Source organism: Lactuca serriola, chromosome 9, assembly GCF_051521515.1.
Source record: "Lactuca serriola cultivar US96UC23 chromosome 9, Lser_US96UC23_V15, whole genome shotgun sequence".
NCBI lineage: Eukaryota > Viridiplantae > Streptophyta > Magnoliopsida > Asterales > Asteraceae > Lactuca > Lactuca serriola.
The window spans coordinates 191819349-191891437 of NC_136416.1; the positions used below are offsets into that span (position 1 = coordinate 191819349).

At 35.3% G+C, this 72089-nt stretch overlaps 4 protein-coding genes across 5 annotated transcripts; 2 read left to right on the forward strand and 2 right to left on the reverse strand.

The window, feature by feature from the left end:
- Positions 1 to 6037: 6037 nt before the first annotated feature.
- LOC145076406 (protein FAR1-RELATED SEQUENCE 7-like) lies at positions 6038 to 7660 on the forward strand. The gene is made up of 4 exons (XM_079022288.1): positions 6038 to 6496; positions 6579 to 6828; positions 6918 to 7465; positions 7553 to 7660. Exons 1-4 carry the CDS (start codon positions 6038 to 6040, stop codon positions 7658 to 7660), a joined length of 1365 nt encoding a protein of 454 aa, XP_078878414.1.
- Positions 7661 to 17781: 10121 nt separating this feature from the next.
- On the reverse strand, positions 17782 to 18992 carry LOC145075116 (uncharacterized). The gene is made up of 2 exons (XM_079021418.1): positions 18629 to 18992; positions 17782 to 18200 (listed from the first exon to the last, which is right to left on the reverse strand). The coding sequence occupies exons 1-2, from the start codon at positions 18903 to 18905 to the stop codon at positions 17914 to 17916; spliced, it is 564 nt and encodes a 187-aa protein (XP_078877544.1). The 5' UTR covers positions 18906 to 18992; the 3' UTR covers positions 17782 to 17913.
- Positions 18993 to 23393: 4401 nt separating this feature from the next.
- Positions 23394 to 28237, forward strand: LOC145073212 (Helicase protein with RING/U-box domain-containing protein). Its single transcript, XM_079019772.1, has 13 exons — positions 23394 to 23551; positions 23917 to 24003; positions 24119 to 25224; positions 25293 to 25415; positions 25500 to 25784; positions 25876 to 25961; positions 26094 to 26163; positions 26276 to 26404; positions 26486 to 26719; positions 26807 to 26911; positions 27562 to 27714; positions 27794 to 27963; positions 28044 to 28237. Exons 1-13 carry the CDS (start codon positions 23512 to 23514, stop codon positions 28114 to 28116), a joined length of 2661 nt encoding a protein of 886 aa, XP_078875898.1. The 5' UTR covers positions 23394 to 23511; the 3' UTR covers positions 28117 to 28237.
- Positions 28238 to 54296: 26059 nt separating this feature from the next.
- LOC145072688 (L-ascorbate oxidase homolog) lies at positions 54297 to 57265 on the reverse strand. Of its 2 annotated transcripts, none has more exons than XM_079019153.1 (9): positions 57120 to 57265; positions 56886 to 57039; positions 56685 to 56794; positions 56141 to 56411; positions 55921 to 56023; positions 55476 to 55821; positions 55023 to 55385; positions 54848 to 54926; positions 54297 to 54671 (listed from the first exon to the last, which is right to left on the reverse strand). In XM_079019153.1, exons 2-9 carry the CDS (start codon positions 57021 to 57023, stop codon positions 54468 to 54470), a joined length of 1614 nt encoding a protein of 537 aa, XP_078875279.1. In that variant the 5' UTR covers positions 57024 to 57039; positions 57120 to 57265; the 3' UTR covers positions 54297 to 54467. The 2 variants fall into 2 exon arrangements, with proteins under 2 accessions (XP_078875279.1, XP_078875280.1); XM_079019154.1 differs by having other exon boundaries at positions 57115 to 57238.
- Positions 57266 to 72089: the final 14824 nt, after the last annotated feature.

Sequence of the window (72089 nt, forward strand, 5' to 3'; positions counted from 1 at the left end):
CATTTTCTTTCTTGGCCTTCCTGATTTCGGGTGTTACAAAACATAACTTTATAAGTAGAAGTAAAGATGTTATTTTAATATTAAAATTTAGTTTATATATGATTGTACTTTAGGTTTGATATTTATTTAACCTTATTAACCAACTTATAATTATTATTATGAAGAAATTGAAAGGTCATGGGAGTTTCAAATGAATGTGGTGAAAGGAAAAATGCATGGAAATTTCAAATGAATGTGGTAAAATGAAAAATGATTCCTTATAAATATACTAGGCGAATCCCCGTGCGTTACGCGAGAATATAATTATATAGTTAAAATAATAACTTTTACCAAATTATTATTTAATATTTCTACTTTGAAACAAAATGTTAGTAGTAAAGCAAACATATAGTTACCATATTAGTTTTATTAAACATTATAGTTTAATTTTTAAGTCATTGTGATATATACAGCTATTTAATAATTTTTTAAACCGTTTGAAAACATCTATTATAACATATAGAAAAACATCTATTATAACATATGTATTAAAAACGATATATATACAACGAATAATAAAAAATATGAAAAATAAACACTATAACTTTTAATAACATAAAAACACTAAAACATCTATTATAACATTTATATTAACTCTTCATATTTAACTCACAAATCTCTTCAAATACATTAATGTTTTTAATGAGCAAAACTTTACAACCTTATAAAAGAAAGGAAAATTAAAAGTTATTAGTGATTACTAATTAATAATCATAAGTTAAAAACTCTTGAGTTGTAACTAATAAATATACATAAATTATAAAACTCTTGAGTTGTAATGTGAGTTTCAAATGAATGCGATACTTGGAAATGTGTATTTATTATTATTATTATTATTATTATTATTATTATTATTATTATTATTATTATTATTATATTCGTCTAAATAATTGGTTTTGATGCATCATTTTAATTCCTTCAATTATTAAACATAAAGATATTTAATTATAAATTTATAACATACATAGGTGCATATACATGTTAAACAAATCACATATAATATATATTTTCGTAAATGTCATATGTAATTCTTGTCGTAGTAATATGGATAAATTACTTTCATATGAAGAACATATCATGATAAGTCTATCATAATTACATATCAAATGTTCAAAATTATGTTATCTTTTAAATATTGTCTTTTAAATATGTTGTGTAGGATAACCCAACAAAAAAAATAATAGACAATAAACATAAGCAGAATAGAAAAATTACAATCAAATAAATAAGAGCATTGGGTGGTTGAATATATAAATAAAGATGTTACATAAACATACATTTAACTCAAAAGAAAAAAACTAATATTCATCAACTTTGCTCAAACAAAAAAAACTTATATCCGTTTTCTGAATCTTCTTTCTTCATTTAACACCATTCAACCATAGAAACTTGATGACAATTCTTCACTAACCTGCAATCAAAATATTTTTCTTGAAAAAGAAGAATCAGAAAGATATTCCAAGCAAAACATTCATGTTTGGAGAGTCACATTCAAGATTGAATAATACATACAAATCACATATAACGATTAAATGAGAAACTGAATATAAAGAAAGAATAGAAAAACTTCATTTGTTTCGGTTGAAAGATATTCCAAGCAAAACATTGATGTTATGACATCCTTCTTACATGTAAGATTTTATATAACACAAAAGACACAAAAGATTGATCTTTTTATAGTAAACTTTTCACTAAATGCTAATTAAACATAATATAAGTTATAAAACTTTTGAGTGGTAAATCATAATTAAGAAAACTTTTGAGTTGCATTAGTTAAAAAATGAGGTTTCAAATGAATGTGGTTTGAAAAAGTTAAAAAATGGGGGTTTCAAATGCATGAGATTCAAGAAAAAAATGCTAGCTTTATAAGTATGTATGACTAGGCGTAACCTCGCGCATTGTGCAAAATGCATTTAAATTGTTAAAATAATTATGGGAAAAAATAGAAATATGTTGAAATTTACGTTTCTAGTCATGTTTTGGGCATTAACCGAATTATCAAATAACATAAAAATTCATCAACTTATATTTTGATACTATCTAATATAGTCCATACCTTATAAACTGTACTTCTACTTTTATAATATCCAATATATATTATAAGTTTTTGTATAACATTAATATAATCTACTTTTCTTATGTCCGATAATATTTTTTGGATAAAATAAGAAATAAGTTGTTTTGAATGAGCTATTAATAAACAATATTGAACTAATAAGCTTTGTATTACACCAAAACATCCAAGGTTTCATATATGAACTTTCAAATATTAAACATTGAAATTAAGAATGAAGTCATACAAAATATAACATTATACATAAATGTCATCAAGAGTTGAATAGTAAATATGATATCTAATTTTAATTACATATTTTGCAAGACGTACGTTTGACTTTATGTTGGTGCGCCGTTAATCTTCTTCCTTAATTTGTACCTAAAAAATTAAGGTGAATAGGAATATAAAATAGATATTACTAAGCATTGATATAAATAATTAAAAAGGGTATGTGGATCTTCTACCACCGGTTAAAGACAACATACATCTCTAGTGGTATCGATTTCAATGTGAAATTGAAGTAGTCATTTTGTGTACACCTTGTTTTCTAATTACATAAACAAATATGAGTAACCAAACATAAAAATGTTATCTTTATGTAGGAAAAATATTTTAGTTAACTAAAAAATTAAATAATATAAGTTTAAGAGTTAGGAGTTTCAAAATATTAATATTTTTATTAATCAATCAATTAAGTAATGCATGTTGGAATTTTTACAATCATTATTAAAAAACATTTGAATATTAGATTTTAAATGAATTTTGATTGAAATGTTTTGACCTTTATTGTAATATATATATATATATATATATATATATATATATATATATATATATAGAGAGAGAGAGAGAGAGAGAGAGAGATAGAGAGAGATGAAAAGTATAACATATGTATGAGTTTAATTAATTATATTTTTGAAACGGTACAATTACAAAACAAAAAAAAAAACATGTTTAAAACATTTAATTAAATATTTTCGACATCACCCTATATAACATATGATCAATATATTAACGATTAAACCACAATATACAACGACTGTATTACAATAATTCAAAAACGAAGAAAATATAAAAATAAATTATTATAACAAACTTACAAATTAAAAACTCTAATATAATAGCATATCTCCAAAAGTGGTCATAAGACCTCAACCCAACACAAAAACCTTTAAGTTTGTTTTCTTTCTGAAATTTGTATATGATTTGTATGCATGTCTTTCAAAAAGATTGACCTTTTATAGTAAATTTTTCACTAAATGCTAATTAAATATAATATAAGTTATAAAACTTTTGAATGTTAAATCATAATTAAGATTGGTCTTTTACATATCACATCAACGCCACATTATATTTTTCATCCATCTTTCAAAACCATATTATACTCATTTTTCATCTTTTAATAGTATACAAGTCCCTTAATGGACAATGTACAAGAAAAAAAAGGAAATGAGAAGAAATGGGGGTGAAAAAGATGAAAAATACCAACCGACCCTTGATATATTTGGCAGTGTCTTTATTTGGCGGTGCCGCCTGGTGTTCCCACAACGCTGCAGTGTCAAATCAGCAACTCGTAGCACAAAAGTCAGGGGTGAACCTTAGTGGGAGCCCGGGATAACCCGTGCTACACCTCAAATTTTTAGGACGCGCATTGAAAAATATTTAGAATTTTTTTTCAGTATAATGAAAATTTTCCGATATATTACCCCTAAATTTTATTTTTTATGACTGCTGGTAGTAAAAATATAACAAATGGCTTTATATGCCGCGGGATGACCACAATAATTCATAATAGCCATGAGCCCATAATTTTTAGACAAAACTTCAAAAATGGTCCCTGTGGTTTTCAGAAATATCAAGTTTAGTCCCTAAGTTCAAAAAACCTCACAGATGGTCCCTGTGGTTTCAAAACTTTTAACAAATGGTCCTTCCGGCTCACTCCGTTAGCATTTCACCGTTAACTCATTTTTTAATAAAATATTGCAGGGGTAATTTCGTCATTTCAGTTGTAACCTTCTCTCTTTAATATGAAATGATTACTTAATTGCACATCACTACCCGTCCCTCTCCCAAGAAGATAACCAGTTACAGGTTTAGTCATCGGATTCATTCCCATCGTAGAAGCAAGAACAGAAATTGGGATTTAGGGTTTTAAGCTGCAGAAATTGCAATGGTGCTATCAATATGGTGTTTTCGAGAAAAATTTGTAACCGTGGAGGACTTAGGAAAAACATACGGTACAATACTACAACAAAACTTGTTTTTTCTTGGTCTATTGTGTTGACGTAAGGAAATCATTGATTTTACTCTTTTTTTGTGTTTACAGAAGGTTATGACAACTATTTCACGTTGAAGATACACTACAATGGTGTCTTCACCAAAGCACCAGGAAGGAAATACGTTGATGGTGTTGTAGCATATGTAGATTATGTTGACACTGATTTATTTTCAGTTCATGAGCTTGACGACATGGTTCGAGAACTAGGGTACAAAACTGAGCAAACCCTTTACTACCATTTCTATATCCCTGAATACCCTTTGGACTATGGATTAATGCCTTTAGGTAATGATCAAGATGTACTTAAAATGGTATCATATGTCCCTAAACACAGACTTATTAGGGTGTATATTGAAACTGGTCAGACAAGGGTAGCTAGTTATTACAAGTCTCCTTCTAAAGTTGTTATTGAAGAGTTGGAGCCTGATAGTGTGTCACCTGAAATGAATAGAAAGAAACCTTGTAGGAGAGAAGCAGGACCATGTAGTAGAAAGCTTGATCTAAACAAGTCTATGAACCCTGCTTATGAGCAGTCACAAGTGTTAGATGTTGATGAAGGCCATGATTACTCAAAGAGTATTCTACCATTTATAAGGTCACAATGTAAACAAAGTCATGTCATTCAAAAGGAAGTGGTGAATCATGAAATTGAAACTCAAGAAGAAGTGATCACTAGTGCAGTTGAAACTGAAGAACAATTGGGAACTTACCATGTACAGGAACCAATCTGCCAAGCTGATGATGGAGCTAATACTACAACAGTTGATGACTATGAACCATTTGTAGAGGATTACTCACTTTATGCTGATTATGATGCTGAGTTTAATGTTCAGACTTCATTTGAAAAACAACTAGAAGGATTATCTAGAGGGTATGGTGAGTGATGATAGTGGAGAGGCTTTCTACTCTGAGAGTGGCCATGGTTCTGAGGATAGTGGAGATGATTATGATGACAGTGAATACAATGTGGATGAGTCTAACATACAATTTTATGTAGATGTAGACATGAGTGAATTCCATAATGCTGTTGATGTAGATGAACATGGAATCTTGAACAATCATTCAAAAGATGATGGGATTGGAGTGGTTGATGATGAGCTGGAAGTTATTGCCACTGATGATTATCAATTTGCAAGATTTCATGAAGATGATAGGAAGAGACTGCTAAAAGAGTTGAGTAAGTCAAGTACATGCTCACATGGAGAGGTTCATGTTAAACCATTTCAGATTGGTCGGGTCTTCAAAACCAAGGTTGATGTTAAAAACTACATGAACTCACATGTTGTAGCAACAAGGAGGTCTTTATACCTAGCCAAAAATGACAAAATCCGGATTAGGGTGAAATGTAAAGGTGTTGTAAGTAAGCCTTCTACAGGAGTTGATGGTGGTGGGCCCTCAACCAAAAGTAGGGCAAAGTGCAAGGGTAAAGATGTAATTACCAATGAAGGTACATGTCAATGGACAGTCCAAATATCGAGGGCTAATGAAAATCAGGATTGGTTGGTGAAAACAGTACATGATGAGCATAAATGTTTGCAAACAAGGGCGGTTAAAGCTTGCACTTCCAGATACATAGCAAACTTAATTGTTCAACAAATACAGAGTAACCCTAAAATTCCAGTGAAAGCTTTACACGAAGAGTTTGCAAGAAACTGGAGGTAGGAATGTCATTGCAAAAGGTTGCTAGGGCAAAGTCAATGGCTGAGCGTATCATTAGTGGGGACTACCAAGTACAGTATGGATTTTTAAGGGATTATGTGTTGGAGCTACTCAACACTAATCCTGGTACAACAGTTCGGATTGATGTGTATCTAGAAACCTCCCTGTCTGTTACCACAAGAACTTTTAGAAGAATATATGTCTGTTTAGGTGCATTGAAGTTAGGATTCAAATATGGATTAAGAGATTTTCTAGGTCTGGATGGTACTTTCATGAAGGGCCCTTACCCTGGGCAAGTGTTAACTGCTGTAGGGTTGGACTCAAACAATGGTATATACCCAGTAGCATATGTAGTGGTAGAGACAGAATCAGCAAGTAGTTGGACCTGGTTCTTGGAACTGTTAGGAGAAGATCTGGATCTGGGACCAAATTCAAACTTTACCTTCATTTCAGATAGACAAAAGGTGTGTACCACCTAACTTTTTTTTATTACCTTTTCTAAATACATTTGGTTAACTAATGTTGCATACATTGACTTTTGTTTAGGGAATAATACCAGCAATGGAGAAGGTATTCCCTAGTGCAGAACACAGGTTCTGTTTGAGGTATATCCAAGAAAACATGAAGAAACAATGGAAAGGAAAAGACTTAAGTGACCAACTTTGGGAGTGTGGTAGAGCAACAACAGTCAATCATTTTAACAGAGCAATGGATGAGTTGAAGAAGATCAATGCAGAGGCTCATGCTTGGGTGTCTAAGATCCCAGCAAACACTTGGGCTAAATCTCACTTTAGTGGTAAGTTTCTAGAAATTTATTGAGAAATGTTAATCTTCCCTGTTGTGTACTATATGTGTAATTGTCTTCTGTTAATATCTATTATTCAGGAAGGGCACATACTGATTGTTTGTTGAATAACCTTTGTGAGGTATTCAATTCTAAGCTAGATGAAGGTAGGGATAAACCTATTATCACTTGCTTAGAGTATATTAGAGAGTATCTCATGAAGAGGTTATGTGTGGTGCAAAAGGAAATAGATAAGTGTGAAGGACTTCTAACCCCTACTGCAACTACACTGTTTGAAAAGATTAAGGCTGATGCATCAAAGTATGTGGCTAAATACAATGGGGCAGGGAAGTACCAAGTGGCAAGCACATGGCAAGACCAATATGTGGTAAACTTGAATGATCAAAGTTGCAGTTGTAGGTTTTGGGAGATTACAGGTTTCCCATGTAGACATGCTGTTTGTGCTATATGGGACAAAATTGAAAATGGTGAAAATGCCCCACATGTTGATGAATGGGTCCTTCCTTGCTATAGGTTACCAACATGGAAAACCATGTATTTCAACAAAATTGATCCATTGAATGGACGTACAATGTGGCCTAAAAGTGACTGCCCATTCACTTTACTTCCACCAAAACATAAGACACAGGTTTGTATTTAAAGTACACCAAAAATATAGTATACATGTGAGCATGGAATGAATTCAATTTTAACTATAATATATCAACATGTGTAGGTTGGGAGGCCTAAGAAGAAGAGAAGGAGGGGTGTTGATGAGCCAAACAGCCAAGCTGGTAGATTGAGCAGGAAATATATTGGCAGTCACTTGTTCAAAGTGTCATAACAAAGGGCACAATTCCAGAACATGTAAAGGGCAGGGAGGCAGTGGTGAAGTTGGAGGGGGCTGAAACTTATGTCATGTGTACTTGTTTGAAGATGTGTTAAGAACTTGAAAACTTTGCATGTAATGCTTGTGTTGTAGGTCTTTTGAAAACTTTGCATCATGGTTGTGTTAAGAACTTTATAACTTTGAATGTAATGGTGTGTATGCACTTTTTGGTAATGAATTAATATGTTTTGTGTACTACCCTTCACAGATCAATTAATAACATTGTACATTTCAATTGCAAATGAAAACCATCTTCAAGATGCATTTACAATACACTTAAGAATTGCATTTCAAAAACATTCAAGAAATTGAATAATGAACTATAACAAACTACATTCCATTACCATTACCATTACCACTGCATTACACATTAATCTGATACATAAACCAAATACAACAACACCAATTCCAAAACCACCTACATAAACTGAAAGAAAAAAACCCTCTCCGATTAAAATAAAAAAAAAACCATGCAATGGTTACAAACCAAAAACCAAAACTCCATTACCATCCAAACCTTCACAAGATACTTAGAGATTAAAATAATACCAAAAAAAAACACCCATGAACAAAACAACATTAGTTGGTAGTTCCACAGTTTTGCAGTTACAATGGCGACCCTCTCTTCCAATCGATTCTTTGATCTTATCAAACCTGGAATCACCACCAAAGCCCTACCACACATAGGAGGATCTGACCATCGAATGAAACCACATCTTCTACAGTTCGAAAATTGTCTTCCAGGGTTACGATCTGTCCATGAAGTGATCTTTGTTGCTTCATTCCCACATCTGCAAGTCACCATCTTTGAATCAGAAGCGATTGGATGTCGTGAAGGGTGCAACGGTCGAACAACAGTGGAAAGGAGGAGAGATGATCGACTGATGAAGCTAAAGGATTTGCCCAAAAATCGGACATGCAATTTCTTTTAAAGAGAGAAGGTTACAACTGAAATGACGAAATTCCCCCTGCAATATTTTATTAAAAAATGAGTTAACGGTGAAATGCTAACGGAGTGAGCCGGAAGGACCATTTGTTAAAAGTTTTGAAACCACAGGGACCATCTGTGAGGTTTTTTGAATTTAGGGACTAAACTTGATATTTCTGGAAACCACAGGGACCATTTTTGAAGTTTGTCTTTTAAAATTACACTTGCATTTTTCCCTCTCAATTTGACTTTACTGATGTGATGTTAAGTTCAACTAAAGTGTCTTTTAAAAGATATTTTAAATATTTAAAAGCGTCAATTTTTTTCTAGTCTGATTTTTTATTGTATGGTTTTTTATTAAAAATTAATAACAAGTTAGACAACATTAAAGTTAGAAATAGACCCATCCATTTTAAATTAACCTTACAACCTCCATTTGACACCCATAAAGACTATTGGAAGACAATTCTACGGAATACGATACCTTTCCTAGTTTTTTTGGTATCAAATACATAATCCATAAAAAAGTGAGGATAACAACATCAAAAATGTTTTCTTTGATCCTTCGACAATCGATTTTGGTCCTCCCAAAGAAGCTAATGTCTAGCCGAATTATAATATGCTTATACTTAGGTAAATATGGAAAATCCTAGAGTTATATTTAAATTCTGATTATAATAACTATATAAAAAAAATTCAGTAGGCCATTTGATTTCAATAGACTTGATATGGGTTCATAAATGTTTTGTATTCTGCAAAGCATTATGTATTGGTGATTAGGTTTGTAGTGTTGCATGTTGCATTAAAATATGGACACAACGGAATGCAATATGGGCAAGATCATCAACGAAATCTCTCGAATCAATATCTATTCAGTATTCTTGAATTGGAAACTTCTAGTCTTCTATATTTTAACTAGTTTATAACCCGTGGGCACCGCGGATTAAAAAGGTAAAAAAAATTTAACTAAATTATAAGGTAATTATTGAGCAATAATAAAAAAAAATTAATAATTTAATAAATTAGGCAATAGATATTACAAATAAATTTTTTGTTGACGTGTTTGATATATATAAAATGGAGGAGTGAATTAGTGGAAATTTAATTAATGAGGAAAAATCTTAGAATGACAAGTGACAAATAATTAATGTGAAGCTCTAATTGATTGACACTTGACAAATGTGCTATTCTTTTATTAGGTAGGGAGATTTGATCAAGAGATGAATATAATTATAGTTAATATGTTTTTTTTCTCAAATACGATTGTCCCTTTGCATTTTTTTTAATATGATATCTTCATCGAGCCCTTGATAGCAACATTATTTTTGCTTCAGAAATAACACAATATATGTTGCATAATCGATGTCTATTTTCTAGTTTCTCGTCTTGTTTAAAGTGTTAGAAAATAAAACTAAAAATAATGGCTATAATAGCACTTATAAACAAATCCTTTTTGTAGGTATATTAAATACTATGAGGCGTAGCTCTATATTTGTAACATTTTTCATTTCTAACAACTTGTAACATTTTTCATTTCTAACAACGAGAGTTGTTGTTACTTGAGTTGTAATACAATCCTTAACAACTAAAAAAACCACAACAAAGTACTCTTCATATGTGCCCAATTTTAATTTCATTCCAATTTCTGTTATGATAGGATTTCAAATACAAATGAGTATGAAAGCACTCAAAAACCAAGTAGTGTTTGTTTTATCTTGATCCCATAATTAAAGTTTGACCTGTTTTTCTCAATGGAAAAAATAGGGGGCAAATGTTAGGAGAAGGTCAAATTTTGACCACTTAAGAGACAAATAGTCAAATATGATATTTTCTTAATCAATTTGCATAAATTTGACGACGTGGTAAACTGATATTTTAAGTAGATTACACATATTATATATATATATATATATATATATATATATATATATATATATATATATATATATAAAAGCTTATAATTACGATTATATTTGTTATTTTTCAATTAGATATTTATAAATCTTGTAAAATGTATTTTTGTTCATCTATTGTTAAAAGATAATGACATGGTTTTAAACAAAAAGAACTATAATCTCATTTTCACAAACAAAATGTTACATCTGAAACATAAAATATAATATCAAAAAATTAGAGTTACAAAACTTCATTCTCTTTTTCTCTCTCACCAAACATCTCTTCGTTCTCCCTCCTATCTCCGGCGAGTTTCCGTCGTCACCAACCACCAACCTCCAGTGACGCCACTTACCACCGGCGGAAACAACCTCTACCACCGCAACCTTATCACTCTTACAGCCTTGCTCCGGTGACACATCTTCATCTCGCCTTAATCTTTTTTCTCTTGATCTCCATGAAACACCACCATATCTGAACACATCTGGTCCATGTCCTCCTCCACCAACAGTCAAAGCTTGTCTTAGACCTCTAAAAACTTTCATTTTCATCATATCAATAGTGGTTTAGTCCATATCTATGATGTTCGGTGGTAGATCTACGATGTATGATAACATATCTACAAATTTTGTCTATAAATCTATCATTTACTCCTCTAGATTTACATGCTCCGGTGAGATTGAGTGACCGGATCTTGCTCCGGTGACACATCTCCATTTTTTTATTGATCCCCATGACACATACCAAATATATTCATATATGGTTCACTACCTCCTCTACCAACCACCATTGCATGTCGTTAACCCCTAAAATCCTTCGTTTTCATTAGATCTAAAGTCGTTCAGTTCAAATCTAAGTTCTTCAGTGATAGATCTATGATCTCCGACGATATATCTATGATTTACACCTCTAGATATATGATTTATGCCTCCATATCTACGAGCTTTGACGAGATTGGTGGACCAGATCTGAGATCGTTGTCAACCGTCACCACCGCTGCTGCCTTGTCGCTCCGTTGAAGCACAACCAACTCACCCCGATCTCTTTCTCTATGATCTTCACTGAAACACCACCAAATCTACATCAAGTATGTTGATTTTGATTTTATTGTTTTTTCTTATGTTAAGTTGTGAATTTAATGTTTTAATTTCTCTTTTATTGTTTACAATTGTTATTGTTTGTTTAACTGATATTAAGTTGTGAATTCACTATTATTAAGTTGTGAATCCACTGCTATTAAGTTATGACTCAAAGCTTTTTTTATTTGTTTTAATATTTGCAAAAAATACCAGGTTTTGAATCCGCTGTTATTAAGTTGTGAATCGAAGTTTATTTTTTATTTGTTATAATATTTAGCTAAAAATGGTATTCATAGCTTATGCTTTATGGTTTTTATATTATGAATTAAGTTTAGAATGTGTAAAATTAAGTTTAGAATGTGTGTTATTACGTTAGTGTTTTCTCAAACAAAATGTCTTTTAAGTTGTGATTGTTATGTTTTAATGTTTCAGTTTATTGTTTAGTTACGTTAATATTAGTTTTAACTGTTATTAATAAGAAAATATAAGTCTTAAGTTGTGAATACATAAATTTTTATATGTTAAAACCTATGAATGCATGATTTTTATATGTTTAAAACTACAAATACATGATGTTTTATAAAATTTAAGCTATGAATACATGATTTTTATACAAATATGATTGCTTCAATGAAAGTCATAAGTTTTAAGCTTCGTGTGTATGATTTTTATAAGTTTTAAGCTGTGAATCCATGATTTTTTTATAAGTATCAAATCGCTTCAATGAAAAACATAAATTTTAAACGGTGAATGTTGCGAATACATGATTTTTTTATTTGTGTTTTTTTTATGCTACTATTTTCTCAATAATATTAGTTTAGCGTTTTAAAATTACGAGTTATAATGTTTTAATGTCTCCTTTATTATTTAATTATGTTAATGTTAGTTTTAACAGTTATTAGTAAGAAAATATATGTTTATATTATGAAAATATTATTTTTTATAAGTTTAAATCTGTGAATACATGCATTTTTTTATAAGTTTTAAGTTACGAATACATGATTGTTTATACATATTTGATTGTTTCAATGAAATACATAAACTTTAAATTGTGAATGCATGAGTTTTTATAAGTTTTAAGTTGTTAATGCATTTTCTTATATATATATATATATATATATATATATATATATATATATATATATATATATACATACATATATATATATATATATATATATATATATATATATATATATAATTGCTTGAATAAAAAACATAAGTTTTAAGTTGTGAATGCATGATTTATTATATTTTTATATAATTTTGAATAAAAGATGTTAAATTTAAATTGTGAATATTTTTGTAAATAAACTTTAAACGAAACATTAGCATATATATATATATATATATATATATATATATATATATATATATATATATATATGAATGTATAAATGTAAGTTCTAATTTGAGAATATGTTGTCAATATATAACTTTTGTGCATTAAACTATGGATTTAAAAGTAAAATGTGAATTGAATGTATTAAGTTGAGAATTAAATTTATTTAATGTGACATCCCAAAAACAGTAGTAAAATTTTTCATTTTAAAATCAATAGTTCAAATACCAATTTGTTCCAAAACATCCATATAGTACAATATCAAAATCATCAGGGTAATAATATCCAAAAAGCGTGGAAAACATGAGGGGGGAATGATGTGTCATCACGTCAGACCCTTCCCCTTAGTATCAGAAGTACTTCAAACCATAAACGTAAATTGTAAGCGCAATGCTTAACGAGTTTCCCCCAAAGTACCACATACCAACCATACAATTGGGCATCGCCCTAGGATATATATCAATCCAATTACAAATATGGGCCCCGCCCTAGCGTATATTTCAACCGGAACATACCATAGTGGGCCCCATCCTGGGGTGTATTTCAACCCGATCATGCCATAGTAGGCCTCTCCTAAGGGTGTATCTCAACCCGACATACAATAGTGGGCCCCGCCCTAAGGTGTATTTCAACCCGATCACATAACACATAAAACATACATTGACTAATATACTACATAATCGAATAATGGCCCAACATTGGTGCCTTTGACCCATAGATACAGTGAGGAGACTCACTTATAACTGAAGATAACTAAAGCAACACTTGATCTGCTGTGAACACTGCTCCTCACACTAAACAAAATCCAGAAACGACCCCAATCAATAATTAAGGTTTTATCCCATAACAATGGTCCACTCATGCTTCATCATATTAAGGGAAAAATACCATTTTCCCCTTTCCGTACAAGACCCAACTAATCAAAGCCCAAAACCCTTAATGGCCCAAGGCCCAAAAATCGATCCAATGGGCTTCTGAGAGAACGCCTGGCGTCCACTTTATGACACCTGGCGTCCGAACGCCCAACATTCTCATGTTTATGCCCAACGTAAACCACAAAGTTCCAATTTCTAAACCAAGGTCTTAATGACTTAAGACTTAACATCCAAACTTCAGATCCAATGCTAATAGAACATCTAAAGCCATAAAGTTGCAACCTTTATGACTTTGCATGGCTACAAAGAACCTAACACCATGGTCTTAAATCATATCATACTCTAAAGCTCCAAAACTCTTGCATGGAAGAGTATCAAGGTCTAAGCTTTCATTTTTATGATTCAAAACCCTCTAAAATGCTTGACAGGACAACCTAAAACTTTGGAGTACACCAAACTCACAAAGATCAAGATCTTAAGATCAAAAGGACATAATACCAAGCTTAGTCAAGATCTAACAAGGAAGTCATCAAAATCTAAACTTTATACCTCCAGAAGATGCTCTAAGATGCAAGAAGTCCAGATTCAAAAGCTAGAGAGTAACCCCACCACTCCAACGGTCTTCCTTCTTCACCAAGAACACAAAAATGATACTCCATGGCTTCAAAACACTCACACACACATAGGGAATCAAAATAAGGGCTAAGAGAGATGGAGGCTGAAGTTAAGAAGGGTTTTAGGCTATAATGGCCTTTAAATAGGATGCAAACACTAAAAATAAGGTTTTGCCTTCTATGTGTGAAGCCTTGAGTCCACATAACAATGTCTGGCGTTCCAACGCCTTGCGTTCCCTCCCCAATGTCTGGCGTTGGCGACCAAAAATGAAACATTATTAAAAGCAAGGCCAAAAATGTAAATACCTGGAAACTAGTGTTACAATTAAACTGTGAATTCTTTTATGAATTTTGTGTTAAAATATGACTAATTTATGTATGAATGTTTGTATTAATTTTTTGTGAATATTATTATTAAATATGTAAAAATATATTAGTTTTTATAATTATTTTGCATTAAATTCTTAATTAGTAAATTAATTGGTTTATTAAATCGTGAATATAATATTTAAGCTATAAATCCATGATTTTGTATACAGATTTGATTTGGAATGAAGGATGCTTGTGAAAGTGGCACATGTAGTTGGTGGTGGTGGTGGAGTTTGTGTTTGACTTATTTGAATATGTGATTTATTATATAATTGATTATATTATGTTGTGAGTTTTGTGTATTAAACTAAAAATGGATTTTATTAAGTCATATATATTATATAAATTTTGTTTTAAGATATTAATGAATATATGCATGGAAATTTTAAACTAGGTATTAGTAGATTAATATGTCTATTAAATTGTACGTATGATATTTTAAACTCTGAATATGTTTTATAAAGAGTAAATTACTAAAATCGTCCTTATGGTTTGGTCAAAATTGCACGTTTGGTCCCTAACTTTTATTTTGCACTCGGATCAAGCTTTTGTTTGGTGGAGTTTGGACCGCACCTTGATATGGTTGCAATGGTGGTGTTGGTTTTCAAAATGGTGGTTGGATTAGACAGAAACATGGTGACTTATGGATAAATAAGTGTTGCACACTTGTATTAATACCAAAATGGCTCGTAACTCATTCATGACTTAACACACAAAAAAAAAAATTAATATCTCATGGATTCAAGGACATACATTAAGGCATCAATTTTATACTTATGTCTTAAGTCATCTATGAGTTCAAAGCCTTATTAGACTTCTATCTTGTGATATAATGATCAATGATAATCATCCAAAACATAATACAAACCTCATAACAATCCTAAATCACGATTCCATCTATTCAAATATGATTCCTAGTTCCCCATTGAGTTAAGGTCCTAATTTCATACACGAAGATTTTGAATCCATATTCCTTTAGATACTCTTTAAAACCTTCCAGTTCATTTATAGAATTTAAATCATTGCATTCATTTTTCAATTCATCAACTATTTTGTTGTTTCAACTTGTGATTCAAAAACATTTGATTTCATTCCTTTGGTACTCATCGTTGGAATCACCAACTCCATTCATACAACTCATTAATAATCATGGAATTATCATTTGACCCGACTCCATAACTCATAACTCAAACAAATAAATTAGACTTCATGATAGAAGCAAATCTACAAGTCATATAAGCTTGTGTACAACTCATTCATGAAGTTAAGGATTTAAAATAGTCAAATCCATTTTTGGAGAGGGATCCAACCATTCAAGTAGTGGAAAGGTAACCTCATAATCATCTAGAGTACATTCCTAACATCCAAAACTTATTCAAATCATTAATTGATTGTGAATTTTGGATTTAAGATGCAACACGACCCAAAATCGAAAATCAACAAGGAAATGGAAAAGATTATACCTTCTAAGCTCAATGATGCGTCGCTAAACTTCCAATATTCGTTCAAACTTCAATTCATGACTCTAGATCCTCCTCATCTCCTCAAAATCACAATTTTCCACATCTTTCTTCTTTCTAGATCGTTCGGTTTAAAAATAAGGGATAAGAGGAGAGAGGCTTATATATGAATGCTTATTTGACAACTTAAACCATTATAGCCTTTATTTTGTTATATTGACCACTAAATCTACTAGTTTTAATGGAGCTTTTAGGTTTAATACTTACACGTAATAATATAAATGTTTTATCAAATTAATCCCAAACCATTTCAATTCCAGTCCTCAAGTTTGGCTAAACTATCAAATTTAGTCCTTCCTAATTTATATTCTATTTTAAGTCCAAATTGGCTCTTTTTTATTTAAATAATTAATCTAAATATTTTAGTAACTCATGTACTTATTATTTCTTTTTAGTTTTTATTATAATTATTTTCTTAAAATTTTAGTAAAAACAACAAAAACTCTAGGCAAAAATTGAGGATGTTACACAAACCAATTTTGATGCGTTCACTATTTTTACTTTTAAAAGAAAATATTTGATGTTGAAGTCCATAATTGAAGTTGGAGTTCTAGTTCTAATACGACATGGAATATTATTAGTGTTATGTAATTTATCTTCCATATGTTGGCCTTGAGACAGGTTCGATCGGCCATCTATATGATGCAGTTTACTATTTAAAAAATATATGTTAGCCAATTTTGTGATTTATATTTATTTCACAAAAAATACATTATTTTTGGCAAGAATACAATCGATATCATTATCATGGGGTGGAAGGGAGGAGGGATTCATGAAAATTACATGAAAAAAGAAATTTCCAGAAAAATGCATTCCATAAAGAAAATAGTTATTTTGTCAGCAAACAAATAAATAATAACATCATTTCGCTAAATAATGATCAGTACAATGATTTATTCATTTAAATCAAATGTAGGATGTTTGTTTGAGAACATTGAAGAATGAAGATGAAACAAAGTGGAAAGTGCTTTAAGAATTTTCATTTGGTGTACTTTAAAACTTTAAATTTCAAATTCAATAATATTTCACAACTTGTCTGATGTGAAATAGATTTTTGTTAGAAAAACTGTTTTTGAAACTTAAAAAGTAGTTCAAAACTGACACGTTTCAAAATTGATGATTCATTTTGATTTGTCAAAACATCGAATTATCTTTAGAAAAATAATAATTTATGTAATCATCTCTGATAAAAAAAGCTTTTGAAAATATTTTTTTGCATTGAATATATTCTAAAAAGATAGACTTTTGTTAGTACAAAACTTGAAGATAGATTTTTGTTACTCGGAAGCAAATCCATGAGCTTCTTTCAGTTAAATTACAAGAAAGTATTTGTTTAAATTTGTAATGAATGTAATATAATAGTAAAAGAATTTGAAATTTTATATCTAACAACCAACTTTAATGTAGACTTGAAAGACATTAAATAATTAATCATATAGAATTGGTAAAATTGGGGTAAATTTTAGTGTAAACACTAATTGCTATAAAAAACTCCATTGATCTCAATTCTCGACTACATTTTCTTATCTTCCATAAATTGAAATACTTCCCCACTTATTTCCCCCCTTAGCATCAACATTTTATGAACTCAAATATCCTTCTTCCCACCAGAACCTTCTGACTGATTCCGAGGAACACCAGAATCAGATTTTGTAGATTTGATCTCATTCCCCTTTTTACCAGATTCGGATTCCAACTTTGTGATCTTTGTCTTCAGCTTATGTATTTCTTCATTCAGAGCTTTAACCTCGGCTGCACCATTATTCTTACTCCCATCTTGTTTCTTTCCAGCTTCTAAAGTATTTCTAAGTGTGCGTAATTCTCTAATGTAATAATGTATTCTGTCTATTATCAGTAATAGAAAAATCGAGACACCTGCATTATTTAAGATTTCACATGATTTTAGCAAAATTAAGGTAGTTGCAACATTGATTTTTGTATAATATGATATCGAACATACCCTATATAATTTTACACTATATAGATTCAAAGAAACAAGCATACATGATGATATACACATGCAATTTAAGTGAAAGAAGTGATCATCAGACATATGGATAACCATTGCTTATCTCAAAATGTATTATTTACAATCTAATAATTGGTGTAGTAAAATTGATTTGATTCAAAACCCACATGCAAGACGCCTTTTGTGTTTAATTCATACGTTGGTATGAATTCATTTTAACATATATTCAATAAATCATGTTAGTGTAAAGCAATTGCAAAACCAAATGTAAATTGAAATTAATTAATCGCAACAATTTCATGAAAAAACAAAAAAGGAATGAAAGAAGTATCACCGATGAGAGACGCTTCGAGCATTTGGTAAGCAAGGATGATTTGATCGGTGGGACCGACGGTATCCATGGGGCGGCTTCGTGTATCAGAAATGTTGTAGATTTCGTAGATCATGATGGTGAATACAGTGGCGCCAACGGATTTTACAATCAATGGAGCTCTCCCTCGTTTCAGCTGATCTAAACCGATGATTAAAAGCTCTCGAAGTGGGGTTTTGAATAAAAGTAATAGAATCGTTGTCATTTCGATGAACAAAAGCGTGTATAGAACGGAAATCATTGTGTATTCTTCTGGATTACTGGAACCCTAATTGATCGATGATCGAGAACGACGACAGACACGATACAAACGTAACTTATGCAGTTTTTGAATTGAAAATTAGGAATTCGGGGTAAAATATAGGTTTCGTGGGAGCCATTTGTAACGTATTTTCAAAAGAGTAAATTATAGTTTTGGTCCCTGTGATATGGCCAAATTCACATATTCAGTCCAAACTTTGAAATTTTGACAAGATGCATCATTGTGGTTTAAAAAAATTGCATTGCACATCCTTAATCCACTTAAAAAGACCATTTTATCCTTACTTTTATATATTTCTTTTTCTTTTCTATATATATATATATATATAATTGTTTATTTTTTTTATATTTTCCCGCTTATATTTTATTTTATTTATTTATATTGTTTATGATTTATATATATTTTTAAAATTTTTATTTGAATATATATTTTTAATTTTTTTTATATTTTTTTTGATGTTTTATTTGAATAACTTCTGTAGTTTTTTTTTTGATAATTTGTTCAAATATACCTTTTTATTGTTTTTTTTATCTTTTGTTTTTTTATATATTTGTAAATCTTTTTAAAAATATTTTTTGTATAAAAAATATAAAAAGGTTAATTAAATGAGAATAAAATTAACACATATTAGGTATATAATTATTTATTTTAATAGGGTTATTCTATAGGCTAACCAAAATTTAAAACGAGTGTCAATGGATTCAACTTCATTTTTCTAGTTTTAGATTTTTTTTTTCATTTCATTCAGAGTGGAAAATGATAATCAGAATTCATATAACTCAAACACATGTGTCAATGTTTTCGATTTCATTGTTTTTATTTTTAGAAATTTTGTTCGTTTTTGAGTTATATGGTTTTCCAATTAGCCTTTACATAACTTGAAACCCCTTTTCGAATTTTAGTTAGTCTATCTATTAATCTTATTAAAAATATAATTTTATACCTAATCTAAATTAATAATATTCACATTTAACGAACTTTTTTATTTTACATTTTTTATAAAAAGTATAAACAAACAAAATGTCAAAAAATTAAAATGTATTTAAAAAATACGCAAAAGAAACTAAAAAAATAATAATAAAAAAAGCATCATAAAAATATAAACGAAAAAAATGTAAAAGACATTTTTTGGTGTGCTGTTTGAATATATTGTTTAATGTTTTTTACATTTTTTTTTCGTTTATATTTTTATGATGTTTTTTTTAATATATTTTTTTAGTTTTTTGGCATGTTGTTTGAATATATTTTAACTTTTTTGACATTTTGTTTGTTTTGTTTTGTAAAAAATATAAAAAAAAAAGTTCGTTGAATGTGAATATTATGAACTTAGATTAGGAATAAAATTATATTTTTAATAAGATTAATATATAGGCTAACTAAAATACGAAAAGAGGTTTCAAATATATTAAGGTTAATTGGAAAACCATATAAATAAAAAACGAACAAAATTTCTAAAAAAATGAACTTGAAAACATTGACACATATGTTTGAGTTATATGAATTCTGATTAACATTTTCAATTCGGAACAAAATGTGCAAAAAATATTATAAAACTAAAAATATTGAATTCGAAGCTATTGACACTCGTTTTGAATTTCGGTTAGCCTATAAAATAACCCTATTAAAATAAATAATTATATACCTAATATGTGTTAATCAAATTTTCATTTAACTAACATTTTTATATTTTTTATACACAAGATTTTATAAAAAGCTTTAAAAATATATAAAAAAACAAAAGATAAAAAAATACATTAAAAGATGTATTCAAAAAAAAAAAAACTAGAAAATACATCCAAATAAAACGTGAAAAAAATATAAACGAACAAAATATAAAAAACATTAAAAATATATTCGAATAAAATTCTAAAAAAATATATAAATTATAAAAAGTATAAATAAATAAAATAGAATATAAGCGGAAAAATATAAAGAATAAAATAAACAATCATATATATATATATATATATATATATATATATAAATAAGAGAGAGAGAGAGAGAGAGATAGAGAGAGAGAGTTAGGTTAATGTGAGACGTTTTAATTTTGTGAGACCATGAGATGCAATCTTAATCACTCATTTTGTATATAAAAAACAATTTTAAAATATAAAATAATTGAAAATTTTCGATTTTTTTTAAATATTATTTTCGTTATTATATTTTCCAAATAAAAATAAAATAAAAAAATTACTGTTTTTTTTAGATATTTTAGTAGAATATTAGAATATTTTACATATCTGACAAATCTAGTAGAACACTAGAATATTCTAACATTTTAAAAATCACATTACAATATTTACGATGTAATATTCTATTAGAATATTTCACATATTTTTCGAAAAAAACGGTAATTCTTATTTATTTATTTTTTGTTAATAAAATAATAATTAAAAAATAATTTTTTGATATATATATATATATATATATATATATATATATATATATATATATAAGAAAAGGAAATATATAAAAGTAAGGGTAAAATGGTCTTTTCAAGTGGATTAAGGATGTGCAATGCAATTTCTTTAAACCATATTGATGCATCTTGTCAAATTTTTAAAGGTTTGATTAAATGTATAAATTGATCAAACACATGGACCAAAACTGTAATTTACTCTTTTCAAAATAAAGTTTCGATAACTTAATAACTAAATAGTAAATTGATTATTTAAAATAAAATAATAGAAAATGACCAAAATAATTATTTTTAAAACTTTTTGTCATAAAACTAAAAATTAAAAATTGACCCGTATAGTCACAATTTTCATACAACCATTGCTAAAAATTGACATCTTCTATGATATTTTTTCTATTCAACAAAAAATGTTGCTTTGGAAAGTTGACTACGAAAATCTACAATTAACTTGTGAATGTTGATGTCATCTGCTATCATTATTTTATTTGTTAACGTTTATTGTCTTGCTATTTTTATTGTTGAAATACATGTATTGGCTAGGTAGATTTTTGCATATTATGTTTACAAAAATCTATTTTTTTTTCATAATTTTAAACCTTTATAAATTGTTCATACCAACTTCGTTTGGGGTGAAATTTTTGTTTGTGTTCTTCTTAGTAAAAGATATCTATAGACATATCACACTTCAAATTTGGATTACAAAAATACATAATTTTTTTAGATCAAAAGTAAGTTATGAAGTAAAAATATGTAAAAAAAACAACTTTGAGGAAGATATACTTCTTAATTGCAAATCCAAACATAATTATTGTTGATAAAACATAAATTATTCGATTACCTAAGGGTTAAAATGACTATCATCGGGTATGATATTTCTCATTCAAATGGAGGTAATAGAGGATGCACAATTGTCGGTTGGTATTCAACTTGATATACATCAGACCTCCCATACAATTGAATCAAATGGTAAAAGTCAGTGTAGGTTAAACAACATATTGCTGCAAAAGCATGATCGCACGCCTTACCACGACTTTGCCATTTCCCACATGTGAAGTTGCAAATCTATAACACAAGTTTACCTAAAAACCGTTACTTGAAAAATGTTGCACAATCCTCTAAAGCACCATCTATGTATAATATTTTGCTATTTATATAGTATTTTACCATCAAAGTCAATGCGTTAAATATAAATCCATTAAGTGTATTCAAAGACAGCCTCAATGAGAGTTATTGTCAGCAAATTGCGTTCATGAACCGATAACATCTAAATTGAGATTTTGAAATATTAATATTGATTATATTTCAACGGATGTTCGGGTAATAAAGTCTTACCTATTTCGCATGACTGATATTTGCAAGTCATTCATATTCGGCGGGGCGTAGTCGGCGAAAATTTTCTTGAAAATCACATTCTATGTGATTTGCAAGTTCGCCAAAACAAATGATCAAACATGGTGCTTCCACCAACTCTTGAGCCCAAAGCCATCATTGTCACGCTCTTACAAAATTACCTATGACATAAATAAGAGAATACCTAACCTAGGAAAAAGTTATCACATCGCCCATATTGATTATGAATAATACTTCCCTAATATCCCTAAAAGATTGTTTCAACCTTTTTAGGAACCAGGTAAAAGAATTGACACTATTTGTCACCGATTAAACAAAATGCTATAAGTAGAGTCTAGTTATTTCTATCCAGAGCAACTGTGATCTACATAAAATCGCGCCGCAACTTACTGCGCTAGCACGTGCTGCAACCACATATGATGGCGTCGCAAAATCACCCCAAACCAACTTTCTTATTCCATAAAAATCAATAAATAACATAACATACGATTACAACACTCTCCTATTACTGGATTTTGTCCCTAAAATCCGATTTCACAAACAACTCTGGATAGTATCCAATCATCCCAGCAACAACAACAATCAACAATGGGTAAAGTAATTTGTCTATATTTAATTATTATTTATTGTATTTATTCCCACGGGTTAGAAAGCGTGCTATGTGGAACAGTTGCATCGCCCATACTATAAATATTAGTTTTTCCCGCGACGACTGATAACCCCCTCACTCATTTCGAAGCAGAAACTCATATCCTGCCCCCCTTTTCATCAATAGAAACCCTAATTCTGTTCCATTCCATTCAATTGTTACGCGTCATGAAGCTTCGTTCTCGCTCGTCTGATCCTTCTGACAAAGGTGATATGTGAATCTATCACAATGTTTTCTGGATGCTCTTGATTTGTGTATTTTTGGCTTGCTTCGCTTGTGTTTGGTTGATCTTGCTGTTTTTCACTGAATGGACTGAAGAATTGTAGGTTCTTTGTTTTTTTTCTGTAATTTGAGTGCTTTTCTAGTTTCTCCTAAAAAGGAAAGGAGACTTGACGCTCAGAAGTTGTTACGGAAGATCTGCCATCAGTATTATACTATTATGTTATATGGTTATCTATGAATCGTATGTTGTTTTTAGTTTTATCTGTAACTTGAGAGTTGTATGACTGAAAAACTGCTCTCTGTGTTATGGTTATCTAACTGGTTTTCAACTTGATTTCATTCGATTGTAGGTAAGGGAATTATGGATCTCTCAGACAATGAAGACAACGGTCATTTGTCTTCTGAGGACTCCGATTACAACGAATCTAGTTTTGAAGGTACCTCTTGATTCCCTTAACTATTTTCCATATCAAAGTAATTGGGGTTTTTTCTTACACACAACGGAAAATGGTTATCTCTATTTGATCTATTTAGCTTCTTATGTGAACGTAGGTATGGAAAATGAAGAAGTGGTTCCAGATTATGTAACAGATTCTGAAGATGATAAGCCAAAGAGAAGGAAATCCGTTTCACGAAGGTGGAAGAGAAAAGCTCAGGAAAGTGTGGAACAATCGGATGAAGAAACGGTGGTTGAAGTTGATAATGTCAGTCTTGAAGAAGAAGAAGATGTTGTTGAAGTTAAAAAAAGAACACACACAAAAAGGAAGAAGAAGACAAAACCAACATTATTATGGGAAATTTGGGAAGAAGAAACTGAGAACTGGCTTGACCAACATATGAATGAGGATATTGATTTAGATAATTTGAATGAACTAGTGGCAGAAACTGTTGAGCCATCACCTGATTTGATTATGCCACTTTTAAGGTACCAAAAAGAATGGTTAGCATGGGGATTGAAGCAAGAAGAATCTCCTTCAAGAGGTGGGATTCTTGCTGATGAAATGGGAATGGGGAAAACTGTTCAAGCTATTGCCCTTGTACTTGCTAAACGTGCACTTTGTCATGAATTCGGTCAACAAGTTGACTTTTCAAGTGATTCTTCATTGCCATGTGTCAAAGCAACCCTTGTGATATGCCCATTAATTGCTGTCATGCAATGGGTCAATGAAATTGATCGATTCACTTCAAAAGGAAGCAATAAGGTATTGGTGTATCACGGAGCCAATAGAGCAAAAACATTTTCTGAATTTTCTGAATATGATTTTATCATCACTACATACTCCATTGTAGAGGCTGAGTATCGAAAAAACGTGATGCCACCAAAAGACAGATGCAAATGGTGTGGAAAACTATTTTACAAAAGGAAACTACAAATTCACTTAAAATACTTCTGTGGTCCTGATGCTGTTAAAACCACGAAACAGTCAAAACAGAGCAAAAAGAATGGAAAACTTGGGACAAAATTGTCATTGTCAAAGGAAGATTTATCAGATGATGAAGGTGATTATAAAAAGAAAAGCAACAAGAACAAAAAGCGCCAAAAGAAAGAGAAATTTGAAACCTTGGTTCCTTCTGAAAGTCCCTCTTGTTCTGGATATAAATCGGTTATGAAATCTATCTTACACTCTGTTAAATGGGATCGCTTGATTTTAGATGAGGTATGTTTTTTAAAAGTTTTGAAGCTTATTAGACACTATTACTTACATATTTTTATATATATACACAGGCTCATTACATAAAAGACAGACGTTGTAATACAACCCGAGCTGTTTTTGCTTTAGAATCTTCATATAAATGGGCTTTAAGTGGGACCCCTCTTCAGAATCGTGTTGGAGAACTCTACTCACTTGTAAGTATTATTTTATTTTTCTTAGTTAAGTTTATAGTTTTCTTTCATTCAATTCTGATTTGTGATTTTTAATTTTCTTATTAGGTTCGATTCTTACAAATAACTCCGTATTCTTATTACCTATGTAAAGACTGTGATTGTAAAGTGCTTGATTATAGTCCAAATTCAACATGCCCAAACTGCCCTCACAAATCAGTGAGACACTTTTGTTGGTGGAATAAATATGTTGCTAATCCAATTGCAAATAGAGGGCGTAGTGATGATGGTAAAAGAGCCATGATTTTGTTGAAAGATAAGGTTTTGAAAAGTATATTGTTAAGGCGTACTAAAAAGGGTAGAGCTGCAGATCTTGCACTTCCTCCTAGAATTGTAAGTCTTTTATTTATTTTATTTATTTTATTGAATCAAGAAAAGTAGAAAACTCATTTTATTTGGTTTTTCATTTCTAAATTATTTACAGATTACACTGAGGCGTGACTACCTTGATATTACAGAGCAAGACTATTACACTTCACTTTATAGTGAAAGTCAAGCACAGTTTAATACGTATAAATATAATCCTCTTTCTATCTAATTTTTTATAGTGGAACCCTGATAACTGATTTTGGTATTTTATATCTTAACAATATTTTTTCCATAAATTTGTTTTTTTTTTTTTTTTTTTTTTTTTATTTGCAGATATGTTGAAGCAGGAACATTGATGAACAACTATGCTCATATTTTTGACCTTTTAACACGCTTGCGACAGGTCACCATCTTAAAAACATGATTATACCTACACTTTTTTGAGTTTTTAATGTTATTCCATGTATAATACATTTAATATTAATTAATAAATATATAAAATATTAACATTTCAGGCTGTTGATCATCCTTATCTTGTGGTGTACTCCAAGACTGCTGTTGCAAGGAGGGCAAATGAGTCAAAACCCATTGATGAACAAGATCAAGTTTGTGGTTTATGTCATGATGTGGCAGAAGACCCTGTGGTACTACTACTAATATATTGACTTTTTTCTAGCATTTAAGGTAAAGTTTGTTGTGTTTAAATTGAATTATTTTATTTATAGGTGACATCATGTGAACACGTGTTTTGTAAATCATGTCTGATTGACTTTTGTGGAAGCTTTGGTCAACCATCATGTCCTTCATGTTCAAAACCGCTTACAGTTGACTTCACTGCAAAATCCGATCAAGAAGATCACAAAAAGGCTAAAACAACTTTAAAAGGATTTAAGTCAACAAGTATTATCAACAGAATTCGTTTAGATGATTTCCAAACAAGCACAAAAATCGACGCCCTTGTATGTTTCTTGTCATTTTATATTTTCCAACTTTTTTTATTTTTATTTTTGTTGATGTGAGAATCTAAAATTTACAAATTTTTTCAGAGGGAAGAAATCAGATTTATGGTTGAAAGAGATGGTTCTGCTAAAGGAATTGTGTTCAGCCAGTTCACGTCATTTCTTGATCTCATTAAATATTCTTTGGAAAAGGTAAATTTATCATTATCAAATTTATAATATTTGCAGAAATGGTCCTTACTTAATTGGAAAATTACAGAAATAGTCCCTTCCCAATATGAAATTTACAGAAATTGTCCCTTTCTAATAGTTAATTTACAGAAACTGGCCCTTTCTAATAGTAAATTTACAGAAATCGTCTCTGTTTCACAAAACTACAGAAATGGTCCCTGGGTTTCACAAAAATTACAGAAATGGTCCCTGCTTGATTGAAAAATTATAGAAATAGCCCCCACCTAATATAAGGGGATTTATAGGAATGGTTTTTGTTTTTCACAAAGTTAATGAAATGGTCCCTGCCTAACAGCGAATTTAGACACAAAATTACAGAAATGGTCCCTGCCTGATTGAAAAATTACAGAAATTGCCCCTACCTAATAAGGGATTTATAGGAATGGTTTTTGTTTTTCATAAAGTTACTGAAATGGTCCCTGCCTAACAAGGAATTTAGACACAAAATTACAGAAATGGTCCCTGCCTAATTGCGAATTTACCAACATGGTCCTTGTGTTTCACAGAAGTTACAGAAATGGACCCTATGTATTTAAATTTGGAAACATAAAATAAAATGGCGAGTATTTGGATTTTAAAAAGTCAAAGGTTGACCGGTGAGAATTTTGCAGAGTGGTGTGAAATGTGTTCAGTTGGATGGATCAATGAGTATGTCTGCAAGAGAAAGTGTAATTACAAGATTTACAGAGGATGGAGAGTGTAAAATCTTTTTAATGAGCTTAAAAGCGGGAGGTGTTGCTTTGAATCTTACAGTTGCCTCACATGTAAGTGTAACAACTTTTTCTATTTTTTACTATATTTTTAAATAATAATATATATTTCTTGTTATTTAATAAATGTCAGGTGTTTTTGATGGACCCGTGGTGGAATCCTGCGGTGGAGCAGCAAGCGCAGGATAGAATCCATCGGATAGGTCAATACAAACCGATTAGGGTTGTGAGGTTTGTGATAGAGAATACAATTGAAGAGAGGATTTTGAATCTTCAAGAGAAGAAGAAATTGGTGTTTGAGGGGTAAATTTGGTTTTTCACTGTGACTTGTGATTTTTTAGTTTTGATTTTTGGTTTAAATTTGTATTTTGTTTTTTTTACAGGACTGTTGGAGGGTGCAATGAAGCTCTTGGAAGGTTGACTGAGGCTGATATGAGATTTCTTTTTGCTAACTAGTTTGATGTTTTAAATGTTTTGAAGTTTGTTTACTTTTATCAATGTGTGGGCTTGTGGAATATATATTTAGCAGAAAGAACCATCCTTTTTAAGTAATCAATCTAAGTTCTTTTGAAAATTATGTCATTGATGCCTATGATCAATAAAGATAAACAATATATAACTTTTATAAGATATTTAGTATTTACAACTGATATTTTGGAAGATGTATAGAAAAAAAATGAACCATATTAAATTAACTTGGGAACCAATGTGGTGATGTGTTTGGTTTTGAGTGAAACATTTTGAGTTTTCACATTAAGAAATAGAACTGACTTGACATACATGATCAGTTGACAAAAACTTGATGCATGATCAGTTGACAAAAACTTGATGCTTTCATTTGAATCCTGTCACAGGAATGAAAAATTGTTTTGTTTTAGTATGAACTAGTGTTTGAGTTTGTGTTTTGTTGCGGGTTGTTACGTGTCTTTTGATGCGTATTAGACATAAAAATTGATTAAGCCAGTACAATATAAACACTAAAAAGTATAAAAGAAATGAGCTTTAGGTGATTTTATCGAAAGTTAAGAAGAGTTTAGGGACTTTTTTTTGTAAGTTGTAAGGATTTTGAATAATCCATAAAAATATAGAACAATTACATAGACCAAAATACAATGGTATAAAAGCAAAAACTAAAAATGACAATAACCAATACGCAAGGACCAATGACAATAACCAAAAAGCAAGGAATAAAGTTCTACAAAAAGACTGTGTACCTTCTCTTCAACCTAGATTAAAAAAACATGTAAATATACATAAAATTTATGTTGAAACATAAATAAACTTGAATTTATAGTATACATAAAAAACGACACATATATGAAAACAACAAATAAAAAATTAGATTTTTTTAAACGAACATAAAGAAAACCAGATTATATATATATATATATATATATATATATATATATATATATATATATATATATATATATATATATATATATATATACACACTACGAGAATAAACATGAAAGTTTAGAAAATGAAGATGATAAGAGTGATATTTTACAAAGTTTAAAGTTAAGGGGTTAAAATAACACTTTAAAAATAGAGTTGTGGAAAATGTATTTTAAAAAAGGTTTAGAAAATGAAGGGATAAATGTGATATTTTACGGGATAAAAGGGTTGCAAGTGATAAATTATACACGCTTGAAGAATTGAATATGTCATGATGTAATAGGAAGTGTGTATTATGCACATATACAATGTGCTTTATGAAATCCACTTTAGCTAGAGTAAAAGTCATTCACATACCAAACTCTACGCCCTTTCGGGTGCGGGTGATGTATTAGAAGTGATCCGGGTGTTCAGTTCGTGTTTTGGAGCCTAGGGGTATTTCGGTAAAGTAGCAGTTCGGGCTTTTATGTAAAATGGATTTTTGTTCGAAAGGTCTTAAGAAAGGTTTAAGTTGTTAGAAGTGTAGGGCTTCTTGTCACCTTTCTGTGGATATAAGGATCGTCGGAATCGAGCTTATAACAAAGAAGTTATGGCCTTCGGGAGCTTCGTGGTTTTCAGGCTTAGCCGAGTACACGGGGCATACTCAAAGTGTACGCGGGGCGTACTAGCAAAGAAGGTAGTACACTGCGCGTACCCTAGAGTACGCTGGGCGTACTGACCAGGAGGATCGCGAATGATCCCCGGAGTACGTTGGGCGTACCATATGTACGCTGGGTGTACTCCAGTCAGATCAGAACCCTATTTTAGGGTCTTGGACCCTATTTAAACTCCTTATCTCATAACCTAACCCGAATATCTCCAGCCTCCACCCCTCTAAACCCTAGAAATCATCTTATACCATTCATGGTGGCATTTTGAGTTGATGGAGTCCATTTTAGGAGTGTTTGGCCCATTTTCAAGAAGGTGGAGTTAGATGCAAAGATGGAGATCAAGAAGAAGCTTATGGATCTGGCTTTTGTGACTCATTTTTAGCTTGATGATGGTATAAAGCTCTGAACTTGACCATTGAATGCTTAGATCTATTATGTTGAGTTTTTGGATCTTTTTGGTCCCAAGAATGGAGCTTTATGGTTCCAAATCCGTTTTTAGGCTTAGGGTTGCCACCCTTGGTTCTAACTAAGTCCCTAAGGCAAAAAGTTGCCATCTTGGAGGTCTTAATGGATTCATGCAATAGTTATGGTCATTTTCATGGAAGTAGATTGTTATACTTTGATTTTGGGTTCATGTGGGTCATATAAGTCACCAAGTCAGTAACTTTATGGATTAAGACGTTAGGTAGAGCCCAGATCTGTAATTTGGTCCCTTGGTTTGAAGCATTAAGAACTTAATGGATTTTGTGCATCAGTCGTTTGTACGATGGGCGTACAATGTAGTACGTTGTGCGTACAACCCTTTTGCCCAGTACGCTAAGCGTACAGAAGAGTACACTGGGCGTACGCTCTCAGGATGTCTTGGGCCTTTGTGGACTTCGAACCTTTAGGCCCTAATGGTTTTGGGCCTGGATTTGCTGATAGTTGGGCCCGAATGCATCTTTGGGCCAATAATAGAATAGTTGGGCCTATTGGGCCTTGTAGCCCAATATAGAAATGAACTTCGTATTATAGGCCTCAGTTTGGGCCAATTCTTGGACTAGGTTTTTGTGGGCCTTCGTGGGCCAATTGGGTCATGATTATTGACTAAGCAGAATATTGGGCTTTATAAGGTCCATTAGAAAGGTCTGGGCCCAATTTGGAAAATTGGGCCATTGATGGTTTTATGGACATTATAATGTTGGGATTTTGTTTTGGGTTTGGGCCTTAGTTGTAGATCATATTGGGCTAGGGGTAAAATGGTCATTTTACCCCATTCATGGATTAAGGATTATGGTATGGGGCCGAATTGCTAATTTGGGTATATTGATTGGTAGTGGCAGCTCGGGAAGCTGGCAGGGCAACAACTAAGGATTTCTTCAGGAAGCTTCTGCATTCTATGTGAGTCTTCTCACCATACCAATAGGTTTAAGGCACCAAGGCCAGCCCATTTTATGTTATGTGGTATGATAGTTAGCTTTATGCTAGGTGGTATGCTAGTAATTATATGATATGTGGTATGCTAGTTGTCTTTGTGATACTTGCATGGAAGACCTCGGGGGGAGCCCATGACATTAGATGTAAGACGATGTGGGGTAGCCCATGGCAGTCCTAGGTAACGACCATGTGGGGTAGCTCATAACATTTGATGTATGACCATGTGGGGTAGCCCATGGCAGTCCTAGGTAAAGACCATGTGGGGTAGCCCATGGCATCCTTACAGGGTTTTGTATGCATGGCTTATGTGTGATATGTAGCTTTTATAGCTAGCAGGAAATGTGATACATGTAGCTTTTATAGCAACAGGATATGTGATATGTGGTTTGTGTGTATGGTATGCTCTGGGAAACTCACTAAGCTTTGTGCTTATAGGTTTTGTTTATGGTTTCAAGTATCATCGTTTTGGAAAGGAAAGGCTCGGATTGATCGTAGTGCACACACCTATGAATTCCGCAACAAATGATTTTGGGTTGAACTCTGATAAAGGATTTACTTGACTATGATTTGAAATGTTTGAATTAAAGGGTATCAATGTTTTAGTTATATTAAAAATGAAAAATTTACCCTTGATTTATGGGTCGTTACACCTCACCCCCAATCCCCATTTCCCCGCCCCCGATTGATTTTGAGATATATTTTTATTGGGATAAAAGAAGTTGTTTTTTGGGCTTAAAGAAACTATTTTTTGGGTTAAAAATAGTTATTTATAAGGATGGTGTTATGCTTTAGTGATATGTTAGATTGGTATCCTAGTATATAGGATGATGCTATGCTTTGGTGATCTGTTAGATCTGTTTGACTGGCTATAGAATGTTATATGATTATTTGTTATATGTACACATGTTTGGTTGGTGGCTGAGGCTTCACTGCTTTGTGCTTAAGCCAACCGGTCAGGGCATTCCAAGCCGATGGTTGAATGGGCCCGAGGGTATTCCACCCCGAGGATGATTGGACCCATAGTATGTTGGCATTCCAACCCGATGGTTGAGGGCCTAGGGTATTCCAACCTGATGGTTGATCGGACCCATAGTATGTTGGCATTCTAACTCGATGGTTGATTGGACCCATAGTATGATGTTATTGTATACATGTTATTTGTTTGCGTGTTGGTACCTTGGGGGAAACTCACTAAGCTTTGGGTTATAGTTTTGGGTTATGTTTCAGGTACCTCCGATGATCGCGGGAAGGCAAATGCATGATTGTGCACCTCCTAGTGTTTTGGATTTATGATTTTGGGGTAAAATCTAATATTAAACATGTTTTGAAAACTAAATTGTAAACAATGATGATTTGTGGATTGATTTTAGAAGTTTAAATATTTCATGAATTTTGTGGATGTTACAAGTTGGTATCAGAGCATTGGTTTGAGTGAATTGGAGGAACACTCGTATGAATCCAGTCTGAAACTAAGGAAAAAGGTTTTTAAACAAATTTTCAAATGGTTTTCAAAATAATCAAGGAGGATGCAAGGTGTACGATCAGTCGGAGCCAATAAGTAGACCCCAAATTACCACACAGTTAATTAAGATTATGTTATGATATGTTAGAACAACTTGCTAGTAATAGGATAGGGATCTTCATGAATTGTATGATAGAATTGCCTGATATATGATGAATTATCTGTTGTAGAGTACTTGATTGATTGATTGTTGTATGACTCTTTCGCGTGTCAACTAGCTATTGAGTGAATACACTAAGTCACATGCTACATGGTTTAAATGATCTTAAAATAAGGGATTTGGTCCTTCTGTGCAACTCTTGTCTGAGTCCAAAAGTTGTAGGATTGAATCTTTTAGTCTAAGATTGTTTAAACTATGTGGCATGTGATTGTAGTCATGCAATAGTTATCCGACACCGATGGAGGGTCGTGTGGCAGTTAGTGGTAGAATGAGTTGTGTGGGTTTAGCCGGCCAGTCTCGAGATGTGTACCCTTCCTCTAGGTTGTGAGGATTTCGTATGTGTGCATGCTAGAATGTATTTTTAGGGTTGTCGTGATGATCCTTGAGACAAATACGTGTAAGTGTGGAAGGTAGTATGGGCCCGTACTACTGAAAGCACTGGACCCGTATGTGTAACAAGGAAGTCATAACCCCTAGGACTTTGTTGGGAGTTGGTTCCCATGTTGATATGTGTATTATCTGATATCTCCCTGGTATATTTTCAGTATGGTGATTACGAGATGATTGGAGGTTGGATTTGGGTCGGGAGCTAGTAGTCAGGGTTGGCCAGTAGTGACAGAGGATCGTATCAGAGAGATTATCCATGAAGAGGTTGTCTCTATTGTTTGGGGGTAGATACCGGAGATTTTTGGGTCTCTCAAGACCGTGATGATGGAGTTCTTTGATGACAGATACGCAACCATTGCTAAGGCTGTTGCTGTTGCAGCCTCTGCAGCCGTTGCAACTGTAGGGGTTGGTACGGGTTGATTTTTTCAGTATTTGTAATTCGATAATACGAAGCCACCGGATTTTGATGAAGTTGTGACATTTCAAAATCACGGCCAGAAAAGATCGGTTTCATTTATGCTTTTAAAATAACTTCAGAGTAAATTCATTGATTTAAAAGAGTTGCGGAATTTGTTCCCAAAAACAAAATATGATAAAAATAATATTTACCAAAACATTTCATAAAGAAATGTATTTTCATTATATACTCAAAACTCGGGATGTCATGTTCCGATACAGACACAAAACCATAAACAACAAAAGATAGACTATACAACAGTTACATATAACAACTAGTCTAATAAACAAAATAACTTATGATTCATCCATCTTATGCCCTAGCGCCACTACCTGTAATACAAGTAAACTGAGTGGGTCAGGCTTGTGAGCCTGGTGAGCATATAGGGTTTTCAACCCACAATAAATAATTATATTTAATTTCACCAACCAACAATAACCCGATTACCCATTCCCGTTATCCTCACTTTACGTCCCTAAAACAACATCTATTACCTGGGACCTAATCTAGGATTTTCATCGGGATGGACATTACTGCAAAGGGGTTTCCTTGACAATAGATGTCCTAAAGGCAACCATGAGGGGGATATAGTACACCGGTGAACACATCGTTTACAACACCTACAGATTATGAACCTGCTAGCGTTCCACTGGACTATCTAGAAAGAGTCTGTGGTCGTCATCCATACTCCGCTAGATGACTAGGTCAACAACAACATCGAGGCCTCTCATCTGTTTATCACACATCTGTTGGAATAGTGTCTAAGGCTGCAACTATATTAGGCAAGTATTTGACCCGATTGTGCATGGTCCTTTTGGGTTGCCTTCACCATAGCAACTTGATAGGATGATTTATTATGAGAGAATAAATATTATTAATATATTATGAGAGTAATATAAGGAATAATAATATTTTTATTTGATTAATATAAGTCATAGATTAATTAGTATTAATTTGGTGACTTAAAGAGATTAATTAAATAAGATGGTATAAACTGTCAATTGTTTGATAGTTACACTTTGGGCTGTAGATCCTTCTTGGATAGAGGATGGACGGATTCTAGGGCTTGGGATAGCCTCAAATTCGTCCAAGGATATCTTAGGTAAGGATTAGGATTGCTTTAAGGAAAGATTATCCAACTAGGGTTTAAGGGTGAAACCCTAGGAGCCTTACAAGTATAAATAGACCCCGAGGGCAAGGGAAATCGGCACCTCTGCTAAAGCAAAGAAACCCTGGCCGATTTCTAATCCCTCTCCTCTCTCTCAAATCATCCTCCTTGCTAGTTGGTGTTTGTAAGCCATTAGAGGAGTGACATTTGTGACTCTAGAGCTCCAAGACAACAAGATCAAACAAGAGATTCAAAGGTAAACTTCTAGATCTGATTTTGTATTGTTCTTATGCCTAATTAGCCATTAGAAGTCTTGGATTCAAAGCATGTTTAATTAGATAAACCTAGATCCAAGCATTAGGGTTTGCATGTGCACATAGGAATGTTCATATGGCTAAAACCCATTAGTGGTATCAGAGACTAGATTGGTTTCTATTAAATTGTTGCTTTTTGTTTGAATCTTACCTGCAAAATTTGAATTTTGTGTTTCTGAGTCATGGACTCGGCGAGTTGGCCTGACTCGGCGAGTCCCATGGTGCACTCGGCGAGTCCAAGCGTCAGGAAGGGCCAGATTCGGGATTTTTTGATATTTATCTTATGAAAACTTGCCTTTATCATATTAGATCAACCCTAATCCGATTTTTTGATATATATGACTATAATCTTGATCTAGTTAAAGAGATTTATCAATTAATAAAATATTTAATTTCCTTATGTGATAATTAATTAATTATTTTGATTAAATTGGTAATTATCTTGCAAGAAATCATTAAATAAATCAAATATGGATAATTATGGAATTAATTGTTAATTGAGATTATTTGTTATTTGATCCTCCATGTTTTAAATGTTTAAAACTTGTCCTCAAGTTTTGAAATTTATGTTTTGTGATTAAAAGTTTTTAATTTAGAAAATTTAAATTTCAAACCCTTTACAAGTTTAAAATACAACTCTATACTAATATAATATTACAAGATTAATATATATATATATATATATATATATATATATATATATATATATATATATATATGTATGTATAACTTAAATGCTAGTCTTACCGTTAGTAGGCCTCATTCACGAAGACGATCTATAAGGTGGGTATAAGGTTGCGGCCTATAAAATGACGCTTAATGGGTGTACACTCACACCCACCGCTTGCTTGATCGGTGGAGGGTCGTTAGCCGAACGGGTAGGATAGGGCAACCTCATCCTCTCATTAAAAGTATAATATGAAATAGAAAGTAACTACATATTTTTTTTTAAATTTCCCAATCTTAGTTACTTTAGGAAAAGTGAATTGATGCAATCCCATGAAATTGCGCTTTGCACCTTGCTAAGAAGTTAGTGGAGCATGTGTGGTTTACCAGCACGCTAATTGGTTCTAAGCGAAGGTGGCAAAGGGTGATTCATTGTTTATCATAGTTCGATGGAGCGTGTGTGGTTTACCGACACATCGAATGGGTGATCGTTACAATGAAGGCACCATGTGCATTTGCATGGTAATTCACACCCGCTTTGTGATCCTCGGTATCCCAGTCACAAACAAGAGGGGCATATCGAGATTTAAACATGCCATTGAAATGTTTCAATGAATCTCATCTAAACCTAGGAATTCTTAAATTCATTTAGAACTTAAAGTTAGGTTTTCATGGTGGAGAATTAGTGAATCGTCATTCACTTACCTTCAAAATTGTTTGCATGTTAGATTACGGCATCCCTTTTCTAATATGTAAATATTGTTGTTGGATCCTAGCCCTAATTTTTCTTATTGGGTGATAATTAGGGATTCATATTCTAATCTATCTTTGTCCTTTCTATTTGTAGATGTCGAATGCGAACAACGTTGCTGCTAGTTCTTTCACATTGATGAGAATTTGTCAAAAGGTCACTTTCGATGGGACGAACTTTAGCGAATGGATAAGATACATTCGCACTATTGCTCGCTATGAGGATAAGGAGTATGTCCTCGATGAGAAGCTCGAGAAAATCAACCCTGAAATCGCTACTCCGGCTGAAATGACCGCTTTTGAAACTCACGAGCGTGATGCAACGAAGGTTCATTGCATCATGATAGCCACTATGAACTCCGAATTCCAAAAGTCCTATGAGGACATGTACCCGTATGAGATGCACCAAGACTTATTGGAGAGATACCACCAAAACGCGAGACAAGAGCGTTATGAGATTTTCACTAACATGATTTCCGCTAAGATGGGTCATGGAGAGTCTCTTACCGTGCACCTGCAAAAGATGCAAAGGTATGTCGACCGTCTTCGCAAGTTGAATGTTGACTTTGGGGAAGACTTGGCGATCGACATGGTGCTTCACTCTTTGCCTCCAAGCTACAATCAATTTAGGATGACCTACCACATGAACAAAGAGGAGGTCTATGACATCCCCATTTTCACGGCCAGAAAAGACCAATTTTTGTTTATGCTTTATAAAAATCAGAGTACCTCTTTTAATAAAAATGTTGTGGAATTTGTTCCCAGTAAAACATGATAATCGCGTTATCAAAGCACTTCCGAAGAAAAGTATTTTTATTCATTTTTAAACATTTGGGATGTCATCGTCAATACAGAAACATAAGCATAAACAAAACTTACATTCATTATCACTAGTGATTTATATCTCCTTAATCTCTCAGTGTAATGTGACTTCATATCAACACCTGTGAAATAAATAAACTGAGTGGGTCAGGTTGGGAAACCTGGTGAGTACATAGGGATTTCAATCCCACAATGTTATACCATATATATAGTTTAAACTCACAAAATATATCATTTCACCATATATATAAACAACTCTTATCCCACCCCGTCGATCCTCACAACGAGACTATCCATATTCTCGGACCTAAGATTAGCCGTTTTACCTAATCCATACTCCCGGATCAGAAATGAACGACTTTACCTAATCCATACTCTCGGACTAGGGACAAATAACTAACCCATACTCTCAGATTAATGATGAATGATTATGCCTAATCCATACTCTCGGACTAGGGACAATGACTATGTCTAATCCATGCTCTCGGATCAATGACATATACTAAAGTTCTATTCTCAGAGTATAAGTCACTCGTACTCGTAAGAAAATACTACCCAATATTCCTCATAATTAATTTAGGTTTACTCTTCATCCTAAATCATCATATATAATCAGGTATGTTCTTTAACATGTATTTCAGGCAACATCAATTAACTCGCACATAAACATATAATTAATACTTCAATCAATACTTGTATTAAAATCATGTTCATGAAAGGGACTATGCACTCACCTGGGAAGGTGGTGACTCGGCACTTGGACAACACTTCGTTACTCTTAAAACAACTTCCTCGACAAAACCTAGTATCATTACCACTAGAGTTTAGTCTGACGTTAACCGCGACAAATTAATAGTTTAGCTATTATTATTATTATATAAGCATTAAATAACACTCAATATAAATCATAATAATAGCCCAAATACTTATTATAAGGTCCTAATAACATTACTATATTGAAACATAAACTATACTAAAGATAACATAGGCATAGCTTACTTACAGCGGGTTTTCTTGAAAACCGGGCTTCGCTGGAGCAGCGTTCCCGAGCTGAAAGGATCTTTTCTCGGGGCTTCGGGAGCCTCGGGGCTTCCTTCGGGTGCTAGGGGGTTTACCTAGGCTTTTAGGGGGGTTAGGGGCTAGAGAGAGAGTCTAGAGAGAGAAAGAATAGTTTGGGAAGGTGTGAAAAATGAGGGAACCCGGCACCTCTATTCATAGGGGTGTTGACTGACCTACTTGCCGAGTAGGAGGACCTACTCGCCGAGTTGGTGCATGTGGCAACCTTCTGGTGGTGCCACGTGTCCAATTCTGGTGGTGCCACGTCACCCCCTATCGCGTATTAGCCTTCAAACTTAGAAAAATCATAACTCTCGCATACGAGCTCCGTTTTCGACGTTCTTTTTTTCCACGCGTAGGTAAAAACAAGATCTAAAACTTTCATTTAGACTCCGTCGGCTAATTCCCGACTGATCTCAAATTTAACAATAGGAGGCGTTCAGACTGTTAAATGACCGCGAAGAATGCGTAACTCCTTCATACGGACTCTGTTTTCGTCTATCTTTTTACCGTTGAGTTCCTATTAATGAGATATTTAACTCTCATTTAGGTCGCGTAAGCCAAAAACCGCTCGAACTAAAATTCGAGTTTCGGGCTGTGCACTGCTAAGCCGAATCTTAGAAAAATCATAACTTCTTCATACGAAGTCAGATTTGGGCGTTCTTTTTATGGATTTTCTTGGTTTAACATATTCTACGACTTTTGTTTAGATCAATAAGGCTAAAAATTCCTCCATCGTAAATTCACTATTTACGTCTCCCGGTGCCGTGCCGGTTTTGCCGTAAAACTTCGGCGGGTCATAACTTCTTCGTTATAACTCGGATTTCGACGTTCTTTATATGTACGAAAACCTTGTAACATATACTACAACTTGTTTAAGATTATTTATTATAAATAATAATTTATCGAAAATTCGTTTTCGACCCTTTTTGCCTCTAAATTGACTAGCCCAGATCTGCGGGCGTTACAAGGTCACCCTAAGCAAACTCCAAGGTCTCTTGAGGGTCGCTGAGAGAAACTTCAAGGACAAGTCTGTTGCACCAACTCCCAATCCACCCGCTGCTCCTGTCTTGGCTATTGGACAAGGAAAGGGAAAGAAGAGGAAGGCTTCGTCTAAGAACTATCGCAAGGTTAAAGCCCGAGATGGTGCCTCTTCTAGTGGGACCAAAGTTGATCCTGCTAAGCCCTGCCCTAACCCAAAGGAGGCAGAGTGCCACCACTGCCACAAGATAGGACATTGGAAGAGAAGCTGCCCAGAGTACCTGCAAGCCATCAAGGAAGGAAAGATGAAGCCGTCTTTCGCAGGTATATACACAATCAAATCTAACGATTCATCTCATGCTATTTCTTGGGTTCTTGATACTGGTTGTGGTTACCACATTTGTTCTAATGTGCAGGGACTAAGAAGAAATAGGGATGTGGAGGATGGAAGAATAAATCTAATCATGGGGAACAGAAGATCGTCGCCTGTGACCAAGATTAGAGTGTATTCTTTAATACTTAGGAATGGTTTAAGTTTAGATTTAAACAATTGTTGCTATTCGCCAGAAATGGCTAGAAACATCATTTCATTTCATGGTTTATTTTGACAAGGTTTTAGATTTTCTTTTAATAATGAGAATGGTTCTATTTTGGCTTATCTAAATGGTGTCTTTTATTTTGAAGCAATACCGTGTAATGGAATTTATGAAACTGTTATGATTGTTGATAACTTAGAAAATGATGTTTTGAACATAGATTCTTCCAATTGTATGGATAGAGCATCCTTGTGGCATTGTCGTCTTGGACATGTCAACAAGAAACGCATAGCCCAACTCCAAAAGGATGGAGTGTTGGAGTCATTCGACCTTAGGGAAGATGACACATGCGAGTCTTGTTTACTTGGAAAGATGACCAAGTCACCCTTCACAAGTACATGTGAAAGGGGTAAGGGTCTATTGGACCTAATACATACCGATGTATGTGGACCATTTAGATCAACCACGAAGGATGGGAACCGCTTCTACGTGACTTTTACCGATGACTATAGTAGATATGGGTATATCTATTTAATCAAGCAAAAGTCGGAAACTTTTGAAAAGTTCAAAGAGTTCAAGAATGAAGTGGAGAATCAATTGGGCAGGAAAATCAAGATGCTTCGATCCGATCGAGGAGGAGAGTACCTAAGTCTTGAATTCCACGATTATCTCAAGGAGTGTGGAATAGTTTCACAATTGACGCCACCTAGGACACCACAATTGAATGGTGTGGCAGAAAGGCGTAATCGAACCTTGTTGGACATGGTTCGCTCTATGACGAGTCGTGCTTCACTACCTATCTATTTTTGGGGGTATGCCTTAGAGACTGCCACCCATATCCTTAACCGATTCCTTACTAAGAAGGTTGCCAAAACACCTCACGAGATGTGGACAGGGAAAGCTCCCTTGTTGGCACATATCAAGGTTTGGGGTTGCGAGGCTTTCGTAAGACGAGATACTCACGACAAGCTCGAACCTCGTAGTGAGCGATGTATTTTCATCGGCTACCCGTAGAAATCCTTTGGATATCTCTTCTATAGACCGAAGGACAATGTTGTCTTCGTTGCGAGGAGAGGAGTTTTCCGAGAGCGAGAACTCATAGGCCAAGGAGACAGTGGGAGGCAAATCGAGCTTGAAGAGATTCAAGAGTCGATAGATGAAGGAACCTCTACCGCTAGCACTCAACCCGAGGAGGAAACTCCGGTTGAACTGATTGACGAGTCCTTAACTCTTAGACGTTCTGAAAGAGTTAGAGTTCAACCCTAGTTTTATGGTTTTCATATTACTACTGAAGGGGACACGTATATTAGTGATGGTACACTAATAAACCTTGATGAACCTAATAGCTATAAGGAAGCCATGGCAGGCCCGGAGTCTACGAAATGGAAAGAGGCAATGGATAGCGAGATCCAATCCATGTATGATAACCAAGTTTGGAATTTGGTTGATAATGTGCCCGGACGGAAAACCGTTGGGTGCAAATGGATCTTCAAGAAGAAGACCGACGTGGATGGAAACGTACACACATATAAAGCGTGATTGGTTGCAAAGGGCTTTACTCAAACTCCTGGAGTTGACTATGATGAGACCTTCTCACCAGTTGCGAAGATAAAATCTATTAGAGTGATGCTAGCGATTGTTGCATTTCATGATTATGAGATTTGGCAAATGGATGTCAAGACCGCTTTCCTTAACGGAAAGTTGGCTGAGGATGTTTACATGGCTCAGCCAGAGGGGTTTGTGGATCCGAAGCATCCGAATAGAGTGTGTAAGCTTGAGAAGTCCATTTATGGACTTAAGCAAGCGTCTCGCAGATGGAATCTTTGCTTCGATGAGAAAGTCAAAGAGTTTGGATTTGTACGAAGCGAAGATGAACCTTGTGTATATGTCAAAGCCAGTGGGAGTATAGTAAGCTTCCTCGTTCTATATGTCGATGACATATTACTCATAGGAAACGACATCCTGACTTTGCAGGAGGTTAAGTCCTGGCTCAGGAAGTGCTTCGCTATGAAGGACCTCGGAGAGGCTTCCTATATTTTGGGAATAAGGATAGTAAGAGAGAGAAGTAAGAGACTAATAGGACTTAGTCAGAACACTTACTTAGAGAAAGTACTAAAACGTTTTAGTATGGAAAACTCAAAGAAGGGAGAATTACCGATACAAAGTAATGCCAAGTTGAGTAAGACTCAAAGTCCGAGTACCGAAGTAGAAATAGCAGAAATGAGCCGAGTACCATACGCTTCCGCAGTTGGCTCAATCATGTACGCTATGACTTGTACTCGCCCTGATGTAGCCTTTGCTTTGAGCATGGTTAGTAGATATCAAGGGAACCCTGGCAGAGCCCATTGGATTGCAGTGAAGAATATCCTTAAGTACCTTCGGAGGACGAAGGAATGGTTCTTAGTCCTCGGAGGGAGTAATGACTTGAAGGTGCGGGGGTATAGTGACGCCAGCTTTCAGACCAACAGGGACAACTACCGTTCGCAGTCGGGCTGGGTCTTTACCCTGAATGGAGGAGCAGTGACTTGGAAAAGTTCCAAACAGGAAACCGTAGCTGATTCAACGTGCGAATCAGAGTACATTGCAGCGAGCGAAGCGTCAAAGGAGGCAATATGGCTGAAGAACTTCATTGGTGATCTTGGAGTCATACCTGCCATAAAGGAGCCCATGGAGATTTTCTGTGATAATGAAGGAGCGGTTGCCTTGACCAAGGAACCGAGGGATCATGGTAGATCTAGACATATCGACAGAAAATATCACTTTATTAGACATCGTGTAGAAGAAGGACAACTCGTAGTGAAGAGGATATCATCAGAAGATAACCCAACAGATCCGCTTACGAAGGGACTGAGTAGGGTTAAGCACTTGCAGCATGCTAGGAGTATTGGGCTGAAGGATGATATTAGCATAGATTAGATAGTAGTAGAAACGTGTAATAGATAAATGTAATTAACATTTGATGATTAAATAAAGGAGTTTTATTTATGAGTAATGTTACTGTCTTATGTTAATTGTTGAACTATTGTTTCATTTTGCATGTTTTGACTTCCAGAATAATTGAATTTATTAAGAATAATCGAATTATTCAAATTGTCCACAATCGTTCATATGTTGGAAGTAGATATGAATGAAGATTGTCGTGAATTGGTGCGTAGATTGTCTAAATGGTATTAGACATGGCAAAAGATTGCTGCGACGTTCATGAGTGCTTATAAACTGGTTTTGAGCATTGGAACAAACCTGCGCTTGCTGGAATCACCTTATGGAATATGATATATAAAAGGGTGATCGCAAGACGATAATATCATATAGTCTTAAAACCTAGATATATGGTTTGTTATTTGTTAATTGATTGTACATTGATAATGTTAAAAACGCATTGGTAACTCGATGTTATAAAACGCATTGTTGTGTATAGTTGATTAATGAATAAGTAAATGCATATAAGTCGAAGTTTATCTGTAACTTTTATCCTAAGAAGGTAAAAGCGATATCTCAGCCGCTCGATGAGTTGATTTGACTTATGTGTCGGGCCCGGTCAGAACTGAATTGATGTGTTCGATTAAGTTCTATGTCGAATAAATCAGAGATCGAGAAACCTAAATGCTTGACTAATCATTCCATAGAACTGTCAGCATGATATCTAACAGAGGACTGTACGATCCCTTATCTAAAGGACAAGATTGATTAGATCAGAGTTTAACAACGTCTTTGAGAGCTACGATTGCGAATCAAATTGTACTTGTGCATATAGTTACTAGACTTATCCAAGTGGGAGACTGTTAGAATAGTGTCTAAGGCTGCAACTATATTAGGCAAGTATTTGACCCGATTGTGCATGGTCCTTTTGGGTTGCCTTCACCATAGCAACTTGATAGGATGTTTTATTATGAGAGAATAAATATTATTAATATATTATGAGAGTAATATAAGGAATAATAATATTGTTATTTGATTAATATAAGTCATAGATTACTTAGTATTAATTTGGTGACTTAAAGAGATTAATTAAATAAGAGGGTATAAACTGTCAATTGTTTGATAGTTACACTTTTGGCTGTAGATCCTTCTTGGATAGAGGATGGACGGATTCTAGGGCTTGGGATAGCCTCAAATTCGTCCAAGGCTATCTTAGGTAAGGATTAGGATTGCTTTAAGGAAAGATTATCCAACTAGGGTTTAATGGTGAAACCCTAGGAGCCTTACAAGTATAAATAGACCCCTAGGGCAAGGGAAATCGGCACCTCTGCTAAAGCAAAGAAACCCTGGCCGATTTCTAATCCCTCTCCTCTCTCTCAAATCATCCTCCTTGCTAGTTGGTGTTTGTAAGCCATTAGAGGAGTGACAATTGTGACTCTAGAGCTCCAAGACAACAAGATCAAACAAGAGATTCAAAGGTAAACTTCTAGATATGATTTTGTATTGTTCTTATGCCTAATTAGCCATTAGAAGTCTTGGATTCAAAGCATGTTTAATTAGAGAAACCTAGATCTAAGCATTAGGGTTTGCATGTGCACATAGGAATGTTCATATGGCTAAAACCCATCAACATCAACTATCTACCCATGTTCTACCCAACATATTAGTAGATACAAATATATATTTTTATACATAGTTTAAAACATGTATAGCATTCTCATTTAATACATATTCCAAACAACAGATGAGACACATACACATAACACGTATTTCATAAAGAACAAATCATATTTATGAGATAGAAGAAAGTGAATATACATTCACACATATAACAATAAAATATACACATAACACGTATTTTATATAAAATACTTCATAGTTATGCGTTAGAAGAAAGTAACTACACACTCACTTGATCAGAAGATGATCGGACAGCGCTACGGCTTGTAGAAGTAGTATTCTTCGGTAGATCTGGTAGATCTTCACAAAAATTGGCTTCTCGCGGGCAGAGCTTCGGCTCGAGAATTGTACTTCTCGGGATCTTCAGGGCTTCGGGACTTGCTTCAGGTCTCAGGGTTGATACCGGGGCTTCGGGGTATTTCTTGCACGCAAAACGAGGTAAAAACGCGAGAGAAAGGGAAGAATGGAGCACCAAAACTCGGCAGCCCTCAACATCTATTTATAGGGTGCTGGAAGAAGGATTACGTTGGGCGTAACCTGGATAAGGTCGTTGACTCCCTCCTTTTGGATAATATCGAAATTTATAATTAAATTTAATATTTTAATTATTTAATAAACTTCAAAAATTCATCTCTTCCTCATACGAACTCCGTTTTCGACGTTGTTTATATCCACGCGTAGGTGAGAGTACGCTCTACAACTTTTGTTTAGACATCGTCGGCTAATTTTGAATTTATTTTTATTATTTATTTTTAGTAGGCCGGGACAAGAAAACTCAGTTATAAATTCATAACTTCTTCATCCGACGTCCGTTTTTGTCTGTCTTTTTACCGTTGGACTACTATCGATGAGATCTTCGATTCTCGTTTGAGATTGTGTCAGCTAAAAGCCGCTCGATCTCAAATCGAGTATTCGACCTGCATATCGCTAAGTCAAAACTTTGAAAAATCATAACTTCCTCATACGAAGTCAGATTTGGGCGTTCTTTTTATGCACGCTCTTAGTTTAACGTATTCTACGACTTTCGTTTACATTACTAAGGCTAAATATCGCTCTATCATAAATTCACTATTTACGTCACGCTGTGACGTACCGGTTCTGTTGCGAAACTTCGACAGGTCATAACTTCTTCGTTATAACTCGGATTTCGACATTCTATATATATATTCGGAAAGCTCGTTACGACCACTAAATCTTCATGTATTGATATCGGGCTTATCTAATATGTCATTTTAACTCATATTTTTATCCTTAATTCATTTAAGTCACACAATTAAGCACAAAACACATAATACTCAAATAATACATTCTTATTATTTCAAAATGGGTTACAAAGGTTAACCTAGACTATTACATTGCTATTAATGACAAGCCCAGAAACACGGGCGTTACAGAAGTTCAGGACTCGATCATAGCCATGAGATAGTTGTCTGATGTTGAGGGGTGCTTCTTCACATGCTCTTGCCTAACTGACTAGAAGGTCAAGTGCACTATGAACCTTCTGAGGTCCGGAGCAAAGGATTGGTGTAGATTTGCTACTAGTTCTTTTGCTTCTGAGCAGATAGCTACTGTGTCATCAAATCAGTTCTTGGAGATGTTCCGCTCCAGATATGTGCCACTAGTGGAGCGTGAGAGGTTGACCCTGGAGTACCTGGATTTGAGGCAGAGTACAAATTCGGTGGCAGAGATCACCAAGATGTTCACGGAGTGGGCCATGTTTTGTCCCGGGTTTTCTGCCTCTAAGTAGGCTTAAATGACCCATTACTTGAGCATGCTCAAGAAGATCAGACAGTTCGTATCCACCATGCACTATCGTTCTTTGTTGGAGTTGTAGGAAGCCACCAGGCGGCGTGAGATTGAGATTGAGTTGCAGACGAAGGAGCAGAGACCGGCCCCGACGCAATCGCAGCCTGCGCCGAAGCAGTTTAGGACCGCTGATTCTAGGTCGGGGAGTCAGAGGGGCTGTACTTGTGGGAAGTACGGTAAGGTGCATGATGGAGCTTGTCTATCTTCTTCGGGGTGCCAGAAATGTCGCAAGTAGGGTCAAATTGCAAGGGATTACCAACAACTGGCTTAAGCTCCTGGAATCAGACTTTGTTATCATTGTGATCAGGTGGGCCATATGAAGGCCTTGTGTCCCTTGCTTGCTGCCAGGTCGGCGCAGGCTCCAACACCGACTACTTTGAGGATCACTGATGGGAGTCAGGGAAGGGTGGAGCCCCTGAGGGCTCGAGGTCGCGCTTTCCAGATCACCGCTGAGGAGGCCATAGCAGCTCAAATGTTGTGACTAGGGATGAAAGTGGGTCCAAACCCGGACCGGATGGACACAGACCTAGAAAACCCGAAACCAGTTAACGAAATTTTGTAGAATCAGAAACCAGACCGGTATATAGGAACCGGTTCCGGGTACGGTACCAGGTAAAATGAGTCTTGAATCGGAAAGCCCAGAAACATCAAAGTGGGTAGGTTGGACCTGAATAAAGTGAGTTTAGAACCGGAAAACCCGGAAAAACCAGAATTTTTTGGTAATTAATTACTACTTAGTGAGTTGAACTTTGAAAATTTTCATATTGATATCCCGACTTTAGGGGATTGTAACTCATTGAATATGAAACCAAAATTTGCAAGATTATAGTCTAAAATCATGTACTAACTCTAAACTACACCCTGAAAAAAACTACATGTCAATCTGACTTTAAACAAATGATATATCCATGTGTTAACATTTTCACAGAATACAAAATACAAAAACAAATAGTTGAAAAGTTGAAAATTTTCTGTTTTGATATCCCGACTTTGGGGGACTGTAAATCATTGAATATTAAACCAAAAATGACAAAATTATATCCTAAACTCATGTACAAACTCTAAAATACAAGTTGGAAAAAACCACATGTCAATCCAACTTCAAACGAATTAGATATGCATGTTTTAATACTTTCACAGAATACAAAAACACTGAAAAACTAAAAACTTTCAGCTTTGATATCTCGACTTTGGGGCACTGTAAGTCAATGAATATAAAACTGAAAATGACAAATTTATAGTCTAAAATCATGTACAAACTGTAAACTACACATTGGACAAAACCGCATGTCAATCGGAGTTGAAACAAATGAGATATGCATCTTTTAAACGTTTCACAAAAACCGGTTCCAACCCTAAAAGTGGTTTCGATTCCTAGCACCGGTTCCGGTTTTTAGACCCGGTTTACCCGGACACGATGGACCCAAACCCGGATTACCCGGAACCAGGATAAAGCCAATTTTTAAACCCGGAACCGAAACCGGTTCTATATATTCCAGTTCTAACAATTCTAATTCTTGTTTTAGTCTAGTTTTCCGGTTCTAAATATCATCCTAAGTTGTGACTGGTATGTTTCTATCCATTATGTTGTTGATTATGTTTTGTGTTATGCTTATATATATATATATATATATATATATATATATATATATATATATATATATATATATATATATATATATGCCTATGTTAGGTATATTCCTAGTAAACTCTTTGACTGCTCTTGTGTTGTTTGACTCGGGTGCGAGTTGGTTCTTTGTATCTCGTTCGTTCAGTAGAGGGTTTAATATGCCTATTGGGGAGTTAGAGTGTCCGTTGCGGGTTTCTATCGTCAACAAACACGGGGTTTATGTGTCATCAGTGTATCAAGGTTGTGTAATGGAGATCTTCGGGGGTGCCTTATTCGATCGCATTGATCCCTATTCCCATGGGGGATGTTTGCGTGATTTTGGGTATGGATTAGCTGAGCCGGTTCGGGGCTATGATTGATTGTGAGGGCCAGCGCGTGGTAGTTTGAACCCCAAGTAGGGGAGAACTAGTTATCTATGGAGAGGGCACCAGTATGGGTTTAGGGTTTTGTTTAACATCTAGGGCTCGGTAGTATATCCAACATGGGTGTGTGGGCTACTTGGCTTATGTAGTGGAAAAGCGAGTTGGGGGATCAAGCTTCAGTTTCAGAGGTACCGGTTGTCAGGGAGTTTGCAAATGCATTTACGGAGGAGTTTCTTGGTGTGCCTCCCGAGAGGCAGGTTGAGTTTAGGATTGACCTTGTGCCTTGTGCGGCCCCGATTGCCAACGCTCCGTTCCGCTTGGCACCGCCTGAGATGTAGGAGTTGTCATCTCACCTGCAGGAGCTGTTAGGCAAGCAGTTCATCAGACCGAACAGTTTTCCGTGGGGAGCACTGATACTGTTCGTCAAGAAGAATGATGGTTCACACCAGATGTGCATTGATTAATGGGAGTTAAACAAGTTAACAATGAAGAACCGTTATCCCCTTCCGTGGATTGATGACCTCTTCGATTAGTTGCAGGGTGCATCTTGGTTCTCCAAGATAGATTTAAGGTCTGGGTATCATTAGGTTAGAGTAAAATAGGAGGACGTGGAGAAGACCGCGTTTCAAACTCGTTATGGGCATTACGAGTTCGTGATAATGCCATTTGTGCTCACCAATGCGCCTGCGATGTTCATGAATTTGATGAATCGGGTATGACAGCCAATGCCCGATCGTTCTATTATTGTGTTTATTGATGATATATTAGTGTATTCCAAGACCAGAGAGCAGCATGCGGGGCATCTTCACGAGCTTCTGGGGGTTTTGAGGCGAGAATGGCTTTATGCTAAGTTCTCGAAGTGTGTTTTTTGGTTACAAGAGGTCCAATACCTTGGGCACCTCATTAACCAGGAAGTGATTTTGGTCGATCCGGCCAAGATCGAGGCCGTGATGCAGTGGGAGGTTCTAAAATCTCCCTAATATATCAGGAGTTTCTTGGGTTTGATAGGGTACTATTGGAGAATTATTCAGGATTCTCCAAGATTGCGGTACCCCTCACTCGTCGGACGAGGAAGGGGGTGGATTTATGTGACAACTCGAAATTTTCATTCGGTCGAACCCTAAAAGTCAATCACTTCGATTTATAGGTCAATTACATTATTATTTATTTTTAGCAAATTTAAAGTTCGTTATTTCAAAACCGCAAACGCCTTGTGTCTTAGAAGTTCACGGCCAAACTTTTATGTTTGGGCCGAAAAATCTTCCCAAAAACGTAAACTCATGCTTAAACATGAGTTTACTCCCCAAATTACCACACTTCTCATTTCCACCCTAAAAGAGTAAACTCCAAACTCTCTCAAGTATCATCCCGGTTTTCGCCCGATTTCCCGAAAACGTAAGTGTTTCTCGACTTGATTAGTTGATATAACATAACATCTAGTGATTATACATCCTTTAATCCATCCATTTATGTGTTTTGACTAGTTTTCCAAAACACCAAGAACACACACTAGTGTTCTTGGACTTTTAGTTCATTACAAGCTTCCACAAAGTAAGTACTTCAATCCATGAGTCATTTAAAGCTTGCTATACATATTAATACCAAGGAAATGTCCCAAGAACACCAAGAACAAGGTGTTCACGGTTTTGGGAGGCTACCAAAACCGTAAGCACCAAATAAAGTGCAAAGTGGTGCCTTAGGGTGCCTAGATGCTTCACAATACCTTAGGGACTTGTCTAGATTCATCCTTGATGAGTTTATCACACAAAAAGCACCAAAACCTTACATTTTTATGTGTTTACGGTTTGGGGATCTCCCAAAACCGTAAACACCCCAAAAGGTGTATAAAAGTCCCATAGTTATTCCTTATGTCTAAATCTAACCTAGACTATTGCCATGATTGAACTAAGGACTTGAAAACCCCCAAATACCATAAACTTATGAGTTTAAGGTAGTAAACTCATGAGTTTAAGGTAGTAAACTCAAAGGAAAATGGTAAAGGGATCGTAAAATCCATTTAGGAGTGAAATGGTGCCCTAGATCTTTCCAAAGGCCTAACCACCAAGTAGAAATGCTTCAAAGGACTTGTAAAACCTCAAAACAACATATGGTCATAAAATGTAGAGTTTATGACCGTAAAACCTTGAGTTTACTGCCATAAACTCCTTGGGTAATGGTCATTAAAACCGTAAATTCCAAAGGAGTTACCCTTGAACTTCAAACACTCTAGCTTTGCCCTACAAACACTTGGATGCAACCCTTGTGATCTTTAACACTTGAAACAAAGTGTTTTCATGTTCTAGAGTGCCCTAACTTAATTTATTAGTTATAAATTGGCTAATTAGTTATATAGATGTTCATTATATGATAACTAGGCTCGTGCGTGTGTACAAGTCTCCATTTGTCACCTAGCACAGTATCCGGCACTTCAATCCAATCCACTCACTACAAGTGAGTTCATACCCCTTTAACTAACTTTTGAAATACTTTTAAATGTTTTAAATGCTTTTATGGGGGGGGGGGATACAAGTTGAATACTTATAGTTATTACATCAATCACATGTGATTAATAACTACAAAACCAATGATTTTCTTACTATTCAAACTGTTTATCAAACTGTTTTGCTTCAAACTGTTTTACAAACTCTTTTACTTATCAAATACTTTTACTTAAGCTCTGTTATAATTATTATCAATTGCATGTCCATATATGTATAGTTATATAAGCAATGTTTAAAAGGCTTAGGAAGGCCGCCCGCCCTATTTCCTTTTCGCGCTTGAGATGTGGTCTGGTGGGATATCGGGTACCCGTCCGAAGGTCGTTTAAATATTAGTTATATATCATGTGTACATATATAGTCATAAAGGTTCTTCCATTCAGTTCAATACCCTTGGGTAGCAAGGGTATACTTTAATGTTCATACGTACCAGTTATATTACTAGTAAGCTACCATATGGGTGGTTTAGGAAGATACTAATACTAATACTAGAACAATGAATCATACAAAGAGTCAGTTCATACATGAGTCATAATACATAGTGAAGAGAAACAAACATAATACATAGTGATGAGAAACAAACATAATACATAGTGAAGAGAAACAAACATAATACATAGTGAAGAGAAACAAACATAATACATAGTGATGAGAAACAAACATAATACTAGTGATGAGAAACAAACATAATACATAGTGAAGAGAAACAAACATAATACATAGTGATGAGAAACAAACATAATACATAGTGAAGAGAAACAAACATAATACATAGTGATGAGAAACAAACATAATACATAGTGATGAGAAACAAACATACATGCTAGATAGAGAGAACACACGGTACAACTAGCACACGCAGAACATTACAGTACACTACTATACTATTACATGATTACGCTTACATGAGTACGTTTACATAGATACATTTACATGAGTGCGTTTACATATACGATAATAGAACAGACATCACTAGGTGCTATAGCATGGAATGATTTCAGGATCTAACTATACCAATGAATCACAACGCATTGTGATAGTTATATTGGGTATAAGTGATCATAGTAATGTGGATGTTCACGGCTTGCAGATATGCAGGGGTCGTGTATGGGTCCCAAAATCCCTTTGACAGGGGAGCGTCTAGCATGGGATCTAGCCATCACATTATGCCTTATCCCTCAAATAAGGAAATACTAGTACAGAAGTAGTCACTTATTACAAATACTACAATACTTATAAAATTACCATAGACTTAAGGTAATTAGTACGGTTGTAGTTCGATACTACACCATAGTACTATTTCATTTTCCCATTACATTCACCTCGTGAATATTCACACGATGCATGGTAATGTAGAAACTATATTTTTGATTAATGATAGTTAGATTTGGGAAAATACACACTCTTACAAGAGACACACATACGGATACTAGATGCCTTGGTAGAAGGATACTTTTAGTAAGAAACATATGGTTTTCTAGGATGTACAAAACATTTTCATACTTACAGTTCATATACATACAAATGCTTACATTTCATATACGTACTAATACTTACATACAAATTAAGACACTAAAATACTTATGATCTCACCAGCTTTAAAGCTGATACTCTCTTTCAAAATAACTTGTATCCTCAGGTCAACCATAGACAGGTACCGATGCAAGGTTCAGAGAAGATGGTGCTCGTACAAGACGCATCTTTCATTTTGATTTATGCTTTAGTGTTTATCATAATTTAACAGAACACACTTGTATTAAAATTATATTATTAATGCAATGGATGATGTTGTTGCTTGTTTACTACTTTTCATTGTTGTGATACTGTACATGACGTTCTCCGCCCCAGAACGTTTCCGTCGTTCATGGTTTTGGGGTGTGACAATTTCCGATGGGGCCCTGAGCAGCAGTCAACATTTGAGACTCTTTGGTAGAAATTATGCGAGGCCCCGTTATTGACCCTCTCGGAGGGGACTAAGGACTTTGTGGTGTTCTGTGATGCATCCATCACCGGTTTGGGGGCAATCCTCATGTAGTGGGGATGTGTGATTTCTTATGCTTCGCGGAAGCTGAAGCCGCACGAGACGCGATATCTCACTCAAGACCTGGAGTTGGGGGCAACGATTTTTGCCCTCAAGATTTGTAGAAACTATCTATATGGGGTCCGTTGTACTATCTACACGGATCACAAGAGTCTGAGGCATATTATGAATCAGCCAAACCTGAACATGAGGCAACATAGGTGGCTGGACGTAGTCAAGGATTATGACTGCAAGATCATTTACCATCCGCGTAAAGCGAATGTAGTGGCTGATGCTTTGAGCCGCAAGTCGGATGTGTCTTTAGTTGGGGTGTCGTGTATGAGGATATCAATGGGTTCCCCACTTTTGGGATTGATCAGGGAGGCTCAGGCCGATGGTGTTCGGGAAGAGAATTGGAAGAAAGAGAGGATCTGGGGTGAGATTATCAGATTTGTCTCGAATAGTCAAGGGTTTGACCCATAGTATGTTGGCATTCCAACCCGATGGTTGATTGGACCCATAATATGTTGTTATTGTATATGTGTTATTAGTTTGTGTGTTGGTACCTTGTGGGAAACTCATTAATCTTTGGGCTTACAGTTTTGAGTTATATTTCAGGTATCTCAAATGATCGCGGGAAGACGAATGCATGATCATGCACCTCCTCGTGTTTTTGGATTTATGATTTTGGGGAAAACTCTGATATTAAACATGTTCTGAAAACTAAATTGTAAACAATGATGATTTATGGATTGATTTTAAAAGTTTTAATTTTTCAAGAATTTTTTGGATGTTACCGCGGGGGGGGGGGGGGGGGGGGGGGGGGGGGGGGGGGGGGGGCTTCTTACCCTTGTCTCCGCCCCCAATTTTTTTTAACAAATATTCCCCGTATGGGATCGGGGCCCCACGGATTCGGGATCCCACAAGACTTTTTGATATCTTAGAGACAAACTACTTTTTATCTATTTTTTTTTTATTATTTCTATCATGGACTAACGTTTCGTACTGGGATTATTCGATGTGGACACTTACTCACAACATTTATTTTCTATCTTTCTATGCAGGATGTCATTGTCAAAAGTTGTTTCTCTACCATCACCATCATCATCTGCCTACTTCTTACCTCCCTTAACTTGTTTTTATTAAATTGTGGTAGTGTTAGTGTAAACATTTTCTTCTTACTAGGGAAGGTGAAACACATTGACCATGCGTAAAAACTGTGGTAAATATACATCCACACTACTTCCTCATAAATTTATCGCTACATTGTTTATAGTCATTTGGACGACCGATTACGCCAGTTGTCGCCGGTAGTTAATTACTACGTGGTAAGGTTACTGCTTCTTGTTTGGGGTTTGCACTTTTTGGCCAATTTTATGATCCTTTGCTGGAGTTCATCAATCTCAATGTTTGTGACCTTTTATTCGGATACCTTGCTCGAGTTTATAATAAATACAACATACATATAGATTACCATTTGCTTTTTGCACTATAAATGTAATTCCATAACCCCAAAATAAAATATATTGAACCATTTGCTACAACCAAATCAACCACATTTAATTCAAAGAAAATATGTTTGTACTAATTCGAAATTTCTTTTGTATATAACCTCGTAAACAGCCTCTCTTTCATTACTCCTAAACAAATGCATACTTCATAGCAAATTTTAAGGTTGATGTCCAACCGCCCGCCCACAAAGAATAACATTATTTGGAATCGGAGCCTCATCTCTCCAAGAATTAGCCGGCGAGTAAACTCGAAGATAAAACTGTTGACCTAAATACTGTCGAGCCCAATTCTCGGACCGCACATTCCACATTCCCACGTTATCCAACGGCATGTAAACCGCAGTCCATGACTTCGGGTATACCTGAAAACCAAAACACCAAATTTTCAACAACCCCTTAAACTGGACCACACTGTGTATCAGAAGCATCATGTGAGATGTAAATCAGATACACAACAAGCACAGTGCCCACAAAGAGCCCAATCCACGTTGGAATTAGAACTCCCACACCGCAGCTGCTGACAGATAAAAGATTGTACCTGCACGGTAACACGTGAAATTGTGTCGCGTAAATTGTAGCCAGTCCGGCTTGCTTCTGACCATTGCCCTCCATCCATCCTGTTATTGTCACAATGTAACAAGTTATTTGGCTATCAAAAACACAGTACAACCTGTTCTGTTCTGTCATGTGAGTTTTGAAGAATAAAATATTACCCGACAACAAAGAAATGGTGGCCATCAACATGCCAAGATTGTACGGAATCTTCCGGATTCTCAAACACAACCTCCACATACCCTCTAAAATCCGCCGCCATTACGGCGGTTTGCAGGTTCACACCACCACTCGGGCCATCCTGAATGCTACCAAGACTAAAAACACCCGAAATCTTGAAATAATCAGCAAGCTTAAGAGGTGTATCCGGTAAAACAAACGAGACACCATTAACCGCATATCTCTGCTTCCCACCAACAACCGGTGCAGAATTCACAACCTTAATAGTCCGAGTAGTGTTGATCAATCCGTAGTGATAAGACCCCTGTGGGTTTGGCCTTGGTCCACTTGCAGTCAAATTTCGCCTATTTCAACACGAAAAAGACATGTATGTGAGTGTTAAGTTCATTGAGGCATTTCATCGAACAATTGGTGTGTGAGGCGTTTTGAATTACCTGAGTGATCTTGCTTGGTTGAGTGACCAGTCGATTTCAGTTGTGGGTCCACCGGGAGGTGCGTCATCGAGACCACTGACTGCGTTGCTGTAGTGTAGAGCCGATGTGGTTGTGAGGACTGGTGTGGTGAATCGGGTTGAGACGATAATGTAGTAATCTTTAGGAGGTTGGTCGGTAGTGACTAATATGGAATAAGATTGACCCAAATGGATGTCGATTGAATCATATGTGTTTTGTAGTGAATGAGTTCCTTCTACTTCAACTAGAATTAGCTTATGACCTTGGATTCTGAAGTTTATTGAAGTTGTTAGACCAACGTTTGATACCCTGAATCTGTAAGTTTTACCTGTAAAAATAGTTTAAACGAAAAAATCATCAATCTTGTTGGATGTTTGATTATTAACACCATGAGTGATTCAAGATTTGAACTTTACAAAGTACGAACCTTGATCAACGTTAAATGTAAAGCCATTTGATCCACGTCCGTTGATTAGAAGGCCATCTGGGAACGGAAGATCATGCCCGTTGTCCAGAATTGCTTTTAGATCCTGTTACATTCAAGAAAAAAAAAACGATCTACTTTCAGCTAGGCATCTCATCAAACAGTTGGACTACACGTCTACACGCTGAAATCTGAAAAGAATCAAAGACTACGACTCACTCACCGTGTGGTTTTGCTTGAACCAGTCTCCGGCGAGTACAGTGTAATCTCCGGCGGGTGGTGAGAAGGGAACTGGAATAACTGAGCGACTAGCGACTTTGATGCCACCATAGCCTCCGGCAGCCTTGTGGAAAGCAAGTGAAGGGAAGTAAAAGAAGCTACCGATCTGATCTTTCACTTGAAGATTGTAAGTGAAGTTTCCCCCCGGCGGGATCGGGCAGTTTGTACCGAAAACGCCGTCTTGCCAAGAGTTTCTCCGTTGCATAATCCCATTCCTAAAGTACAAGTCAGTAAAGCACGAAGATGCAAAATTAAGTACAAGTCATTAAGCACGTTGAATATGAAGACGAATTTGCAAGTCCCAAAGTCATTAAAAAAGCGATTTAATCTAATAAAGTACAAGTCATTATAGCATAGTTAAGAACTCAAAAACCAAGAACAATATGTATGAGTACAAGTCGCTAAAGCATGCTGAAAATTTAAGAACAACCTGCAACTCCCAACGAAAAAAAGTCATAATTTCACACAGAGAAAATTGAAGAACTAACCAAGAAAGAAGAAACGGTTCATCCAAGCTATTGAAAACGTTGATGATCAAGTTATCATTTGTTACAGAATCAATTTGAGGCCCTGGAAACTGTCCATTTATCAATATCCCCTGCACAGACAAATCGATATTTCTTCTTCTTTAATATTTACTTCTTCATCAATGGAAGCGAGATTTCTTGAAAAAGAAGAAAAAAAGGAACCTGTTGTTTGACTCCAAGAGGGTAAATATCACCATAAGTGACATTCCAAGTGAAGAACCTGTATGGGTCTTCGCCATTGATGAACTGAAACAGAAGAAGAAGAATCACCGACACCAAAAACGGCGACGCTTTGGTCATCTGGTCCACCGTTTTTCTGTAGTGAAATGAGAAAAGTGAGATACAGATCTATGTGTATCTATATACATATGCAGAAAAAAGATGGCTTTACTTAACATGGACAACAAACAATCTCCTCTGGCCTTATTCTTCTTCTTTGATTTTTTTTTTTTTAAAATATATTTTTCTGCTTTGTTGCTTTTTGGAATTTATTTTCTTAAAGGGGTTGGGATGAGGAATGAAAGGACCGACTCATTAATTTCAGTCCTGCCTACTAACATGCTTGGCTGTAATCCTCAATCAGTACAACGGAATGGCGCGTAAAAAAAAGTTCATATTAAAACTTCGAAGATTTATTATTATTATTATGGGATTTTTTAATATGTTTCTAAGATACATAAAAGTATTAATTAATTACAATTGAAATACATTAATTATTAAAATTATTAATGAAATTTATATTTAATTATGATGATATTTTTTATAATTAATGTGTTTAACGTTTAATTATGATAATAATTATGATTAATTAATATTTTTTATATATGTCTTAGGACACATATTAGAAAATCCCTATTATTATTATTATTTTAAGATAAAAAAAAAAAGACAAACTACAAGCTTTCTAAAATTTATGTAAAATTAATTAATAGATTAAAAAAAATTTATTCGAAAAAATTATGTATGATAATAATATCTGAACCAACATAGTTTAAGGACTGTAGCAATAATCTATCACAACAGGGATAATGACTTAAAAAATAATATATATTTTGATGCGTACATATTTGATCATTATGTTTACTTTTTTTTTTTACTCATTTAACTTGTAAACTGTAAACATTGAATCTTTATGACCGACTATTTCAAGTTAGCCGGAAAAATAATTTAATAGGGTAATATATTTCTTACTTTATACACATTCAGTCCTTGATATTTTTTTTCCCACATTTTGTCCTTAATATTTTTTTTATTGAAAAATAAGTCCTTTTGGTTTTGTACTCATTCAGTACTTATGACTGATTTATTTAGGTTTTTATCACGACGTTTTACGTGAGACAATCATTAATGAGGTGTTTGAGTTTATTTATGATTATGTCTATCATGATCTTGGCTGCTTGGTTGCTTAGCTTAGGTCTTATTTTATGAACGTTGTAACTTTTTCATACGATATCGCATTTTAACGATCTTTATATACATGTGTTCATTTTTTTGAATCTACAACAACTTTCATTTATATTACTTACGTTAAAAAATAATATATTTTTACTTATGATCTTTATATTCGTAGTTTTTTTTCATGAATGCATGTATTTTTTTTATAAAATCATAAGTAAAAATATATTACATTTTTACAAGAGTAATCTTAAAGAAATTTGTAGTAGACTCAAAAAACGATCACGTGGATATAAAGATCGTTAAAATCCGATATTATATGAAGAAATTACAACGTTCAAAACACAATACCTAAACCAAACCACAAGACATAAGTAACCAATCAATCGAGATCGCGATGGATATAAGCATCAACATCCCCAAACACATCATTAATAATTGTCCCACGTAAGATGTTGTGAGAAAACCTAAGGAAATCAGTCATACGTACTAAATGAGTACAAAAACAAAAAAGATTTATTTTGCAATAAAAAAATATTAAGGACTAAATATGCAAAAAAATATTAAGGACTAAATGTGTACAAAGTGAAAAATATATTACCCTATTAAGTCATTTTCCCAGCTAACTTGGAGTAGCCGGTCATAAGGACTGAATGTAACATTCATTTTCGGGTATGTATCTTCTTAACCCTAAGTGCAAATTCCCTTCTTTTTAGCCTTTAAACTAGTACGTGGGGCGTACATTGAATACACATGACGTATGAGTGGTTAATGAAACCCTAATTTTTAGGGTATTACACCTTATTTAAGCCTTATGATAGCCTCATTTGGTCATGTTTAGACAACCTCCATCTCCTCTTGTCCAGAAATCGAAACCCCATTGAATTCTTGAGAGATTTGAGCCATAAAGTGTGATTGTTGGTGCTTTGTGAAGGAGAAGAAGAAGTGAACCATTTGGAGTTGTGCTTGGAGCTTGAGGACCTGGGATTAGTTCATCATTTGCTATCTTTGTGAGGTAAAAAGCTCCCATCTTGCTAATCTGTGACACTTGATCTAGTTTTGGTGCCATTTTGTGCTTTTTGAGTCCTTGGAATGAGTGTTAAGCCTCTTGATTCACTCCATAAGTGATTGATGTTAGATCTAGGGTTCTTTTGGTCCCTTTGTCCATAAAAATGCAAGATTTTAAGGTGTTTATGGACTCATGCATGTGTTAAGACCCTTTGTTAAGTTCTTTTGAGCTATAGAACCCCATTAAGCCATGCATGCATGTAAAGTTGGCAACTTTACATGATAAACCACCTTAAGGAAGTCAGATATGAGTGTTGGGTTGAAGTTTTAACTGATTAAGAGCTTAATGATGGAAGTTGGCCAAGTTGTGGAGTACGCTGGCCGTACAAGTTGGTACGCTGCACGTACAAGCCCCAACGCGAGTACGCTAAGTGTACGAGCTGAGTACACCCTATGTACTTAATAGTGGGCTTCTTGGTATTGGGTCCATGTTGAACCTTAGTAGTCTTGGGCCTTGTTGGGCAATTAGAATTTATTTTTGGGTCGATGCTATTTTATTGGAATCTTTTGGTTGAAGGCCCATGAAGGGATTTGGGCCTAATGTGGAAAATTGGGCTATATTTGGGCTTTGGGTGATTATTATTGATTTTGGGCCTCTTAGACAGTTAGTTTGGGCCTTGGCCTTGGGCCAATTTAGGAATGGGTAAAAAGGTCTTTTACCCTAGTTTGGACTCTTAGTGTGAATCAGGATCCAATTATTAATTGGATGTTATTTTGTGATTATAGCGCAGGGATTTTTAGCGGGCCAACAATTAGAGATTTATCTGTGAGATTCAGCAGTCTGAGGTGAGTTTCCTTACTGTGTTTAGCGGGTTGAAGGCACCAATGTCGGCCCATGATTATTATGATAGGATGTTAGATGTTTGTGTGACTCTTGTATGTGTTATATATATACTAGGAGATGTCAGGCAGGGCCTAATGAATGACAAATCTATAATCCGAACGGGCCTCGATGTCGAGCGAGGCCTGAGGCCGAGTGGGACTCGATGTTGGGCGAGGCCCGATGTGGGGCTGGGGCCCAATATGTGTTTATGTATGTATGGTATGTGGTATTTTGGAGAACTCACTAAGCTTTGTGCTTACAATTTATGGTTATGGTTTCAGGTACTTCCGGTTCCAAAGGGAAATGCCCAACTTGATCACAACGCATCCACCTATGTTTCCGCACTTTGTGATTTTAGGATTGTACTCTGATAACTATTTTTACTTTAATATCCTTTTGAATGATTAAAAAGGATAAATGGTGTTTAAGGTTAAATTAAAAATGAATTTTTTACCTTATAATTTTTGGGATCTTACAGCTACCCCGACTCATGCACATGTCAAAGTACGCCTAACGTACCTTATGTACGCTAGACGTACTATGGTATTAAGTCAAAATAAATAGCTAAGAATTTACCTTGACATAACGGGCGTTTCAATATGCTTTGAGCATGGTGAGTCGATATCAGGGAAAATCCGAGATTAAGTCATTAGACAACTATCAAGAACATGCTTAAGTATTTAAGTAATACGAAATATATGTTTCTTGTGTATGTTAGAGAAATAGAATTTGTAGTGAAAGGGTATAGTGATGCTATTTTTGAAACATATAGATGATTCAAAGTCACTATATGGATATATATATATATATATATATTTATATGTGTGTGTGTGTGTGTGTTTTAAATGGTGGTGCAATGACTTGGAAAAGTTTCAATCAGAAGATGGTAGCAGACTCTACATATGATTCTGAATAAATTGTTGCAAGTAAAGCATCCAAGGAAGCAGTTTAGATTAGAAACTTATTAGACGACCTTGGAGTTGTTCCAAGTAACAAAGAGTTGTTGCACATTTTCTGTGATAACGAAGGTGCAATTGCCTTGACTAAAGAACCTAGGTATAATGGAAGGCCAAGACATATAATGTGGAAGTTACACTACATCTGAGACAAGTTGAGGCTGGATATCAAGTCGTAAAGCAAGTGTATTCAAAGGAGATCGAAATGATCCTTTTACTAAAGAGATGACCAAAGAAAGACATAAGATGCATGCTAGGAGCATATGCATGAAATATGATGTAAAGTTTGGTAGTTAGTTGATTGTTTGAAACATTTACACTCTGCTCCTGAGTTCACTAAAGAAAATAAAAGAAAGGAATTGATCTTTGTTTCCTTCCTCTCCGGTTCGTTAGGATTTGGGAAGATAGTTTATAAAGGAAATTAACTTGAAACTCGAGAGCAATGATCTTTCAAAATATTTCCATTTTTTCTATCCTTAAATGAAACTCGGGGACGGAGCGTTAGAACAAAGAATATTTTTTTTAATTATTATGGTGATTAAGTAATGGCGATTTATTTATGTTCAAGTGTGATACCATTTCCAATTAAATTTATATTGTGTTTCATTTTTGCATGTTTAGATCCCCACTTCAAGAGTACTAATATACTTGAACTCCATAATCGTGCATACTCTTGGGGGTAAGTATTAAGTTATGATTGTCATGAAGTGTTAGTAGATTGTCTATAGAAATTAGACATAGCATGGAGATTACGAATAACGTTCATGAGTGCTTAATAGAGATTTAAGTATTAGAGAAACCCACACTCAGAGAGATTACTTCATGGATCCAATCATGAGTAATTCTGAGACGATAATATCTTTTATTCTTAAAACAGAGACATTTAGTTCTTTACATATGATTTAGTTATGCATTAGTCTTATTCTAACACTATTCGTAATTGATGATCGTAAGGGATAAATCTTTGCATGATTTGATGAGTAGACAATTGCTATGTAGTTAAATTTTATTTTTCACTTGCATTATAATGTGAAAGATGATATCATAGCCCCCTCAATGATTTGTTGATGATATTCATGTGCTAGGCCTAACCCGAACTTGATTGATGTGTTCGATTAGTAAGTATGATTTGATAATCATAAATTGAAAATCGAGAAATAACTGATGGACTGTTAGGTTCATTCATAATTCATGACTCAGTTTCACAATGATACCTTGAAAGAAACAAAAAGAATAATTGATCACTTATCTAAATGGCTAATTCTTGATAATATTAGAGTTCAACATTGTTGTGGAAAACACGCTTTGTTGGTTATTCGAAGTCTACCTGACCAATAGTAGTTGATGAATTATCCAAGTGGTTGACCGTTGGAAATAAGTGTCTAATGTCATAACTAATTGATTTAACTTTGAGAATAATAGAAAAATTCTTTTTGGGTCGCCCTCAAGAGAAAGAGTATATAGAATATTTTTAGGAGATTGAGAAAATAGTTTATTTGTCACACCCCCGAACCGGACGACGGAAACGTCCGAGGGCTCTCGTGACTCAAATTGAATACTATCACAATGAATATACATGAATCATAACATAATTCATCACCATGCATTGAAATATTACAACTGATATTGTTTACATTCGGTACATTGTTTTAGACATTACAGTTCCATAACATAAACAGTCTGACAGATAATCTAAGCAAATACCATGACATTTCTTGATACTTATTTTTCGGTTTACCTGTTACCTGAGAATACAAGTCATTTTGGAAAACGTCAACATATGAAATGTTGGTGAGTTCATAACGAATGTTAGGGTAAAATGATTTGTTGAAGTTTGAAAAACCCAGAAAATCCGATATTTTCTGTAAAAAAAATGTTTGTTTATAAAAGTGTGAAGATCCGTAAATATGCTTGTTGATTTTTAAAACATGTATCATTGTTGAACTTTGTATACATCACACAGGTAAAAATGTTGAACTCCCCGGGAAAACCCGATGTTTTCCCAATACGTAAATTACATGACTTGTTTATTGTTATACCGATACGACGATTGTTTTTTATTACCCAGGTGACATTGGATTAATTAAGGTCTGTGAGTTGTTACAATCATGCATTAATGAAAATGACTAGTTTATAACTACAAATTACGAACGATCCTTAAGGCGTCGTCCGTACTGCTCACTAAATCCAACCACCCTGACTTCTCTTGATTAACGCCACGAATCTGTTTACTCGATTTCTCAAAAGCCCAACTACCGAGGATAAAGGAGGGTACGAAGCCCCCTTTATTTCCATAAGTTATTCAAGGCTATCGGGAATGCGAAAGGCGCTTGGCCCGACTCGCATTTGACTTCTCGACTTCACTAGCAGTACTAATGGACCCTTGGGGCCCAATAGCACAATAGAGCTATTGAAAGTCCTTTTACATGTAATTAGGTCATAGAAGGCCCATTAACATGTAAGCGCGTTCCCTTCGGGCCCAAAGATCATGTTATTGGGCTAGCAAGGACCAACAAGAATGATTTGAAACTTCCAAGCCCAAAGTTTGTATATTGACTTCTCATAGTTAGCACGTGTTTAACGAATTGTTTTGGTTTGACGATTTTGTATTGTTGTTGATTCGAGACCGAATCAATTTGATTTGCACCGATGTTTATTGTTGAAAGTGTAATTGTTTTCCGTTTCGTCGATAGTCGCGGGTTTGTATTTTGTATTATTGATTTACTTTGCTCAAAAATGTAGTTGGGTCCTTTTCATTTCCTTCCTTTTATAAAAATAGCACTTTTAGTCCTTTATATAAAAGAATTTCATTTTAGTCCTTAAAACATTATTTTGACACTTTTGTATCATAAACTTGTTGAAAAGACATTTTTAGCCCAAATTTATTTTGTAAACAACTTTAGTCGTTCCAGAATGATGTTTTCTCAATTAAAACCCCCAATTTCGCAACTTTTACAGTTTTGGCCGAAAATAGAAAATTTTTACATTTTTTGATCCTTTTTGAATTTGAAAAGCATTTTTGACCATTGAAATAGTTTTAATACACTTCAAATCCCCTGTTTTACAGAAAATTGCATTTTCAGCCCCTCAAACTTAGAAATCTCGCATTTTGAGGTTTATTGGGCCGAAAAGCCCAAAGTTAGCCCATTAAATTCAAAATTTACATTTTAAGCCCCTCAAAAATGTTGTTGTTCAGAAAAATTATTATAGAAACTGTTTGGACCCTTTGGACCCTCCAGAAACTGTAATTTGTCGGTTTGAACCCTAAGTTTTGTATTTTTGATAGTTTAAGCCCAAAAATGGGTTTTATGTTCAAGTATGTTCATCCTAACCATATAAACTATTTTTCTTGACTTGATTAGTGTAAAATAGTTTAAGTTATGTTTATTTCCTTCCTCATGTTTTAGATCTCGGTTTTTCACACACTTTTTGGATAACATATTCATCACAAACACATGATATCACACATATACATGCATCAAATCACACATAACATACATTTACACATAGATCTACACATTTTATTGTATTCTCCCCCATAAAACTCATAAAAACCGAAAAGGAAGGGGTATGAAACTCACCTTGAGTTGTGGATCGGTTTTGAAGAAGATTTGGAGAAGTTTGGTGCTATTTTCGGCCCTATCAAGTTCCTTGGATGGATCTCGAACTTAGATGCTTCTAAGGTGCAAGATCATTGTAACGCCTGCGTTTCCAGACTAGGCATTATCATTGATGTAATAGTCTAGGTTAACCTTTGTAACTCTTTTTGGAGTATTAATGATGAAATATTTGAGTATTATGTGAATTATGTGTATTTGTGTGCTTATTACTTAATTATAAAGATATAATTAATAAATGATAAAACTAAGCGTCAAAGTTGAAGTGTAAGATAAGCCCGATATCTTTGCATAAAGATGTAGTGGTCGAAACAAGGATTTCGAAGATATAAAGAATGCCTAAATCCGAGTTATAACGAAGAAGTTATGACCCGTCGATGTTTCGCGACAGAACCGACAACGCTGAATGACGTAAAAAGTGAAATTTATGTTAGAGCAATATTTAGCCTTAGTGATCTAAACGAAAGTCGTAGAGTTCGTTAAACCGAGAGCATGCATAAAAAGAACGCCCAAATATGACTTCGTATGAGGAAGTTATGATTTTTCGAAGTTTCGACTTAGCAGTATGCAGCCCGAATACTCGATTTGAGATCGAGCGGTTTTTAGCCGAAACAATCTAAATGAGAATCGAAGGTCTCGTTAATAGGAGTAAAACGATAAAAATATAGGCAAAAACGGACGTCGGATGAAGAAGTTATGATTTTATAATGGAGTTTTTCTGTCCCGACCTACTAAAAATAAATAATAAAAATAAAGTCAAAATTAGCCGACGGAGTCTAAACGAAAGTTGTAGATCGTAGTCTCACCCACGTGGGGATATAAAGAACGGTGAAAACGGAGTTCGTATGAGGAAGATATGAATTTTTGAAGTTTATTAAATATTTTCGATATTTAATTTAAATATATATTAACCGATATTATCCTTGGGGGAGTCAGCGACCTTATCGTCATTACGCCCAGCGTAATTTCATATTACGCCCAGCGTAATTTGAAGTTCCAGCCCCTATAAAAGGAGGTCGAGGGCAACCGAGTTGTTTGCTCATTTCTTCCCTTTTTCTCGCGTTTTGCATCGTTTTTCGTGTAAGAATTATCCCGAAGCCCCGGTATCATTCCCGAGCCCCGAAGCAAGTCCCGAGGTCTCGAAGATCCCGAGAAGTAAGATTCCCGAGCCGAAGCGCTGCCCGCGAGGAGTCCGATTTTTGTGAAGATCTTCCAGATCTGCCGAAGAATACTACTTCTATAAGCCGTAGTGCTGTCCGATCAACTTCTGATCAAGTGAGTGTGGAGTTACTTTCTTCTAACGCATAATTATGAAGTATTTTATACGAAATACGTGTTATGTGTATATTTTGTTGTTATGTGTGTGAATGTATATTCACTTGCTTCTATCTTATAGATCTGATTATTTCTCTATGAAATACGTGTTATGTGTGTGTGTCTCATCTGTTATGTGGAAAATGTATTGATTGAGCATGCTATATAGGTTTTAAAACTATGTATAAAAATGTATATTTTATCTATTAATATGTTGGGTAAAACATGGATAGATAGTTGGTGTGTAATAAAAAGATGAGAGGCCTCGATGTTGTTTTGATCCAGTCGTCTAGCGGAATTTAGATGACGACCACGGACTTTTTCTAGATAGTCCAGTGGAACGCTAGCAGGCTCATAACCTGTAGGTATTAATGAACTTGGGTGTTCATTCGCTGTATTCCATCCCCCTCATGGTTGCCTTATTTGACTTATATTGCTGAGGAACCCCCGAAGCATGTGTTGTCGCCCCGATGAAATATTCTTAGACTAGGTCCCTTATGTTAGTTGTCTTAGGGACGTAAAGTGAGAATAACGGGAATGGGTAATTGGGTTATTGTTGGTTGGTGGAAATTAAATATAATTATTTATTGTGGGTTGAAAACCCTATATGCTCACCAGGCTCCCAAGCCTGACCCACTCAGTTTATTTGTATTACAGGAAGTGGCGCAAGGGCATAAGATGGATGAACCATCAAGTGGTTTTGTTTACAAGTCTGTATATGTATATATTTGTTGAATGACTTGTAATGTTATCGTTTATTCTTTATGGTCTGTATCGGAACATGACATCCCGAGTTTTGATTATATAATGAAAATACATTTCTTTTATGAAATGCTTTGGTAAATATTATTTTATCATACTTTGTTTTTTTGGGAACAAATTCCGCAACTCTTTCAAATCAAAAGGATTTACTCTGAAATTATTTTAAAAGCATAAATGAAAATCGGTCTTTTTTGGCCGAGATTTTGGGGATGTCACAGTTGGTATCAGAGCGTTAGTTTAAGCGAACTAGGAATTTGTAGGATTTCTAGACTTAAACTTAGAATGCTAAGTGAAATTTTGAGATGTGTGTCTGTGATATTTTAGACACAAGCACTAGTTTATTTTAGGAGGGTTGCCTAAAGTATCTTACCTTAGATGATGAGTTTTTATGGAGAATATCCTTGAAAGCCTTCTAGATCTCGAAAGTTTTGAAGAAGAAGTGAGAAGATGTTCTTAAAGACTTAGAGAGAATGGAGTGAATTTTTGTGAGTGTATGTGTTGTGTTCGGCCGAGAGCAAGAGAGAGGGGAGAGAAGAGAGGTTTTTGAGTTGATTTGCATGAAAACATGAGATGGTGCATGGGAATCCTATGGATAAATGTGAGGTGGCATAGGAAAGTCAACTCTCCTTCTTTGGTTGGGCTTGGGCCGAGAATAGAGAGGGAAAAGAAAATTTTTGGGCCTTAAATGCTTAAGCCTAATTTCTTGGTTATGTTGAGTGATTTTTGGTCCAAATAAATATAAATGTGATTTTTATGACCTATTAGAGCTAAATTAGGTTAGTTATGGCCCAATAAGGTTCATTTAAATATTTTGTTTCATTCTAGGCCCAATATGGCCCATAATATTAAAACAATTGAAAGTGGGTCCAATTAGAGCTCATTCAAGAATTCTAAGCCCAAGATAGTCTAATTGGAAGCTTATTGGTCCATTGGGCCCAATAAGGAAATCCTAGTCCAAAATGGACTTAAACAAGGATTTCTAGGGTTTCCAATTATTTGTTGACTATTTGTAGTGCATGTACGAAGTGTTTGATTGAAATTTTGTTGTCATAGAGTAAGCATCATGCATGCTTTCATGTTTTTTATCCATAATTGACATAAGTGTTGTAGTTACAAGGCACCAAAAATTTCTAGTTGTGACATCGTCCCCCCGTTAGAGGGAATTTCGTCCCGAAATTCTTTTGAAAGCTAGATTTGAGAATGCTAGAATAGATGAGGGTACTTTTTCTTCATTTGGTCTTCGCGTTCCCACGTGAATTCTGGCCCACGCTTCGCGTTCCACTGTAATTTCACGATCGGGATGCGACTTTGTTTAGTACGCTTCACCTCCCTGTCTATGATTTCGACTGGTTCTTCAACGAACAAGAGATTCTCATTGATTTCAATTTCGTCAAGGGGAATGACGAGAGTTTCATCGGATAGGCACTTCTTTAGATTGGAAACATGGAACACGGGGTGTACGCTGCTGAGCTCAGCGGGTAGCTGCAGTCTGTACGCCACTGGACCTATTCGGGCATGGATCTCGAAAGGTCCAATGTATCGTGGGTTCAGTTTTCCCCGTTTTCCAAAACGAATGACCCTTTTCTAGGGAGAAAATTTTAACAGCACTCGATCCCCGACCTGAAACTCTAAGGGCTTTCGCCGTTTATCAGCGTAGCTCTTTTGTCGATCGCGTGATGCTTGTAGTCGAGCTCTGATTTGAACTATTTTTTCCGTGGTTTCCCGTATGATCTCCGGTCCCGTTAATGTCTTGTCTAACGCTAGTTCCTTTGCTAGCTGGGTGTCGCCCACCTCAGCCCAACACAACGGTGATCTACACTTACGTCCATATAGTGCTTCGAAAGGAGCGACCTTGATGCTCAAATGGTAGCTGTTGTTATACGGGAATTCAACTAAGGGTAAGTGGGTATCCCAGGACATCCCAAAGTCTAAAACACATGCGCGAAGCATGTCTTCGAGCGTCTGGATGGTTCGTTCGCTTTGACCATCCGTTTATGGGTGATAAGCGGTGCTCATGTCGAGATGGGTTCCCAGTGCTTTCTGAAGTGATTGCCAAAAACGTGAAGTGAACCTACTATCTCTATCTGAGATGATAGACACTGGCACTCTGTGAAGCCTCACGATTTCTCGAATGTATATTCTTGTCAGTCTCTCCATCTTGTAGGATTCTTTTATTGGCAGGAAATGGTCGGATTTCGTCAGTCGGTCAACTATTACCCATATAGTGTCTAATCCATCTGACGTCTTGGGTAGCTTGGTCACAAAGTCCATAGAAATCCCTTCCCATTTCCACTCGGGAATTACTGGTTGCTGTAATAACCCCGAGGGCTTCTGGTATTCCACCTTTACTTTGGCGCAAGTAAGGCATTTGCTGACATAGGTGGCAATTTCTGCCTTCATGTTAGGCCACAAATAATGTTGTTTATTATCCAAGTACATTTTGTCCGAGCCTGGATGGATGGAGTGTCGCGTCTTGTGAGCTTCATTCATGACTACCTCCCTAAATCCTCCAAGTTTAGGGACCCAAATACGGTTCATGAAATAGTATACTCCGTCCTCTTTCCGCTCGAGATTCTTTTCCATTCCGCGTAATGCTTCGCTTGCTCTGTTCTCCGCCTTCATGGCATCTGACTGGGCTGCCTTAATCTGAGTGGTTAGGTGAGATTGAATGGTTATTGAGAGAGTTTTCACGTGACGGTTAGAGTACTCTTTATGGCTCAAGGCATCAGCTACCACGTTGGCCTTGCCTGGGTGATACTTGATTTCACACTCATAATCGTTTAATAGTTCAATCCATCTTCGTTGCCTCATATTCAGCTCTTTTTTATTCAAGATGTGCTGGAGACTCTTGTGGTTCGTGAAGATGGTGCACTTCGTACCATAGAGGTAATGCCTCCAAATCTTCAGAGCGAAGACCACTGCTCCCAACTCCAGATCATGGGTTGTATAATTCACTTCGTGTGTCTTTAGTTGGCGGGATGCGTAAGCTATCACTTTTCCACGCTGCATGAGAACGCCACCTAAACCCTGATTTGACGCGTCACAGTAGACCATGAAATCTTCCGTTCCCTCTGGTAGAGATAGTACCGGGGCACTGCAGAGTGCTCGCTTCAAAGTTTGGAATGCAACTTCTTGTTTGTCCGTCCATTTGAATGGTACTCCCTTTTTGTGTAAGCGAGGTAAGTGGCTTGGCGACCTTAGAGAAGTTCTGAATGAACCTCCTGTAGTAACCTGCTAGGCCTAAGAATTGGCGAATTTCTATGGGTGTTGTCGGAACTGGCCATCCTTCGATGGCTTTGACCTTAGAAGGATCCACATGTATTCCTTCCTGACTAACAACATGACCCCAAAAGTTCACGCTACGGAGCCAGAACTCACATTTGGAGAGTTTTGCTTATAGCTTCTCCGTTCGTAGGGTTTCCAGGATTTGTCGGAGATGTTGGCCATGCTCTTCTTCGCTTCGGGAATAGACTAGAATGTCGTCAATGAAAACAATAACAAAGTTGTCGAGGAATGGTCGGCATATTCGATTCATTAGGTCCATGAATGCGGTAGGGGCATTCGTTAGACCGAAGGGCATTACGACAAATTCATAATGTCCATAACGAGTTTGGAAAGCGGTTTTGGGAATATCCTCGTCCCGGACCTTGAGTTGATGGTACCCAGATCGTAGATCTATCTTAGAAAAGTAACTGGCTCCTTGGAGCTGGTCAAACAAATCATCGATTTGTGGGAGTGGATAGCGATTTTTGACAGTGAGCTTGTTTAGCTCCCTGTAATCGATGCACATCCTAAAAGATCCGTCATTCTTTTTGACAAAGAGAACTAGAGCTCCCCATGGCGAGTAGCTGGGTCGGATGAATCCTTTGCCTAGGATTTCGCTAAGTTGGCTGGATAATTCCTGCATCTCAGCAGGAGCTAGTTGGTAAGGCGATTTAGCGAGGGGAGTTGCTCCTGGAACAAGATCAATTCGGAACTCAACTTGTCTCTCTGGGGGTACTCCAGGAAGATCTTCAGGAAACACGTCTGGGAATTCACGCGCTACTGGAATGTCTCGAATGTTAACCTCTTCCTTGGTTTTATCCACTATATGCGCCAGGAATGTCAAATCGTTCTTTCACAGATGCTTCTGTGCCTGAATGCATGAGATGAGGCGAAGGTTCGTACTAGGTTTGTCTCCGTAAATAACTAGGGTTTCGTGATTGGGAAGGTGAACGCGAACGACCTTCTCGTGACACATAATTTCAGCATGGTGGGGGCTTAACCAGTCCATGCCAACAATCACATCAAAACTCCTAATGGAAATAGGCATTAAGTTTATTCGGAAGACGTGTTGATTTAGAGTTAGGGTACATCCGATGTAGATTTCCCCAATGGATTCGGTTTTCCCATTAGCCATTTCCACCGTAAAGGTTTCATTGAGCTTCTGGGGTTGTTGTTTTAGTATATGTTTAAACTTATTGCTTACAAAACTTCGTTCTGCTCCGGTATCAAATAGGATGCATGCATAAGTGTGGTTTAGGAGGAACGTACCGGTAACGATAACGGGATCCTGAACCGCTTCTCCCTGACCCATGGTCAACATCCTTCCTGTTCCTCCATTTTCGGGATTATTGTTGTTGGGGCAATTTCGACGGAAATGCCCAGTCCTTCCACATCCATAGCAGGTGTGGCTAGGTCCTGCATTGTTGCCTCCATTGTCGGTGTTGTTGTTGTTGCGGTTATTATTGTTGTTGTTTCCTTGTTGTTGGTTCTGAGGAGGGTAAGTCCTGCAGTACTTTGTCGTGTGCCCCTTCCGATTGCAACTGGTGCACTGCATCTCTCTGCATTCTCCATTGTGATGGAGACCGCACTTGTTGCACTTGGGAAGATTATCGGAATAAGGCCTAGGGACACTTGGGGCAGTTGAGGCTGGAGCATGTGGTGTGGATGGAACTTGAGTGGTTGCAGCATTAACTGCTACCGTTTGCTGTTTCTTGGATGATTCGGAGCCTTGACGTCCTTTCCTCTTATTGTTCTTCCCCTTTTTGTTGTCGTTTTCCTTCTTTACTTCAGTCTCCACTGGCTTCTCACCCTTCTTGTTGTTATGGTCATTCAGCTTCTTGGCCAATCTCTTGGCACTGTCGAAAGTTTCGGGATTTGCAGCTATCACGTTTCCTTGGATCGAGGAGCTTAGTCCCCAGATGAATCGCTCGATCTTCTTTCCTTCCGAGGTGATCACGGCAGGGCATAGCAGAGACAGTTCATTGAACCTTGATATGTATGCCTCTATATCCAAGTTTTGGACGGTGAGGTTCCACAGCTCTTGTTCCATTTTCTGAATTTCTCCACGAGGGCAGTATTCAGCCATCAGCATTTCTTTCATTTCTTCCCATGGCATGGAATTGGCTATGGGGAGTGTCATGGCTTCCACGTGTCCGTTCCACCAAGT

Bases quoted from the DNA above. Each gene is read 5' to 3' on its own strand.
- LOC145076406 (XM_079022288.1), top strand. From the start codon at position 6,038: ATGTCATTGCAAAAGGTTGCTAGGGCAAAGTCAATGGCTGAGCGTATC. The intron at 6,497-6,578 runs GTGTGTACCACC...ACTTTTGTTTAG, and splicing joins TCATTTCAGATAGACAAAAG to GGAATAATACCAGCAATGGA. The intron at 7,466-7,552 runs GTTTGTATTTAA...CAACATGTGTAG, and splicing joins CACCAAAACATAAGACACAG to GTTGGGAGGCCTAAGAAGAA.
- LOC145075116 (XM_079021418.1), bottom strand. From the start codon at position 18,905: ATGATTTCCGTTCTATACACGCTTTTGTTCATCGAAATGACAACGATT. The intron at 18,201-18,628 runs GTGATACTTCTT...TAAATAATGCAG, and splicing joins GCTCGAAGCGTCTCTCATCG to GTGTCTCGATTTTTCTATTA.
- LOC145073212 (XM_079019772.1), top strand. From the start codon at position 23,512: ATGAAGCTTCGTTCTCGCTCGTCTGATCCTTCTGACAAAG. The intron at 23,552-23,916 runs GTGATATGTGAA...ATTCGATTGTAG, and splicing joins GTCTGATCCTTCTGACAAAG to GTAAGGGAATTATGGATCTC. The intron at 25,962-26,093 runs GTATAAATATAA...TTTTATTTGCAG, and splicing joins AGTCAAGCACAGTTTAATAC to ATATGTTGAAGCAGGAACAT.
- LOC145072688 (XM_079019153.1), bottom strand. From the start codon at position 57,023: ATGACCAAAGCGTCGCCGTTTTTGGTGTCGGTGATTCTTCTTCTTCTG. The intron at 55,822-55,920 runs GTTCGTACTTTG...CTATTTTTACAG, and splicing joins TACATTTAACGTTGATCAAG to GTAAAACTTACAGATTCAGG. The intron at 55,386-55,475 runs GTAATTCAAAAC...GTGTTGAAATAG, and splicing joins AACCAAGCAAGATCACTCAG to GCGAAATTTGACTGCAAGTG.